Below are 65,861 nucleotides of genomic sequence, written 5' to 3'. Positions count from 1 at the left end.
TATGTTCCCTCAGGCCAACTACTGAAGAAGTGAGTCAGTGGGCACAGTCTCTGGACAATCTACTAAGCAGCAAATGTAATTTTTTATTTATATTTTTATATATTAAATTAGTAGTTTAGTCATTATATTTAGCAGATTACATTATATTTTAAGCATACCTTTTAAAAAGTATTTTCATGAATTGTATGCATTCATGTAACATCTATCTATCTATCTATCTATCTATCTATCTATCTATCTATCTATCTATCTATCTATCTATCTATCTATCTATCTATCTATCTATCTATCTATCTATCTATCTATAAGTTAAAATTAAATTTTAAAATTAAAATTCATGAATTTAAATACTTGGGTCTGGAATTAGATTGCTAATCTAGTTGATTAATATTTTCTAAACATAATTTGTCCTTTTTTTCATTTCATACAAATGAAAAGAAAAGATCTAATCAAATTTCCTTCAGTAATATTTTATCAAATTTTATATTAAATGCAAACTAATCATTATTTTTAAGCAGTTAGTTCCATTACATTTACACTAAATTTTATTTAATAATTATAATTAGTACAAACCGATATATGTATTAATAATAAATATATGTATACATTATTATTATTATTATTATTATTATTGTAGCAATTAACTCTGTATTTTGTTCTTATTTCAGGTGGACTGAACTTTTTCCGTCTCTTCATAAAGTCTGAGCTCTGCGAGGAGAATCTTGACTTCTGGTTGGCCTGTGAGGAGTTCAGAAAGATCCGCTCGCGATCAAAACTCAAATCCAAGGCAAAATCAATATACAACGAATTCATCAAACCAGACTCTCCAAAAGAGGTGAGATTTTAAGTCCTGCTTAAAGATTTAAAGTTTTTTCTTCTTATTATTAATTAATTATTATTATTATTAATGTTAGTCTAATTTTAGTCTAATTTTAATGTTAGTCTAAAGCAAAGATCACACTAAATGCGAATTTAAGTAGATGTAGATTACATACAAAAAGTCAATGCAAATGTGCACATCGAGGCAAATTCTTTGGTCCTCATCAAATGTTTGCTTCTTTCAGATCAACCTGGACTATAACACGAAAGAGATGCTGCAGCAGAGCTTCCTCATCCCAACACCGTGTACTTTCAAAGTGGCACAACACCGAGTTTTATACCTGATGGAGCACAACTCCTACCCTCGCTTTCTGGAGTCAGAGCTTTACCAGAAGCTGTGCAGATTGGCAGAGGGAAAACAATAACGCTCGCTGTGTTTGAAAGAATGGCTGGTCCGTTTCAGAACATCTACTGTCTGCTTTATGATTGTATTTAAGTTCTGCATATTTATTTGCACAGACCTGTAAATAGTGATGCCGTAGAGATGAACATTGGGTATTTTTATTGAGCAGTCACATGAAAAAGCTGTAATTATTTTGGGATGTATATATTTTTTCTACAACTTTGCTTTTTAGAGTACTTTTGTATGAAATTTATCTTGTTGTTTTACACTATTTCTTTTTCTGGATGTCATGAGGTGGGCGTTTTTTTTTAAACACTTAAGTCACATGTATATATTATTTAAAATAAATGTGTGTGTATTTATATTTGAAATGTCATTTTTGTATATATTGTATGATGTTGTTTACATTTTGTCACAAAACACTAAATATGAAGATAATAAATTTGTATTAAAAGAAGTTTCATTTCTCCTATTTTTTTTTATGTTTTTGGATTTCTTTGGTTGTAATTATGATAAAAATGAAACCAAGATGAATTATATGAGAAAAATAAAACCGTAAAAATATAAACGTAAAAATTAAAGAGATAATATTTCCCATCTCACCCCTCTCCCCATTTTTGTCACTTGTTTCTATTATTTTTAGTTCAACAACTTATTTCAAACTACAGACAATAACTTGGATTTTATTGATTATTTAAAATACAATACTTTTTTTTATTCAAATCACAATGTAATCATACTTTAGCCCTGACAGTGAATGTTATTTAAATCATTTAGTAGTTATGTTTTCAAATTCACTAACCAAACATAAAATGTGCTGTCTTAAACAAATAAATAAAAAAAAATGATGTGCCCATCTTTGCACAAAAAAACAAGATGTTGCTGCTTATTCAAACTACTTATGTAAAATTATTTTAAACAAAACAATTCTTACGAGACCTACTATCAGATCTAATGGAAACTTCAATCCAATGCGACCCATTGCTTCTTCTCCTGCTGGACGATTCATCACTCTGCTTATCCATCAACCAAAAAAGAATTCTGTCAGCTGTTCTGAATGCTGCAAAAATGAAAATATGCCTGGATCCATCTGCTTAAGCTGATCTATTCTGTAGGCTCTATCTAGTGGACATTATTAATTTGAAATACACCACAACCAAAAAAAAAAATGAATGGTGCCAGTAAGAAAACTGTACAATTTTGGTTGAATACAAGAGAGACTGATTAGTTTAATCCTGATTTTGTACCTATTATTGCAGTGTTACACTGTAAAACCCAAAAAATTTATGTAACTCAAACTGTTTTGATTGTAACAAACCATTTAAGCCCAAAAACTAATCCTAATGAGTACTGTGAACTTAATCCATTTGAGTAAATGAAGCAATTTGAGCATAGTAAAACCTAAGAACTCAAACCAACTGAGTACTGTAAAACCCAATAATTTAAGGCAACTCAACCCGATTAAGGAAACCAACTTCTACAAACCAAATACTGTTTTTAGTTTATTTTGCTTTTAGGTTGGGTGGATCTCGGGCTTTGTTTAAAATAAAAAATATTCAACAACAAAAAACAAAAATAATAATAAAAAAAAATAAAAAAAATCTTAAGATTTTTTGAAGACAGCTAAATTGTTTTATGTTCCATTCACTTAATTGATTTGTGTTGGGAAAACCTGAAGAAATTGTGTAGAACCCTGCATTTTAGTGTACTTTAAGGGTGTCCAAACTCAGCTCCATCCCGTAATGATTTCATTAACTGAATGTTTTTTTTTTGGCATAATTCTCATGACAAACAAGTTCCAGCAGATGAAAACTAGACGAAAAAAAGGGATGATGACGAAAACTAAAATATAAATATACTGACATTTTTGTTGACTAATAAAAATGAGACGTGATTAAGCAATGTTTTTTGGAAAATATCCAACCAGAATTCATTTTGGTGTGTGATGCATGAAGCAGACACACACACACATACTTATGTTATAATTAAACAATAAAAATATGACTAAATATGACTAAAACTAAAATGGAATTTTAGTCAAAAGACTAAAACTAAATAAAAATTTGCTGTCAAAATGAACACTGGCTTCAACCCTAATCAAACACATCTGAACCAGCTAATGACGATCTTGCTAGATATACTAGCTTCCTAAAGCAAGTTGCAGATGAACTATGCAGGACACTGGCTCTCCATGACCAATTTTGGTCACACCTGGTGTACTTCAAACGAAAGCATATTAATGGGGTAGTTCACCCAAAAATGAAAATGTCCTATCCACAATCAAGTTACTCATAATCAAGTGGCTTTAAAAAACACAAAACAAGATATTCTGAAGGATGTTGGATAAAGTAGCCATTGACCTGGAGCTAAATATACTGTGGAAGTCAATGGCTGTTTTCAACAATCTTCCTCTGTGTTCAAGAGCCGAAAGAAACTGAAACAGGTTTGGAACCAGTTGAGAATGAGTAAATGATGACAGAAGTTTCATTTTTGGGTGAACCATTTCTTTAAGGTTAAAATGTAATTCCACAAGCGTAAATAATTACGAACGTCACCGCTGATTAGCTATTGTTCGACCCAAACATCCAAAAATGAATTGCTGAGTCACTTTTAACATTTATTTTAGTCACAAGATAACATTTAAATGTCTTTTATGTGAATGATCTGATCTGATCAGTGTCTCATGACCAGTTTTACCAGTTCAGTCTTACAAACTGGAAAAAAAACGGCTACATTTTTGACTCTGTCATCAATTATGGCACATTACTCAACCCTTCGAAACATTCATGCCTTGACGTCATTTTGTTATCATATCAACTGTAATGTCATCTTCCTGAAAAACCTGAGCTATGCATAATACAAGCCTCCATAGTCAATTTTAGGATTCTGACCTATTTGTTTTTATTTCCAGTTTGTTTTTGTTGAGTCAAATTTAAAGAAAACATGCAAAATGTAGTTTTGAGAGCTTGATTTAGTCACACTGTGTTTGTAGATTTTAATTACAATATATTCAAATGTCCCCTTTAGCATCGCACACACCTAACTGTTCAGTTTTTTTCATATCCAAGATTCATATTCAAGTTTTTACCGCTAGATTTTACCTGATTAAATACAACAATTACTTTATTTTTATTCAACATGGAGTTTATAAAGATTCTAAAAAGAAATCCAGAGACTCGTTTCTTTTCTTTTCGGTTTAGTCCCTTTATTAATAAGGGGTTGCCACAGTGGAATGAACCGCACAACTTGTCCAGTATATGTTCAACGCAGCGGATGCCCTTCCAGCCTCAACCCAACACTGGGAAATACCCATACACTCTTGCATTCACACTCATACACTACGGACAATTTAGCTTGTTCAATTCACCTGTGACGCACGTCTTTGGACTGTGGGGGAAACCAGAGCAGGCGGAGGAAACCCACGTGAACACGGGAAGAACATGCAAACTCCACACAGAAATACCAACTGATCCAGCTGGGGCTTGACCCAGCAACCTTCTTGCTGTCAGGCGATCGTGCTACCCACTGCGCCACCATGATGCCTGATTACATTCAATAATTTTTTTTGTGCTAGAAATGCAAGCTAATGCACATTTAGTAAACTAAAAAACACTAAAAACTAAAAAGTTTTTTCACCAACACACACACAAAAATAAAAACACTGGGTCAAATATAACCCAACAGTTGAGTTAAAGATATTTGACATTTATTTATAAACTAAAAATGTAAATATGTCACGGTGGCACAGTGGGTAGCATGATCGCTTCGCAGCAAGAAGGTCGCTGGGTCGAGCCTAGGTTGGGTCAGTTGGCTTTTTTTATGTGGAGTTTGCATGTTCCCCCCATGTTCCTGTGGTTTCCTTTGGTTGCTCTGGTTTACCCCACAGACCAAAGACATGCGCTACAGGAGAACTGGGTGAGCTAAAATGTTGTAAAACATGTGCTAGATAAGTTGGCGGTTCATTCTGCTGTGGCGACCTTAGATTAATAAAGGGACCATGCTGAAATGAAAATGAATGATTGAATAAACCAATGTTTACAAAGAATTCCCAAAAGTCCTCTCTGTAAAACCTTTGACTAAAAAGAAACGGAATTAGAATTAGTTTTAACATATTATGCTCCAATGATCTTTTTTTGAGTGTTAAAATGTATGCAAATTAGTGGATATCTAAATAAATAATGCATCTTTTGCATATTTCAACTTAACGCTTTAGAAAACTTTGAAAATGTTTGCTATTCTACACGTAACCGATCTGCAATTTTGCATTATTTTAAGAGTTTACACTTAGATAATGCTTGACTATTTTAGCAGGTTTAGCATGCTGTCCCGGGAGAGAACCCTGAGCTTGGAGATAGATGGGCCCAAGGCTTCAGCATGCTCAATAAGCATTAGGAGGGATACGAGATCAGGTAGTTCTCAATAACTTCCCAAGAATAGACCGCCAACTGCGGTCAACAGTTTTTTTTTTTTTCTTACGTAGTAAATGCTTGTGACTTTAACTTTTGTTACATTTTTTGAGAGAACAAGATGGAACTGACACAGAGAGAACATGCAAACTCCGCACAAAGAGTGTCGACTGGCTCAGCGTTTGAACCAACGACCCCCTTGCTATAGGGCAACAGTGCTAGCCACTGAGCCTTTGTGTCACCCGAACTTATAATTGAGGATGAGGGAGAAGGGATGGATTGGGTTGGGGGGTGGGGGTGGTGGGGTTGTTTGGGGTTCAAAACGAAGATGAGGAATGAAGTTTATGCTGGATATTTATAATAAATTTAGAATGATCTGATTGGCTAGTTAGCGATTAGTGATAGGGCTCAGCTGTAGTCAATCCTATTATGTGCTCCTCTCGAAAATAGTTTGTAAAAACTTCATTACAGTTTTAACTGATTATTGCATCTGACTACTGTGATTTTATTATGCAAGTTTGTTATTCTGTTTTTGCTTGTATCCTTATTTTGTATATACTTGTAGCACTTTGAGTTTAAGAAAAGTGCATTTTAAATAAAATGTATTATTATTATTAATTAACTGAGAACGTAAGATGATAACTACTAGTTTATTATTTTCCCCCTGTCGACCAGCAGTGTCTTTCCTTAAAGACAAACATTTAAAGCAAATATCAGGACGTTCTGCACTGAGCCTGTTTGTTTTGCTGAAGCTGTTTTTGTGGACATGGTGATGGATTTACCTTCATTTATTCCTGTAGATGATGATGATCTCACTTCGTTTCGACACTGAACAGACGCAAACACACGTCTGCTGTGAACCAGACACTGCTGGCTTTACTCATCTTCATTTCGGCTGCAGACACACAAGATGTATGGGACACTTATGGCACACTTGGAACTGTATGGATAGAAGAGCACGTGGCACTTATTTTAGAGCAGTATGTTTTTCTTACAAGTAAAACGATGATGATGATGAACTTTATCTGTGGTGACTTCATAAAACTGATTCAAATCTTACTGGGAACAAATGAGAAATGAAAGGTGCAGTAGGTGATGGTCTTCAGAAGCATTTTTTTTGTGCTGGTTTAAAGTCTCTTCACAGTCTAATAGTAATGATAAAGTAAATGTAAATGTATTTATATGTATTTTTATATTTTGGGTAAGACATAAAACTAAAAAATGTTCATCCAATTAAATAGAGTCGGACAGACATCTCTCATAATTCTGATAAGTAGCCCAATCTGTCTGTCAGCAAATGCAGATTTGAACAACTGCGCAGCCGTTTGTGCGCAGCTCCGCTGACCACCGCGCTTTCACGAGAAACCTGCTGAATAGGGAGGTAACGGTATTGTAAATACCGTCATACCGCAATATTAAATTTTTTCGATATTACCGAAGTCGCATGACTCGGTAAAACTATAGGTCTTCTGAGAAAATTTGCTCAGGCGAATGAAGCGAACGGGAGGTAGCTGAAACTTCATTTCCCATCAGCCCCGGCGTGGCCATAATCCTTTGCGGTCTGTTGTCGCTACAGATTCAGTAATGCGGAAATGGAGTGTGCTGCTAGTAGCGGAGATGAAAAAAAGATGGAAATGATCGAACCTAAAGCGGGTGTTGTCGCCGCGCGCGTGCTAAATAGCGGTGCTGTCGCGCGCGTTCTGATCAGCTGTGTTGTGGCGCGTGTATTGTAAAGCGCCGAGGGGGGGGTTGAGCGCGCATACTCAAGAGAGGTGTTATCGCGCGCCTACTGAAGGGCTGGACTGGACGGAGGTTGTGTCGCGTCGCGGGGGCACTTTTGATCGTTTTGGAAGGGCATTTTCTATCCAAGACTAAAAAGGGCATGTGCACTGCACAGGTTAAGCCCTATGTGTGCACGTGCCTGCAAGTTGGGGAATACGACTAATAACAGTCATGGGGACTGCAGAAACACAGCACACTGTTCAGATTGATGCAGATATTGACTTTTACAGTAAAGAGACCTCTATCTCACTCATGGCTTGTCCTCTCAAGTGGGGGAAAGACAATGCACAACGTCACCCACTGCTGTCAACATGGGCCAAGTCATATCTCTCTTGTCCCAGAATCCTCAGTCCCAAATGAGAGGGGTTTTTTCTGTTGCAGGGGACATTGTAAATACCCAGAGATACCAGCTTTTACCAGATTATAGTTATATGATCATTTTCCTTTAAACCCATCTCTATCTAAGTGAGTGAGTGATTAAATGTTAAATGTGATGAGTTTTTAACAATACTAAATTGAAACTTAATTTTTTTTACATGGTTTAATAATTTTTTGTTATTAAAATTGAAGTTCCTGTTTCAAAGCTTACAGATAGATGGCTAATTTGTATGTCATTGACACTTTTGGCACTTTTTTGGAGTATTTTCAAAAGTTTTTTTTTTCCTGTAAATGATTCAATAAATACCGTACCGTGACATTCATACCGAGGTATTACCGTACCGTGAAATTCTGATACCGTTACATCCCTACTGCTGAATCAAAACTTTTTAAAAACCTGAATCAATATTGGAGTTACTTTTGCACGCTGGAGAAAGGATGACACAATGTCTGAAGGATTTTTCTTAGACAGGTAATTTTCTGTTTTAAAACTATTTTAGCTTCACGCAAAGCTAATGTAACGTTAGATGCTGTTGTTACAAACGGGTTATATCTTCAGAGAAGTGTTGTTCAGCCACTAAAATCTTCCGATGAAAGATTGATAAGACTATTTCATAAGGGATCTTTTACAGCATTGATAATGTAGATTTTAATTACTTTAATAACAAAACACAAGTAAATACCGCTAATCCGCCTAGTCTCTCCCTATATTGTTTACTATGCAGCTCTAATATTCACTCTGAAATAGAATGTCAGTTTGGCTTGCGCGCCGCCGGACAACCACTAGTGACTTTTAAAACATGAGAGAGGGTTCTTTTGCCATGCTCGTGTTTAAGGAAGCTTGGCTCTAGACGGCAGGGGAGGGACTGTGATTCAGAGATTTATGCTAAGCTGTTAGCATTGTGGAAGATCACCAACTGCACCTTTAAAAGATAAAAGAAAACTAATGAATCACAGAAGAAAAATTTTTCTAATTTTTTCGACCGCAATTGCTTGCAGATTGGTTTGACCCTTGGTTTGATATTTTATTAGCTAATTTCCCCAAAATAAATTTGTAATTATTTTTATTGTCAAAATATTTACTCCTATATACAAATTCAGCATGATAGCATAAAGCTGTGGTATCACACTAGACCTTTCTCCCCATAGACTTCCATTCATATGCACGCGAATGCGTTAGATCGAAAACGCAAGATCATGTGGCAGGTTTCGCAACTCACTGCATTGGAAATTTCAAGCTTGGTAAACTTTGACCTGCGAAATCACATCACTTGACTGTGTGACACCAATCAAGGATCAAAACATGACAGAAATTTTAAATATGGACCAATCGCTTGCCTTTTTAAACGTCTAATCATCTTGTTTAATCCCGCCCCTTTTCGCAGTTCCATACTACAGAATTTCACATGCTCAAACTCTAGTGTGACCGCAGCTTAAGGATATACTTACTGGCCACTTTATTAGGTACACCTATCCAACTGCTCATTAACACTAATTTCTAATCAGCCAATCACATGGCAGCAACTCAGTTTAATTAGGAATGTACAAGACGATCTGCTGCAGTTCAAACAGAGCATCAGAATGGGCAAGAAAGGTCATTTAAGTGACTTTGAACGTGGCATGGTTAGTGCCAGACATGCTGGCAGCAGTATTTCAGAAACTGCTAATCTACTGGGATTTTCACGCACAACCATCTCTAGGGTTTATAGAGAATGGCTAGAAAAAGAGAAAATATCCAGTGAGTGGCAGTTCTGTGAGCGCAAATGCCTTGTTGATGCCAGAGGTCAGAGGGGAATGGCCAGACTGGTTCAAGCTGGGCCAATTAGTACCAATTGCGCACTGTGTCAGCGCCACAGCCTACTTAAGTATTGTTGCTGGCGATGTCCATCGCTTTAAACCCACAGTGTACCCATCTTCTAATGGCTACTTCCAGCAGGATAACGCGCCATGTTATAAAGTGTGAATCATCTCAGACTGGTTTCTTGAACATGACAATGCAGTCACTGTCCTCAAATGGCCTCCACAGTCACCAGACATCAATCCAATAGAGCAGCTTTGGGATGTGGCGGAACGGGAGATTCACATCATGGATGTGCAGCCAACAAATCTGCAGCAACGGCATAATGGTATCAGGTCAATATGGACTAAAATCTATGAGGAATTTTCCAGTAACTTGTTGAATCTATGCAATGAAAAATTAAGGCAGTTCTGAAAGCAAATGAGGGTCTAACCTGGTATAAAAGTGCGGTGTACCTAATAAAGTGACCGGTGAGTGTTTACATTTAAAAGTTTAAAATGTAAACAAATACATAACTTTGACTATGCCTTTTGTTAAACATTTGTTGAAAAATACTTTGTGAGGTTTAATAATAATAATAATAATAATATACTAATAAGTGCATTATGTAAGTAGAGTAAATACTGCTAACCGCCTAATGCACTTCATTGAACTTTATGTAAATATACATTTTTTTCAGAGTGACATAACTATCCAAAAGCATATTTAAAGCATTCGTTTTCTTTAACTCTTTTTAATAACTTTTTAATAACGTTTTAATAACTTTGCAGTTATTCCCTCATCTTATGTAATAGTAACAAATACCTGGAATATTTCATGAACTGAACCGAAAACATGCACACACATTTGTAGGCAAATGCACACCCTGCTGAAAAATCCAGCTTAAACCAGCCTAGGCTGGTTGGCTGGTTTTAGCTGGTCAACCAGGCTGGTTTTAGAGGGGTTTTGGCCACTTCCAGGCTGGTTTCCAGCCATTTCCAGCCTGGTCTTAGCTGGTTAGGCTGGGAGATGACCAGCTAAAACCAGCTTGACCAGCCTAGCAGGCTGGGAGCCCAGTCAAAACCAGCTATGACCAGCTTAAACCAGGCTGGTCAAGCTGGTTTTAGCTGGATTTAGCTGGTCATTTTCCAGCCTGACCAGCTAAGACCAGGCTGGAAATGGCTGGAAACCAGCCTGGAAGTGGCCAAAACCCCTCTAAAACCAGCCTGGTCGACCAGCTAAAACCAGCCAACCAGCCTAAGCTGGTTTAAGCTGGATTTTTTAGCAGGGCACATTAACACAGTTTTTGGCAAGTTACATTTTTCACATGATCGAGACTAACCGGATCGCGCTGTACACTTTTATAAGCATGCGTGCGTCACAAAGCTAATGCAACTCTGCATATTTTACATTATAGCAATAGTGTGACGGTAACAACACGATGATAGTATGTTCTCTTTCCTGAAAAGGATAAACTATAAACTGCGCCGTGACACGGTTATCATGTACTACAGGCCCTCTTTTAAGGTCACTTCTGGTCTGTAGAGTTTGAAAGAATGTAAATAAACAGTTCGGCTAAAATAGAAACACCGCCGAGTAAACGACTGATGAAAAACACAAAGCCATTGCCAAAGACCAGTGATTTAAACGTCTGCTTTAACACTGAAACTGTTTAAACTACATTCAGTTCATCTGAACAACACTTACTTGAGTTTCCATCACTTCATCTTTAGGACAGCTAGCACGAGTCAGGCAAAAATCCAAGGCTGAGAAAGTTGACGTTTCATTTATAGGGGATATGTTATGACCTTTATGATGTAAATTAAATTTCTGGTGTTCCCAAAAAATATATATAAACATTAAGCTATATTTTGTGGTTTATGATATTTGCATCAAATTACAAAATAATAATAACAATATGCTAGGTTTCTAATTCAGCTCATTTAGGTGGGACACTAAATTTGCATTTATGTTTTACACATTTGCAGTCATGGAAAGAGTACTGAAATTTTTTTTATAAATGATTTTATATTTCACTCAACAATTTTGTTTTAAAGACTGCTTTAAAGACTAAAAGTTTTAAGACTGAGCCTTAAGGGAGGCCACAAGTGAGATCAGTATAAGAAGTTACATAATCTAACTGAAAAATTTAGGTTAGATTTAGGTTGTGATATCAGGTGACCAAAATTCAATGTCTAGCCAGCATCTAAGGATAATGTTATTATGATGTAAAATAATGACGTCAAACAAGGTTGATATTAGGTTGATTTTAAGTTGTGTTGGAAAGTGACCAAAATCCAACGTCAGGCCAACATCTTAAACCAACATCATATTGACATGAAATACTAACATTTATTCGTCAGGTATGGCAACCAAAATCCAACGTCTGATAGTCATCATAGTGGTAATGTCCACACAACGTCACTTTTACATATTTAGACGTTGATATTTTAGGTTTGACGTTTTCTAATCCCCATAAAAAAGAAAAAATAAAGTAGGGACTGCAGGTTGAAGAAAAGTAGTGGAGTAAATGTATAGATACAGCACTAAAATCAAGAGAAAGTAAAAGAAGTAATTTTTAAAATGACAGTAAATGACAACTTCTGAGAAAACTACTCAATTACAGTAATCTGATTATTTGTAATTCGGTGATTTACACCAATGCTCAGATGCAAAACCGCTGATGTTAATATTAAAATGATAACCATTTTACATAACTTGAATAGATTTTTTCTTGCCGTCTTGGCCTGAATTAAGTCCATGTTGTTAAAGCGGGTAATTAAACAAAACCTAAATGATGAACAGTATGTTTGGCTGATTATGCCATAATTAGAATTACAAGAAAACTATAACAAATGCTAAAGTGATTGGGGTTTTGCTAAATATCCTATATAATGTTTGACTACACAGTGGCACTGCCACAGAGTAGATGATTTTGTACTAAAGACACTCCATTCCTTTCTTAATGGCTCATCCCAATGCCCTAATTTCCTCTAAGGGTTTACTCTGCAGAGTGACAGCTTTGAGAGGATTAGGGCATAGGGAGGAGTCCTTTCAAGTTTCCAGCGCAAAAGATCATAGGGGGCTGAAGAGTCTATGTGTGCACACTAGTGATGCACGGATGGCGGTTATATCGACAGGCGCTGCGGATAATTCGTGGGGGTGGGTCGGGTAATAAAAAAATACATTATGATTAATTGTGAGTCGGTTACGGGTGGATGTAGCGGGACAAGGCAGTCGACCAGCGAAAAAGCAGAGAGTGGACTTTGCAGAACGGGAAGATATGAGACGCCCAATAATAATGGATGAAGTGCAAGAGTAGCCTACTGTTCAAAGTTTCAGGTAGAGGAGTCATCAGAGGAAAATCTGCTATCGTTCTGGAACAAACAAGATTGCTTATTTTCTCGACTGCAGTGCAATGCGAGCAGAATGTTGTTCATTCCTACAACACGGGGTGCGAGCGAAGGCTCATTCAGTGCAGCTAGCCGCGTTTGGGAGGCAAGGCGGAATCGCCCGAATCCAGGCACAGTAGATGTTATTCTGTTTTTGCACAGTGCGAAGAAAAAGGCCAAGTAAACATAACATAGCTGCCATTTAGGCTGAAGTGGCACCCTTTTTGTTGTCTAGTTCCGTTGTTTCCGTTTACGATTAAAGTATTATTTTACTTTAACAGCAGATTCAGTGAGCTAATCTGCACATCTCTTAATGTCCATGGTGGCCAATCATCATGCCTAAAACAAAGAATTAAATTATTAAAGTGACGATCAGGTGCGGAGATATATATCAGATAAAACTATATGTGTGGGCGGGTGGATGATTAGTATGAAGCCGCGGATTCGGGTGTCATTTCAGCTGATCTGCGCATCACTAGCGCACAATTTTTGGAACACACCGATTTTGACCAATAGGTGGCGCTACAGTGTCTGAGTAAGAAGCTCCAAGTTGTTTCTGATTAATGTCAATTTTCCCCCTCAGTGTGACTTGTGTCTACTTTTATAATGAAACAATTTTGTCAGTCAACTTGGATACACATGTGTAAAGCTGGACATTTGCACCCATTACTGTTAATAGAAAAACAAAACGCATGTATATGTTTCTATCTTTAAATGTCCAAATATTTACACCTCAAAAACCAGTTTTTGCATCACAGACAATTCTCTGAGAAAACAATGTTTAGGCAGTAAAATATTCGAGGAACAGAACAGCACATGGAAATAAAGGCAGTTTCATGATTACTAGGTTTGTGTCAAGCTTGACCGCAGCCTGTCTGCCCATGCAAGTCTGCGTCACACTCCTGAATTAAACATTCCAGAAACACCAAGACGAAAAAAATCAGCTCTATTTACAAACAAGAGAAACATGAAACTGCCATTTAAAGCAACTCAGTTCCTTAAAAACAGCTGCTTAACAGACACAGAGGTTTTCCATGTGTTATTAATGCTGCTTAATGACACATCATATAATCCAAAAGGCTTTTGACAGGTATATCATTTAATTATAACCATTCTAATTCTGCTCATTATCAAACAATAATAATAGATCAGTGCTTTAATGTACAGTATTTTACAGTAAGACTCGTGCGAATAGGAAATTAAAGAAAACATGAAACACTATTACTGAACAAATGAGGTTTATATGAAAATACGACATTATTTTAACATCTCTTCGCATGCATACACAGACATGAAGGAAATGACAAGGCTCAACTTCACTTCCTGCTGCTCCTTTTATGGGATGTAAAACACCAAGCGAATCCGTGGCATAAAATTAAACCGGCTCTAACGATGTGGCTTTACTTTGCTTCCTGTATTTTCTTGGCACTTTGTTTTTCCTTTGCCTGTAAAATAAAAGGACAAAGACTTTTTTTATTCATCTTTCTAGACTAAATATACAATTCCTAGAACTGGGAATTTGAATACTACATTGTCATGAAAAAGGCGTTGCGCTGTGTGAATGGATGCAAACATGCTGTTACATTTTGAGGTTACACAAGCTTTCAATGCAATGGAATTAACAAATGAGTAAACACTGCAAGCTCAAAGGCTGGAGTAGTAAAAAAAATATATATATATAGAATAAAAAAGCAACAGCACCGCCCTCTAGTGGTGTGAGAAAATCCTGCACACTTATCTGATTATTTACCTTTTCCACCAGTGGGATCAGCTGCTGATATTCAGCCAAAGTCTTCAGGAGCTCCATAATAAAGGGTAGGTAGTTGTGCTTCCTTCTGATGTTCTCAACCTTTAAAAAAAATAAATAAATACATAAATATTTGTATTTAGTATTTTCTGTACTACGACAACAACTAATACTATTAATAACAGTGATAATATTGGATAATTTATATGATGACTAGAGAAAATCTAATATTTTATATGATACTGTGTTTAACTTTTCAAATTAGTAAAAGTATTGTTGTTAGTATTATAAACTGTTTATGGTAACAATAAAATTGATTTGAAAATTAAATATTAGTATAAATGAACTATTGAAAAAAATATTGATTGAATATATTGCACACCAAGCATTTCTTAGTACTCATTATAACTAATGTACTACTACAACTGCTATTAGTACTAATAACAATATATTCTTTATTTCATATTTTATAATGCAAATAATTAATATTTTGAATTATTTTATATTATTTATTATTTTAAAAATTTATTGATTTGCTTTTCAAATGGCAAGCTAAAAACAATAATAAACCAATTAACAATGAATAAATAAAATAAATAAAAATGAGAAATATCATGTTAATACTTAAATAAGCTAAAAACAATAAATCAAGCACAAAAAATTAACAAATACAACAAATGCACATAAAAATAACTTAAGTTAAAATCAAAAGCTCAACTCAAAATATTAGTACTGCAACAGAATTTAGACATTAAAATAGATCTTAAAGGAGCAATGACAATAATAGTAATAACAATAATACTAATACCAACAAACAAAAATGTAGTTACATATACTTAAATTACAATAGAGGAAAATAATAATATATGTTAACATATTGCTATTGCTGCTGCTGCTACTACTACTACTAATAATACTAGTAATAATAATAATGCTACTTCTACTACCACTACTACTACTACTAATAATAATAATAACATGTATAATAATATAAATCTTCAAAAGCTATTAGCTCCTTATAAAGCAAGGGTCTCAAACTTAAATTGGTGGGGGGCCATTTCAGTGACTGACAATTTATAGGAGGACTATTTTAACATTCAAGCACAAAATAAGTGGAAACCTGACAGAATTGATGCATCTTAGGACAACAGACATGAGGTTTATATTTCAAGCATCACCTTCCACTAGTATTAATGCAAAACTGCACGTTTATCACGTCACATAGCTGTAAAATGCATCTGTGGTTGTGTGTATGTCCGATAGTTAAACACACTCAGTCATTCTTTCACAGAATATATGCAGTCAAAAACTTTAGCTTCTTGTGTCTTGTTGTACATATTGAAGAGGTAGCTTAAATTGCTATGAAAATACTACAACTAATTGACATAACTATTATTATTCTGTCCCAACCAATTGTATTGTCCCAATAGTGTAAGAACAGCAGAAAGCAGTTTGGGTAACATAAGTGACTTTCTGGGCAACTGTTCTTCTCAATATCTTTCTTTATTAGAAAACTACAACAATGAGGAGAAAAGTATGAATATATTCACATTTACTTTAATAAGTTCAATTCAACTAGCAGAACAATTTAACTAATGTACATAGTTTATATGCAAATCTTAATAAGCAAATGAGGAAAATCTACTGTATGAGATCATCTGAATCAAATATTGGCAAAACTATATTCGTTACACCACCAGCATAATGTATAAGCCACAAAGAAGTGGTATGAAACTGATAACAATCAAACCACCCTTGAATATTTACAAAACTAGAGCTGTGCGGACGCATAGCCCTCGCTGTGGCTGACGCGCACCTCTCAAAAAATGTAACTGCACATTACAAAAATGCGTAGCGCAAGCTCTGTGATCGGTCGGCTTGGTAGCACTGATATAAGTGGGCAGTACTGAGAACCATGCGAACCCGTTGGAGAGAGTGTTTTCAAGCGTCGAGTCCCGTGAAGGAGCTCCAGATGGAAAGTTTTGCTTTGTGTTTATATTATGATTAAAGTTGTTGCACATCCTCTGATTCCCTCCTGCAAATGAGCGAGTTTGGGCTACTTCTACAATCAGGTAGAATTCAGAAAAAACAAACACCAGTGAAGAAACTCAAAAATATAAAAACCTCACTGCCAGCTAGCGTTTGGGAAGTGTGCAGAGCAACACAAACAGCATGCAGAAGTATAAATGCACAACAACGCGCAGGGCATGCATCCGATCACTCGACGCAGAAGTATAAATCAGGCTTTACTCTTGGCTGTACACTAAGAGAAAATGAAAGTAAAACTAAACTGAACGCAGTACTTAAAATGTCGACTAGGTGGCGGGTCAAAACCACAAGTAGCTAGACACGACTGCACAACAAAGGTGGTGGTTCAAAAATATCTGTTTTGGTGGGCCAAATCTCGGTTATATTTTTGACATCAGTTGCAGGCCGGAGGAAGGAAGACGGCGGGCTGTAAATGTTCATCCGTATTAAGTTAAAAATTAATTCGACCTTATATTGTATGAATCGTGTTGACACACTGTTTTAAAAACTTTTGTCTGTCATAAAAAAAAAAAAATCAACTGGGTTTTTTTTTTTTTTTTCATTTTTGGCACTTGAAAAAGCGCTTTGAGGTGTTTTGACAGTTCAGAGCCACTGTACAAACGAAAGGCAAAATACAAAATACCGTCACTTGAGCCATAAATAAGTTTATGACAAACACTATGCAAAATATAAGACAGAATGTGTCATTTGCCATAATAAACTTTTTTGCATTTAAGGATGGTCAAGCGCAGCTCTTTGATACTGAGCTGAACTCCCCTGCCTCTCTATGAAGCATTGAATGAACACAATATGCAGCATATTCCTCTTTCTTTTTCTTCCTTGAAGAAGACAGGAGAATAAAGTATCATTGCTTGAAATGACTCAAAATGTTTGGCAGTTATCAGAATGAATTAATAATATGCATTGGACTGGTGCACAAGGTTCGTGTGCATGGCACATTTTCAGATATGAATATGAAAAAAAAATAAATGAAAATTTCAAACTTCAGTGAACAAAGACCTTCAGTGAGAAAAGATCCATGTTCATACCTTGTATCTTTTAAGTTTTTGGTTCTCCTCTTCAATGAGGAGCTGATACTTGGCGATCTCAGACTGGATGGAGCTCAGATGATTTCCACTCTGATCTGTGTCCATCGGCTCTTCCTGTAAACACCAGTAATGTCTTTAAGCATCCTTCCTAATTCTGTCACACACAATATATCTGACACATTCAGAAGGTCTTACTTCTGTGAGCTGAGCCTGCAGTTCAACAATCTTCTTTTCATAAATCATCTTACGGTCAGAAACGATGGCCATCAAGTTGAATCGAATCTCTCCCTCACTGTATCTGAAGTTAGTATAGTTAGAATGAGTATTAATTAAATAAAACTGATCTTTCCAAGATTGACTCGAAATAAATCATGCTTACTTCTGTATTCGTTTCTCAATGACAGGCCGTACAGCACTGATCCAGTCATCCTGGTTACATACACCTGGCAATGTGACCAGCATTTTTTAAAAACAATAATAATAGTGATAATAATAATAATAATAATAATACAAACTACAAAATTATTCAATCTCTTTTTCAAATCTACCCAAATCTATTGGTCCTTCACGAAGTCCGTCCAACTCATACAGTCGTCCATTAACTGGAACATAGCTCACAAAATGAAAAGCATCCTCTTCCTTAGCCGTTGATTTAGCATCAAACTCGAACATCTGCTGTCTTCACATAAAAAAAAATGCAAAAGCATTATAAATGGCATCTAAAATCTGGTTAAAAAAAAAGGAAAAAGGTTTTATAAAAGTGAAAAAACTACCTGGCGAAGCCGTTGTGAACTTGTCGAATTACTTCAGAGTTACTGAGAGCAAGACCCTTCATCTAGGAAAAAAAGTTAGACAACTTTAGAAACATGTTATGAAATTGCTATAATATTGACCAATAGGTGGCGTTGCTCACTAACAGATGTGGGATGTGTTACGTCCCGACCAGTCAAGGGTAGGCGGATACAATAACAAAAAGAGAAATTAAAATTTGAAATAATACATTTAGGGGTTTTCTCTTCTGTCTCAGCCTACTATGACCACAACAGATATTCAGCAAGGAATAACAATGGTTATTTTCAAAACTAAAGATCTTGGAAACATTTCTTCAGAAGGTAATCCAGGCCAAAATAATAAACAAAAAGAGAACTAACTTACAGGGAAATAATCCTAACTTTCCTGCTAAAACAAAAACCCAAAGAAAATGACAACAAACTTCCCTTTCTCCCTCGCTGATTTGAGGTGTCCATATGCAAAAGCATTGCAGAAATGCAGCTTAACATCTATTATTGCATCATTCAGTTTGAAATATTAATAACTTTCATAATTTGATACCAGCATGCTTGAACTCAATTTACCGGAAGATCAGAAAAATGGTTTATGAGAGTGTTTCTCAATCACGTTCCTGGAGGTTCACCAGCTCTGCACATTTTCCATGTCTCCTTAACCAAACACACCTGATTTAGATTATCAGCTCATTAGTAGAGACTGAAAGACCTGGGCTGCGTCCGAAACTGCATACTTCCATATTATACAGTACACTAAAATCAGTGTGCGAGCTGAGTAGTATGTTCGAATTTATAGAATTTGAAAATCAGTATGCGAAAAGTACACGGATGACTTACTACTTCCAGCGAAATTCTGAACTGCGCATCCCATGCATGCTGCACTATCCCATGATGCCCCACGAGAGAATTCATGAATGGAAGTGAAGCGACGCAACTGACGCAGGTAGGTCACGTGACCATGACAAAAAGGCGGATGTAGTACGTTTGAATTCCATTCATACTTTTCACATTCATGCTGTATAGAACGTACTTTTCTAACGGACGAGTAGAACGTTTACATTCAAATGTAGTACCTACTGAATAGTAGGTGGTTTCGGGCACAGCCCTGTAATGGGATTGACAGCCAAAGGAGACATCCAAAACAGGAAGTGTTGGTGGTCCTCCAGGAATGTGGTTGAAAAACACTGATCTAGGATGAGTTTTGACTTAAAGGCTGTATGAAATCAAAATTTACAATGTTTATTTTGACTGCGCACATTGTCTTTCTTAAGGTGACCAATAAATTTGTGGAAGTTAATCCACAGAAAATCTTTCAATCAAAATCTAACCCTCTTCTGCTTCCTGACTAAAATGGCCCTCCTTCTCTGTAGATTGAGATGAACTTAATATGCTTTAGCCACGCTCTTCCAACCATTAGTATGCTGCAAGTTAAAAATGTGAGGCGGAGCGCAAAAATAAAACCCCGCCCCCAACTAAATATTACATTTCATTTGGAAATATATCATCCTGAATATGGACTTTTAAATGTTCGGTATTTAAATGAATATGGACTTTTAAATGTTAACGTTGGATCCTATAAAGCCACACATAATAGGACCATATTAGTTTTTAAAACTTTCAGAAATACTATTTACTTTAGGTTAAAATATTAGTTACTTTAGGACTTGAAGAACCATAAAGTTATGTAACACTAAGCTTAAAAATACAGCACTTAAAGTGAAAGTCACTCTCACTATTACATTTTTAACACAAACTTAGAATAACTGATGTCTAAAATGTAGGGATGCACGATATATCAGTGCGCAGATTAATATCGGCCGATAACTTCTATTTTTAATATAGGTTGCTAAGATAACAAAATCACGCCGATATCATTTAGCAGATAAATTTTGCATTATTTCCGCTGGTTGAACCACTGCACATGCTTGATGTCTGCTGCTTATTTGGTTTATGTTCATTGATTTGGGTGCTTTATATATTATGTAGACTTTATTTATATTAAAAAAGCTGGCCGTAGAAAACAATGGCTTAGAGATTAAGGTTTAAAAATAAAATCAGTTGCTCACTTTATGGGTTTGCCTTTTGTTTTTGGAATCATGCAGAAAAAAAAACAGAGAAGTAATCAATATATATATATATATATATATCGGCTAATGTATCAGCTACTGGTCTCCAAATTTAAAGAGTTATTATTAAGAAGGTAATTTTCACATTGGTGCATCCCTACTGAAATGCATACAGTTTTTAATCCATATGCCACACCAAATTTGATTCTAGATTTACCTTTGGCCAAATTGTTCTGTTATAAGTAGGGCCAGACGGAATCTGCAATTTTAGCTGTTTCTGCACAGAATTTTGTTAAAAATCTGCAGATTATGCGGAATGATTTTGGGAGTATCGTAACTAAAACCATAATATTCATTAATTTTCTTGTCGGATTAGTCCCTTTATTAATCCGGGGTCGCCACAGCAGAATGAACCGCCAACTTATTCAGCACATTTTTATGCAGCGGATGCTTCCAGCCGCAACCCATCTCTGGGAAACATCCAGACACACTCATTCACACACACACACACACACACTCATACACTCATACACTATGGACAATTTAGCCTACCCAATTCACCTGTAGACCGGAGCACTCGGGGGAAACCCAGGTGAACACAGGGAGAACATGCAAACTCCACACAGAAACGCCAACTGAGGCGAGGCTTGAACCAGCGACCTTCTTGCTGTGAGGCAACAGCACTACCTATTGTGCCACTGTGTCGCCTAAAATGTTAATATATGAAATAAAAAGTAATACCTTTTTAACTTGTATTACATCCATATCCATAAATCCAAATCCAATTAGATTCACTTTATTTGGTAAACAAAAGAAGTCTCTCATATAAAATCTCTACTAAAAGACAGAAAATATTACTGTAAAACTATATTGTAAGTAAATCAAATAAATATTTTCATATTAGTCAATAATATTACTGAAATTAATTTAAAAACTGAATAAATATAAATTTAAACACATTTACAAAAGTAAATAACAGAATCAATGATGGGCTAAATATCTGCGGAATTCTGTGCCTGTGTGGGCCTAGTTACAAGCAACAAAAAGCATTCCTTTACACATCTTGACCAGTAGGTGGCAGTGTGCTGTAGTTTTTCAAGTCTGCTCAAATCATGCTTCGTAAAACAATTGGTGAAATTGATTATGTCGATTTTGCTGTAAATTCTAAATATTTTTTTGCCAGGATCATTTTGTATAGAAATTTGATGGATGTAAACGATAACAAAAGTCCTAACATATTTCCTGATTTACATTTTTAACTTCCATATTTCCTGAGAATCCCAAAATGTCTGCATATTGATAAATAATGTTATGACAGCTGTTTTAATGTCAAGAAATGATTAAATTGCCTCTTGTTATAGTTATGAAATAGTTTGAGAACAAGCAGGAAATGTTCATGGGCCAATGACATCACCCCATTGAAATGGTCTACATGATCGAAGCCAGTTTTGTTGACAATTAGATGCCTAGTACTGACAATTATATGACAGTCTAGCACAAGTTTGAAATTAATGTACAACTGTTGGAAATTAATTTTTACAGCTATGCTAAAGCAATTATTTTAGAGGCTCCACATTTGCTGTAATTAATATTAAGCCTGTCTTTTTTCAGTGTGACAATTTTCATAACTCTTCCACAAGCTTTTCTATACGTTACAGGCAAACAAATAAAACAAAGGCATACAAAAGCTACATAGGCACCACCTTTTCCCTCTGAATATCAAGTAAATACAATATACACCAACTTACCGCCGCATCAAAACTGTTTGAAAACTCTTTGAATTCTGTCAGCGTTTCCCCGAGGAGCATATCAGGATGTGTGCAATTTAACAACACACTGATGATCGCTTGAGTCGCACAGGCATTATTGATGACCTGAAATAGTACATTTGCAAATATTACCACTCAAATATTGCTTTTAACTTTTTAACAGAAGAATTAGGAAGAAAATAGTTATGCACCTGCTTGGCAAAGAAGATCTGATCCAGCCTTGAGTCTTGAACAATAGACCCCGCTGGCTCCTCACCGGGTTGCCACTTGAAGAGGAAAATCAGACCATGAACAGGCCTGAAATGATTTACATTCATAAGTAATTGAAGTTAAAACATTTGTAGAATGATGCACATAGTGCAGTGCTTCCCACAGGTTTGAAATATACTCGCGGTGGTAGCCGGACTGATACACACCATTTTCCCACATCACATAAATAGTTAACTATATGTGACAAACAAAACACAATTTAGTTTTTAACAATAATTGTATTTATTATGACAGTTATACACGATTTCTTTTCAATGGGTTAAAGTAAAACCATCTACAATTTCTCTTTTATGCTATTCAGGAGCCTTATGTACTTACTGACAGGTCAAATCTGCTCCTCTCTCTTTCAAGTTCAAAGCAAACTCTAATACCAAAGCATTTTAGATATGTATAGCTAATAACCTATGTAATAAATGTACTTGGGTGGCCGTTAGTATATCTGGGCGGTCACCCAAGTAAAGCCTATGTGTGGAAAGCACTGCAGTAATCCACTGATACATATTGCTTACTTCAGATTTTCAAAGTTTTCTGGCTCCATGCTCCATATCTCTTCAACCTGTGCACCTTTGCATCCTGATGACAACAACAGAGAAATCATCACCGCAAGACAATTGAATGCATCAATAATGATAAATTGACTTCAAATAATTCTCATGTATTGTTAAAGCAATGTGTAAGCATTACAGTATATTCTGAATCTAATGTAAAAACCTGTCTCTTCTGGAATCACCCACACTCCTGTAAACCAAACCTGGATTACAATGCGAACAATGTTGTACATTTTTATAACTTTATTAGTTATGGAGAACACCTCACATAATCTCAATTATAAATGCACACCTTTATTTGTTTTAATTAATTTTTTTTATAAAAAAAAAATCATTTATATTTTTGTTCATTTATTATTTACATGTATGACAGCAAGCTGTAAATCATAGAAATATATATATATATATATATATATATATATATACATACATACATACATACATACATACATACATACATACATACATACATACATACATACATACATACATACATACATACATACATACATACATACATACATACATACATACATACATACATACATACATACATACATACATACATACATACATACATACATACATACATACATACATACATACATACATACATACATACATACATACATACATACATACATACATACATACATACATACATACATACATACATACATACATACATACATACATACATACATACATACATACATACATACATACATACATACATACATACATACATACATACATACATACATACATACATACATACATACATACATACATACATACATATATATATATATATATATATATATATATATATATATATATAAATACACATTTGTTTTTTTTTTAATTACCAAATGGACTCAATGGCAAATTTTGTTTAAGGCTCAATAGCTTTATGTGAGACTGACTTACAATAAAATTTTTTTTTTTAAAAAGACGGTAAAGTGTTGATGTAGTTTTTAAATACATCTATTACATATTTAGATATTTTACAATAAGCTGTAGGTGAGGTATTTATAAAAGTGCTATTTTTACATAACCGAAAGTTCAATGTTTCGCAATTTTGTTCCATGAAATAAATAACCTTTTTTTTTAATTAGTACAAATGCCCAAAAAAAAAAAAAAAAAAAAAAAAAAAAAAATATATATATATATATATATATATATATATATATATATATATATATATATATATATATATATATATATATATATATATATACACAAAATTACGACATAAAATTGTAACAACTGCAAATAAAAATAATAACAAAAAAAACAGCTTAGGACTGCACAATATATAGTTTCAGCATCAAGATTTGTGAATTCATTGCAAAGTATACCAACAACAGTGAAACTTTATTATTTGCATGTGTTTTAAAGGCAATTTAAAAGAGTGTAAAGCATTCAGACACAATTTGTAACTTTAATGAAGAGTAAACATACTCAATTATTAATACAATGAAGACAATAAAGTGTATTTTACATTTCATCATTCAATTTCTGTACCTTTATACTGTTTGACTCTGCAGAAAACCATAAAGCACTGTTAATTTAACTTGTTTTGTTGCTCTATTTATTTTAATGCAGGATTCACACCCATACAAAATCACCCCAATCACTCTACATGAATTATTTATTTCCAAATAGAGCTATTCAAGTCATCTGGTAAAACTTTATTTATATCTCAATGTATATCGCAGAAAAACTAAATATTGCAATGTCTGATTTTTCCAATATCGTGCAGCCATAATATTTCCTTGCTGGATCCTTTATTACACCTGTACAACTGCTTGTTAACGCTAATTTCTAATCAACCAATCACATGGCAGCAACTCAGTGCATTTAGACACGTTAAAGATGATCTGCTGCAGTTCAAACCGAGCATCCGAATCGGAAAGAAAGGCGATTTAAGTGACTTTGAACGTGGCATAGTTGTAGGTGTCAGAAGGGCTGGTCTGAGTATTTTAGAAACTGCTGATCTACTAGGATTTTCACGCAAAACCTTCTCTAGGGTTCACAGTGAATGGTCAGGGAAAAAAAATCCAGTAATTGGCATTTCTGTGGGAGCAAATGCCTTGTTGATGCCAGAGGAGAATGGCCAGACTGGTTCCAGCTGATAGAAAAGCAACAGTAACTCAAATAACCACTCATTACAATCAAAGTATGCAGAAGAGCATCTCTGAACACACAACAGGTCAAACCTTGAGGCGGATGGGCTACAGCAGCAGAAGACCACACTGGGAGCCACTCCGATCAGCAAAGAACAGGAAACTGAGCCTCCAATTTGTAAAAGTTCACCAAAATTGGATAACAGAAGATTGGAAAAAGGTTGCCTAGTCTGATGAGTCTCAATTTCTGCTGCGACATTCAGATGGTAGAGTCAGAATTTGGCGTCAGCATAGATCCATTCTGCTTTGTATCAGCGATTCAGGCAGGTGGTGGGAGATATTTTCTCAGCACACTTTGGGCCCATTAGTACCAATTGGGCATTGTGTCAAAACCTGAGTATAGTTGCTGACCATGTCCATCTCTCTATGCCCACAGTGTACCCGTGTACCCATCTTCTGATGGCTACTTCCAGCAGGATAACGCGCCATGTAATAAAGTGCGAATCATCTCAGGCTGATTTCTTGAACATTACAGTGAGTTCACTGTGCTCAAATGGCCTCCATATTCACCAGATCTCAATCCAATAGAGCACCTTTGGGGTGTGATGGAACGGGAGATTCCACCATAGATGTGCAGCAGACAAATCTGCAGCAACTGTGTGATGCTATCATGTCAATAAGGACCAAAATCTCTGAGGAATTATCCAATACCTTGTGGAATCTACGTCATGAAGGATTAAGGCAGTTCTGAAGGGAAAAGGGGGTACAACCCGGTAATAGTTTACCTAATAAAGTGGCCGGTGAGTGTATATTGAGGTAAAGTTGGTGTTATATTCACACATTTGTTCATTTAACAGCTCATATATTGTTTACCACTCTACTTAGAAGGCTTCATTAGCATGCAAGTATGACTAGAAAACAACATTAGCACTATTTATTTGAGTGTGAAGAGTGTTGTAAAAGTTTGACAGTCATTAGGTGCTAAAATAATTTCATCATTTAGAATTTGCAGATTACTTTTCTAAAATTATATTGTTACTGAGAATGTTTAAATGTCCAAATATAAACAATACCTGCTATATTTATTAATAATGCATATAAAATCATGATATCAAAATGCTGCAGCTCTTTCTGATGCACAAATATGACTCGACCATTCAGAACACACACATACGATACAGTTTATATAATAATAAGGCTGCTCAGTGTTTTGAGACAAGACCACTGACATTTACACACAAATGTGTGTGAGGCAGCTGTCATTGTGCATTAATTAACAGCGCTGACTCATTCACTGACCCATTCAATGAATCGGCTTATGTGGATTATTTCACCCAGTCAAACACTACCTAAACCACACATTATCAATCCTATTTTTGCAGTCTAAATCACTGAAGCAGCACCAGCGCACCCCCGCGCACCGCTAATTAAAGAAAAACAATGAGTCCTTACCAAAGCCCTTTATCAGCTCTGTGAAAACTCCTGGGTCACTTTCCATAAGACACCATTCCCCAGCGCTTCCCGCCATTTCTGGAATTATATTTATCTTACAGTAAACAGAAAATGTGCTCGTGTAGCGGTTCAACAAGGCTAATGAGACTCATTCACAGTCACACACACAGTGGTTTTCCCGGCATCCCTTTCGACGTGCGTCATTCTTCTGCTTCATGTGGATCCAGGAAGAGTGAGGCGCGCGCTTCTGCCTCCGCGTGTTCTGGAGTGTTTGTGAGTGATTTTTGTATATTTTATTATATTAACAAAAGTGTTTTTTAAGTTAATGTTGGTTATTAAACTAAAATAGCATTTACACGTTAAAAAACAGAACATAGTGTAACAATAGCTCGCTAAAATTGTTTATTTTCATTAATTCAGCCATTTTAGTGTTCAGTCACGACAATATTCCTCAAATTGCTGCCATTTCTACATAAATCCCGTTTTAAATAAGTACTTTTTTTTTTACATTGGTGTTAAAAATAAGGCTTTATTTTAATCCAATTTGTGTTTGTGTGCTAACACCAGAGACAAAGAAGATTTCATTTTAAATTAAATAAATTTTAGGTGCAATTCCACCATTACGGATGTGACATTTGTGAAAAGTTATAACATAAATACACAAAGAAAGTGTATGTTAACATTATATCGAAACATATTTTCCAAAACAACTAAACACAGAGTTACAGGATGAGAAAATTATCAATCTGTAAACATTTTTCATAATTTAAATGAAGAAAATAAACATGTCATGGATGTGACCAAAAAAGTATGCGAGTTTACAGTATACTTTGTAGAAATTCTGTGTATTAAACTGCACAACCCGAAAAGAAACAATGCTAATCAAAAGCTAACCAAACGCCAATGTCTCACTATATAAATAATTTATTTTCTTGAATATTTTTGCATTTATGAAGAAAAAAACTTTGTGGATGTGACAGATGTGAATTTGTCACTTGTGTGAATTTGGTAAATCAAATATAATTGTTTGAAAAGATTGACAGAGACATTTTTAAAGTACTGTAGTACTAGGGGTGCCCAAACTCAGTTCTGGAGGGCCGGTGTCCTGCAAAGATTAGTTTGGAGTTTGGACACCCCTGGTCTAAGCAAAGTCAGACCTTACTGTCCTAATAAAAAAAAATCAAGGCATAAAAAGCGTAATCTAGAGGCCTTTAGCTTTCATATAACCCCCTTTTGAATTTAAATGATCATCTAGAAGTCTTTATTATTTGTTATTCCTAAAACTTGGATGTACGACAAGACTCAGGTAGTGTATGGGTTGTTACAATATGATTTAATTTTTCTGTTAAACACTGCAAAATTAATGTAAAAATGTACAAACCAAGAACTATTAAGTTTGGCACAGTTTGATGTAAAATTAAGATAAAATTATTTTACAATAGAAAATGAACATTAAATAGCAATTTTATTCAGTTTTTTTGTAAAATACAGTACTCTATACTGTAATAATACAGTTTAATACTGTAAAATATAAGCCCAAAAAAAAAAAAACTAGAAATTTTCCTTATTTTGTGTGAAAACTTTATTTTTTTTTCTCATGGCAAGGTTGATCTTTGCATAGAATGGCTCAAACAGTATAACTACTGTAGTTTTGTGACTCTATAATGCAAGTAAAATTTGTCATAAATTGGTAGGCCTTTTACACTTTACAGGAAAGCATACAGTGCATTGAAATAACAATAGTAATAGCATTGTTGTTAAATTGTTATTGTCTTTTTTTCCAGGCAGCAGCTTACTGTACATTTCAAGACACAAATACATGATCTCTATATTATACTGACAAGTATTGCAAAAGTATTTCTGAGGAAGTTGATTTTGACCATGGCCAGAAGGCAATAAGAGGCAGAAGTACAAAACAATTGTTTTAAATGATGTAAAAAAATAAGGTTTTATGTAAATCCAGTTGGAGTTTGTGCACTTACATCAGAAAAACAAAACAATGGAACATTTTTGACATTATTTTAAAAAAGTATTTATATACTTTACATAAATACAGGGGTTTTGTAACTTAAAAAGTAAAAGTAAAAACACTTTTATTATCTGGTGTTACATCTTACAGGAATATATACAGTGCATTTCTGTACTTGGGCTAACAAATGTTCAGGAATATTATAAACAAAATAACAATACTCATTAATTGTCATTAAATCAGGCAGGTATTTTTTTTTTTATACAGAAGCATATACATTTAAAACATTTAGTATTTAGGCTGTTTAAAGGTGACCATCATGTTTATATATAATACACACTACAGAAAGCATCACTGATGAGGCTGATTTTGACTATTTCCTGAGCCCTCAGGTGTCATATTTAAACAGCACGGCCTACACTGTTCAATAAGAGGCAGAAGTTTTCCTTGCTGGTGGAGCTGTTTAGTATCTGAGCCTCCTCCAATGCACTGTCCATTAATAAAAACTCTTGGCACCTGAAAGAATCAAGGTTGACAACAATACTTGACAAAAGTTACATACTGCATTGCATGTAAAAGTCCAATTTGCACACAGAAGTCTTGACATGGTTTTATAAATATAAATAAATGACCAGACTTACTGTTCTGGCACCTGTCAGTTCCGCTAAAGTCTCCTGGAGACGTCGACCATCGTTGTGCTCGTCCAGTTCAACAACTTTATACGTAGCTCCAATCTCATTAAAGACACCCTTTGCCATCTTACAGTAAGGACATGTTGTTTTGGAGAATATTACAACACAGTTACTGGACACAATATCCTGATAAAAAAAAAAAAAAAACAAGGTTACAAAAAATAAAAACATCCTGAAGACAGAATATATTACACAACATATAAGGGTTGTACACTTAATTATTAATAATAATATTTTGTTAAAAACTGCTAAAACAATTTAAAATGTGCAACACAAGAAATATTAATATTGACCTAGTGTGATGTAAATAATTTTAATATATATAAAAGTAAAAGTGTATATATTCTGTTAACGTTCCATTATTTATATATATATATATATATATATATATATATATATATATATATATATATATATATATATATATATATATATATATATAAATGATGGAACGTTAACAGAATATATACACTTTTACTTTGATATCATCACAGCAATTTTAATTTGATAAAGTTCATACTATGCTGTAACTATGAGAATCCAGTTTAAAAAAAAATACTGGCATCCTCAATTTATTAGCCGGTAATTAAAGCCACGCCTTATACTACCTGACCACCAAAAAATAATTTAGATGCTAATTATTTTGCCATAGGAATACATAATTCTATGATGCAGCCGTTTCAAAATTATAATAATCACAACATGGCTTAAATGCAGCATAATCATGATAAAGCTAGCTATGGTTGAACAAAGCAAAGCATCAACGATTTTCTTTCCACTGTATCTATGCCTCTAAATTCTCCAATAGTATCTGGATGCAGACTTTGTTTGCAAACTGAGACTGCATATCTCAGAGATGCAGTGTAGTGACATCACTGTAAGGGGTAGGGTCAGTGGTGCACTTTAAAAAGCATTGCATGCAGCTCACCCAAGTCTGCATCCAGACCAAAGACTGTAAAATATCCAGACCTCTCTCCTGCTGTTTCCATGTAGTGGTCATAACCATCAATTGCACAAATATCAGCTGATTTCTATTACACAAAATTGCATTAGGTACATTTTTTTATTAGCAATATCAATTTGTGCAATTTGAAGGGTAATGGAAGCGTTACATACTTTTGGTTCAGTGGATGATTCTCTTTTTAATTTACAGTTTAACTTAAAGTAAAAATACAAAAAATTAACAAATCAAAATGAACCAATCTTTAATTTACCCATATATATCTTTATAAGCAAAATGATGGTTTTTAGACAAACAATTTTTGGGGGCACAGTTTTGTTTTGTTTTTGGCAGATTACCAAAATCACAGTTTATTAACAAATACTGTGGTTAAACTAAGGTTGCTATAGCACAACCATGGTTAATCTGAGTTTATCAGAGTTTATGCCTTTATATAAATTAACAATATTGTCTTATATTAAAAGTGTAGTAACCTATATTTATATTGTTTGGCAGATGATTTTCATTTTTGTAACCACAGTTGTACAACAGTTAGTACAGGGGAAAACATGGTTAATTTAATGTTACAATATAAAGTTACAACAGATAAGGCTGTAATAAGATTACAACACATACTAACTGACCAATGTCAGTTACCAAACAGTTTAGATTCCCTTTAACAGGAACTGAATTTATTTGGTCACCAAAACACCTTTTTCAATTTAATGATGACTGATTCAATTTTATACTAGACCATAAACAAGCTTTAGAATGGCAAAACTGAGCAATTATGACAGTTTGCCTTATCAGGTTAAGTGTGGAGTCAATTTAGGGCCATATATACTTACAACATAAAGGAAAGTTTTGCAAACAAAATAATAATGTATTGTTTAGTGTTTATTGCAAAACAATTTAGAAATTAAGCAAATCTTCAAAAAATAAAAAAAAGGAAAATAACAAAAGGAAACTTCAGTTTTTGAGAAATAAAAAGGAATTTTGCAAACAATAATAAAAAAAATATTTTCTGGAAAAATATTTTGCATATTATATAAGAAATTGTGGTTTAGCAACAATATAAAAAAACTTTTTTTTAAATAAATAAAACCATGGTTCATTTTTTACAAGAGTTATACTGGTTTATTTTGTTTCATTCAAATAATCAGTAACCTATGGAGTCAATCTAGGATTATAAACTACAATCTAAAATATATACTTGCAACATAAAAAATTTTTGCAAATAAAAAATAATGTAGTGAGCAAAAAAAATAAAAATAAAAAATAAAAAAAAATTGCAAAGGGAAAATTCAGTTTTTGAGAAATAAAAAAGAATTTTGCAAACAAAAAAGAACTACAAAAAATATTTTGCATATTACATAAGAAATTGTGGTTTAATAAAAAAAAAAATATATATATATATATATATATATATATATATATATATATATATATATATATATATATATATATAAACAAACTTTTTTTGAATAAATTAAACCATGGTTAATTTTTACAGGTTATATCAGTTCATTTTGGTTTTATTCAAATAATCATTAACCTATGGAGTCAATCTAGGCCCATATATACTTGCAATATATACAGTTTGAGAAATAAAAAGTAATTTTACAAAAAAAAAAAAAAAAAAGATAAAGAACTGCGAACGAAAATCTTTCTGGAAAAAAACTTATACATATTTTAGTTCTTTGGACTGCTTGATTTTTTTTATTTGCAGTTCTTTGTTTTTGTTTGCAAAATTTATTTTTATTTCTCGAAACTTGCTTGCAAAACTTTCCTCTTTGTTGCAAGTATATATAGCCTTAGATTGACTTCAGATGATAATGAGTATTTGAATGAAACCAAAATAAACCAGTATAAAATAATCATGATTTTATTTATTCAAAAAATGTTATTTTTATTGTTATTGAGCAGCAGTAACCCCAAACTAACCATGATACATGTAGAAAACTGCTTTTTACCAATCAATATGACAAAAATTACACAATAAACAGTTGCTACATATTACCTCATTAAAACCATGGTTAATTTTCGGCTGGTAAAGCTTACCTGCACAAACTGACCACAAGCTGAGCTTGACAACCCAGGCGCAGATGACGAGAAGTTCCCCATTCTAGATAAAGCACAAGAATAGAGGTAAAACTGAGGAGAAAAGAACACCACCATTTACACAACAACAGACAGATTAACACACGCGATGACCTTGTAATAATCACCGGTCTGTAAAAGAAACATGTTGAAGATACTAGGAAAGCAAACGCAGTTAATGCAGACACAAGAGAATTCGACTGGCAATTTAAGTCAATCATCTTCAAACTGATGTGGTCTCCTCTTGAATCAACTAACTAACAATGACCTCACAGCTAGACCGTAATCTGATCAGATCACAGGGGGGATTTAAACATCTAATGACCCCAAATACAACATCGCCTTTGTCTGCTAAAGTGGGCTAACTTGTGCGGTCCTGAACAGTGTAAAAACACGTCGCACTTGAGACAAACATTGTTTATTTCAATGTAAATATGAAATATGTTCAATTATATACCTAATACTAATTATATTTATAATGACCTTAGACTCTGATAAGCCTGTCTGGATTTGTAGAAACAGCCCCTCGTAAACATTGTGGAGTGTAAATAACGTCGAGCGTAGCTTAATAAATAAGGCCGTCCAAAATCATTACCGGCTTTACACGTAAAGAAAGACGTTTCTTTTATTTCATAACAAAGTCCAAAACACACGCGTACCTCTCAACCGGAACAACATTGATTTGACGTATCAAGCTCCGCCCTTCACGAGTCTGCCAAATATTCATCCAGCCTGTCCACTCTCCCTCCTCTGTTCATTAGACATATGAAGCAACAATCGTATTTTCCTCTAGGGGGCCGTAGTGGCTCAAAAAATAATTTACTATAAAAATATTAACTATGACTAACTATAAATATTTAACATTCAATTTCTATAAAGATTTGGGCGTGACATATACGTAAAGTATAATTTTTTAATTAGATAATATAGGCTACTGAAAAACTAAATGTGCAGCAGTGAATAGCTTGTTTAAATCCACAAACGACAGTGATTGGTCCGTCCTCACAAACACTGAGAAATGTAACACTTGTCACGCGTATTTGATGAGTGAATAGTGATTTAAACTAACAATATAAACTCTTTTTGATTGTTTTTTTTTTTTTTATTATTGGAACGTTCAACAAGCGTAGACAAATACACAGAAAAGGTATAAATCCTATAACAACAAAAATAGACAACAGAACAAAGCAAAACAAAAGAGAAACAAAAAAAATATTGCTAGGGGTAATATAAATTACAATACATCACTTTAAATCTTAAAGCAAGGTCAAAGTGATGTAAAAAAAGGTGACAGAATACAATCAACCGGGTATTATAGAAAAGTATGCAATACTGTAAGATTCATATAGTGTTATTAATTTTAAAGCTTTAACATTGCTGGAGGTGGAGATCCAAAACATATCCAAATCATACTTTAAATCTATAAAAAAAAATAAGAATCAGGGGCTTTATAAGACACAAATTTGCATTTGTGTATAAAAAAATCTTGTTAGTAAAATAAATAGATTTATTTTAATCTTTTACTTTAACAACATGATAAAAAACAAATAAAACATTCTTGTATAACAAAGAAAAATTATCTAAAAGAGAAGCACATAAATAAGCTGAATTCTTTATTTAATTGAAATTACAACAGAGTGTATACTTATTTACATCAACCATTTATATATTTTTTCTATTTATATATATTTTGTGAATAATAAGTTTTGGCGTTTGTTTTGTCAGTTGTGGATTTGAATGTGTGTTTCTTAAAATGCTTATTTATACGAAATTATTTGTTTTTTTTTTTAAATATTGTAATGCGTACATATACATAATGTAACATTATTCCTTTTTTGAACTGTTTATGAACAGTGTAGCACTAAATAGGCTACATGGTTCAAAAGGTAGCCTACACTGTCAAAAAATCCTGGTAGCCTTAAACTTTTAAGCTGAATCAAATAACCTTATGAGTCTATTAAACTCCTATTATGTTAAACTGACTTAAACAGCTTGTGTGACTTATACAATTAAGGTAGAACATGATTAACTTAGTTTAATGAGTTACAAAGACCTAAAAACATATACTATCAGGACTAAATGATCATATAATGTTTTACAGTTCATACAAGATATGTGGCTCATTGTTTATTTATTTATTTTTTTAAACAGAAAGGCACATATAAAGTTGCAATAACCCAAGAAAATAGTCTATAACAGTGGTTCCAACAGTGGGGGTTGCTTATCGATTTCCAAAAATCTAATTCATTTTATTAAACTATTATAGTTACCATATTTTAATATTTTATCCATATCCTACAGAAGAAGAAAAAAATGTAGTTAGGCTACTAGTTAAATTCAAGAAACATTATGCAATTAAAACGCCATCATAGATATATCTATGAAAAGCCATTAGTCTTTCCTATTTTTTGAGACCCCTGGGGTAATTGTTATATTAAAGAGACAGCACATTGATTTTATGGCACCAGGTTAAACATTCTGACACCTTTATGGCACTTACGTACATTAAAAATAAATACAGGCCACAACTGAACATGGAGGATGGTCTCCAGGTGGTGTTCTTTTAAAATTAAATGAAGAATAAACTCGGGCCTATTGGTATGTGTGTGTCGGTGTATGCAAGGTTTATATATTTATAACCACTGGATATTGGGGGTCACAAGTCATTGTAATTTGGGGGGTCGTGGGCTGAAAAGTTTGGGAACCCCTGATCCTTAAAAAAATCTAAAAAAGTGTCAATTCTAATCCATCGGGTGGCACTGTGCCATTCTGTAAATGCATTACACAGAATCCACACACACGCGCGCTTCCCCCTCTCTTGAGAATCCCAGTTATCCCTGCTTTTTCTTTCTCCACATTTTCTGTCAATTGATTTAATGCTGTTCCCTAATCTCTGGTTTTCACAAAAGGTGCCTCATTGCCTTATGCAAGAAAGAGGCAATTGATTTTTTTAACCCACTAATCTTTATGAATTAACCAAAAAGAATTATGACTGTTCTTGTCATTTTTAAAACAACAACATCGGTTATCCAGCTTATGGTTATGTTGTCAACAATACATGAAAACATCCAAAGAAAAAGTAATTCAGTATTAAATATTACAACACTAAACCGGCCATAAAACAGTTCTATAGCTCCAGACTGCGACTTTCTCTCTTTCAGTAGAGTTGAAACAAAAAGAAACTTTGAATTATTTATTGCTAAAATATTTTAAAGTTTAATGGCCTGAACACCATACTCATTAATAATGTTAAAGCAATGTGAGCCGCGTGGCTTTCGCTTGTGCTGTTTCGTAGCAGTGCCCTGTACTTAAGACGCACAGGAAAACAGTTCTCTATGTTTTGTTCATTTTTTAACGCGTGTTCTCGGTTCCTCAGTGCCATATATGTGCTTTTGTTGACATTCACTGTGTTTTGTTTTTGCTGTAGACCGTTTACAGGGAATTCAGTTCCTTTGAAAGCAACACACACACACACTCAGAGAGAGAGAGAGAGTGTGTTCTGAGTGGTTGTTAGGTCGTTGCAAAGGTGTTGCTGGGTGGTTGTTAGGGTTTTCTGAGTGGTAGCTAAGCGGTTGCTAAAGGATTGCTTGGTGGTTGCTAAGATATTGCTATGCGGTTGGTGTTTTGAGTGGTTCTTAAGCAGTTGCTATGGTGTTCTGAGCGGTTGCTAAGGCATTGTGAGGTGGTTGCTAGGGTGTTTTGAGCGGTTGCTAAGGTGTTGCTAGGTGATTGCTATGGTGTTCTGAGTGGTTGCTAAGGCATTGCTAGAGTGTTTTAGGTGGTTGCTAAGGTGTTGCTAGGCAATTGCCAGGGTGTTCTGAGTGGTAAGTAAGGCGTTGCTAGGCAGTGCTAAGATGTTCCGATTGGTTGCTAGGTGTTCTAGGTTGTTGCTAAGGTGTTGCTAGGTGGTTGCCAGGGTGTTTTGAGTGGTTGCTAGGCAGTTGCTAAGGCGTTGCTAGGGTGTTCTGAGTGGCTACTAAGGCGTTGCTAGAGTGTTCTAGGTCATTGCTAAGGGGTTGCTAGACTGTTGCTAAGGTATTGCTAGGTGGTTGCTTAGGTGTTCTGATTGGTTGCTAGGCAGTTGGTAACATAAATGACCATGTTTCTAACATAAATTAGCATGTTGTTAGCATGCTTTTAGTGTGAATGAACATGTCACTGGCATGTTTGTAGTATAAACTAGCATGTATTAGCATTTAGTATGAATTAGCATGTTGCTAGTATGATTAGCATGTTTGTTAGTATGTTTCAATGGCAGTTTTTTTTTTTAAATGAAAGTCTATGGGACAGTTGCTAACTTGCTAGGGTGCCGTAAGTGATTACTAGGGTGTGACTAGCAAGTTGAAATGTTATCAGTGATTGGCCGATTGGTAGTCTGAGTTAAATGAGTGTAACCATAAGTCTGTATGACAGTCTGGCGCAAAATTATGGTGTCACAAAGTTTGGTTTAATGTTAAGTCAATGAGACTTTTCCAAATTTTCCGGGTCAGTTTTTGGAAAATCGTCAGAATAGTCGGAAAAGGTATAGCAACCCAAATCAGACCAGTTTGGAGGTTTGGTGTTAGTTTGGTGGTTGTAGTATGATTGCTCTGTGCTTATTTATCATAAATGTATGCACATATCTATACATGCATGCATTAGCATATGCTTATTAAGTAGTTAAAACTTACTGAAAATAAGAACTGAGCAACTGACTGAGATACAGCAGGGAAATAAGTATTAAACAAGTCACTATTTTTCGCAGAAAACATATTTCTAAAGATGCTTGAAATGTTTTAATCAGATGTTGGTAACAACAAATAAATACACAAATGAAAAGAAAACAAATCTAATTAGTTTACAAATTAAGTTATGTGTAATGAAAAGACACAGGGAAAAATTATTGAACACATGAAGAAAAGAAGGTGTAAAAAGGCAGAAAAGGCCCAGACAGCAGCTGAAATCTCTCAGTAGTTCTTCAGCAATCCTCTGCCCTTCATCATTGTAAATGAATATCAGCTGCTTCAGTCCAACATCTACATTAGCAGGAGATGAAACCAAAGTGGATATTTTACCAAGACAATGATTCAAAAACAGAGCTAGGAAACTCTCAAAGGGTTTCAGTGAAAGAAAATCAAGCTGTAGAATGGCCCAGCTAATCACCTGACTTGAATCTAATAGAAAATACAAATTAAAGATCAGATTTAATGGACGAGACCAACACAAACATCAAGATTTTTACACTCATTTTACATTTTTACACTAGTGTTGACAAAATTAGATAACTCCACAATATGAATGTGACCTTAAATTGCTTTAAAAAAAAAACGGTAAAGGAAAATCTTAATGTAGTGTTCACATTCAGAACTTTTCTGTTTGCTTTTATATACATCTTCAACAAAGTAGCCTGTATGAATTTCATGCAAAGTTCACACTTTGTAAATGTGCTCATTGTATGTGCAAATGTGTGATTGTTTTTTTTTTTTTTATCAGCTTCTAAAGTGTCACACAGGAAAATGAACATCTGGTGATTGTAAACACATTTTTGATGCCTAGTGACTATAATAAAAAAAAAAAAAAAAAACAATTGCTTGCACTCAAAAAATAATCATGCTTAAGTTTATCATAACCTGTTTTTAACCTTATGGTAAACTTTGAATTTGGTATAAATAAATGCCACATTCAATTGGTTTACTTCATATTTGTGGGACACAGCTCCAAAAGAATTCATTAGAATTAATAAGAAGCATTTAAAAACACATTGCATTTATTGCTATAAATCTTGTTCTCATTTGTTTAATTAATGTTTAACTAACAAATATCAATCACATGAAGTTTAATAGTTCAATTATGCTAAAAGTATGTAATCCAAATGGATTGAAATCAGAATATATAAATCTTATTTTTTAGGCCACATTTTTATTTATTTATTTATTTTTTTTTTTGAGTGTGAGAACCCTTTCTCTTTTATGGTCACATTTTGTGGCATCAGGTCCTGTTTTCAATTGACTGTGTTCTATTTGATGGATTTTTCAGTCGAGCTACACCAGATATTGCATGTAAGTTGGTTGAGACCCAAAGTTTCAGTGGTCTCTGTCCACTTGTTTGATGTGCATCAAGGTTTGCACAACAGCATTCACACTGATTTACAAAAACCCAACACAATGAAGTTCTTTTTTAACTTCCATTTTAAATAGACTCATTTTTTAAAACTTCCCTAAAGATAAACAGTTTTAGAGAGAAACTGTTGTAGAAGCACTTTTAGCCACAGGTGTCAAATCCAGTTCCTGGAGTGCCACAGCTTATCACAGTTTAGTACCAACCCTGCTTCAACACACTTACCTGTAGGTTTCAAACAAGCCTAAAAGACTCCATTATTAATTAGTTAATTATTGTCATATGAGATTCCCGCTTTTTTAAAGAAAAAATAAAATATATAAATGCACATCAATAATTGGAAATTCGCCAACTGTGTAATGTGTGTGTGTAATGTGTGTAATGTGTATTTATCTATATAGCGCATTTCTTGTGTATGGCCATACACCCAAAGCGCTTTACAATCTTGAGGGGGGTCTCTCCACACCACCACCAGTGTGCAGCATCCACTTGGATGATGCGACGGCAGCCACAGGACAACGGCGCCAGTGCGCTCACCACACCAGCTATTGGCTCACCAGCTATTTACACCCCTGCTCTTTCACTAGAACTGCCATGGGATTTTTAATGACCACAGAGAGTCAGGACCTCGGTTTAACCTCTTATCCGAAAGACGGCACCCACTGACAGTGTAGTGTCCCCTTTACATTTACTGAGGCATTAGGACTCACACAGACCATAGGTTGAGCGCCCCCTGCTGGCCTCACTAATACCACTTCCAACAGCAACCTAGTGTTCCCTAGTGGTCTCCCATCCAGGTACTGACCAGGCTCAGCCCTGCTTAGCTTCAGTGAATAACCGGTCTTGGAATGCAGGGTGACATGGCTGTGGCTAGCCTTAACTGCAATATTTAAACTCACCAAAGTTCACAGTGACTGTGTTCTCTGGATTCCTCTCAAGTGGTGGACTTCCACATTGCGACTGCTTGCCGCTGAACCACATCATAGCTCATTAATAATAATAATTAATAATAATTCCTTACATTTATATAGCGCTTTTCTGGGCACTCAAAGCGCTTTACACACAATGGGGGGGATCTCCTCATCCACCACCAGTGTGCAGCATCCACCTGGATGACGCGACGGCAGCCATTTTGCGCCAGACCGCACACCACACACCAGCTGATTAGTGGAGAGGAGACAGTGATGAAGCCAATTGGAATATGGGGATGGTTAGGAGGCCATGATGGACCAAGGCCAGTGGGCAGATTTGGCCAGGATGCCGGGGTTAAACCCCTACTCTCTGGGATTTTTAACGACCACAGAGAGTCAGGACCTCGGTTTAACGTCTCATCCGAAAGACGGCGCTCACTGAGCAGTATAGCATCCCCGTGGGGCATTAGGACCCACACAGACTGCAGGTTGGGCACCCCCTGCCTCACTAACACGACTTCCTTCAGCAACCTAGCTTTCCCATGTGGTCTCCCATCCAGGTACTGACCGGGCGCAGCCCTGCTTAGCTTCAGTGGGCGACCATGTGAGAGTTGCAGAGAGCTAGCTGCCGGCAATACTATAAAGTTGACTTCATTTCAACTCTCCTTGACGCCCCCACCTGTAAAGATGCACCGCGCCGCTCCTCACCGCTTATCACTGCCGGCTCTCATTGAAAATGAATGACTTCTGTGTACTCTGACGCTCTCGTCGCTGTCAGTGTGAATGCACAGAAGACACAGGGGACTATTTTCAAGAGCTGTGTAATATATTTGAACCTGCTCCAGCCATGATACAGCAGCAAAATTCCTTTATTATAACACCAGAATGAAAGTGGAATCAAGAATTGTTTAACTGAGTTGTAAAATGAAGCTATTTTCAAAAAATGGTGTGTTTCTTCAAAACAAAGCTTAGTTTGTTTATATGTACATCAAAAAAAATGTAGATAACAACCATGATCATTAATTATTAGCCAGCTCAGCTTCACAATACACACAAAAATCTATAGGCCTTCATGATGGAAAAACACTTAGAGTTCACCTAATGGCCACACAGCACCCTTTCATTTCTTCCATTTGCCCTTTTCCCATCGAGCGATTACCAAGGGTCCGCATGTAACCCACATGTCATAATAATAGCGAAACCATTTTTAGTATTTACAATCTCATGACAAGTAATGACCGCCGAACACCAAAATGCGGGAGAACTCATCAAAACCTCTGGAAACGTAATTCCCCGTTTCCATGCAGGCTTTCACGAAGAGCCACAGACGCCCATCGCCCACGCTCCCCTCAGTGCGGTGTCATCCGAATATGCCCCGCTGATTTAATATCTGTTTGCTGCATGCATTTGCAGGCAGCCATGTAATCAAGCAAGAAGCCACTGCTGCGGCTGCCCTCATAAATCACCGTCCCTGGCGGACAATCATGCCTGGCTATATGGAGGCAGGCACTAGTGAAGCCACTGATTACACTCACTGCCTTATTAAAACCGTTCCCGCTGAAGGAAAAGTGCGCGTCTTTTTATTTATCGGCCTCTTGTCATTTGCGGACGCTCCGTCTCGCGCTCTTAAATGATTTGTCGCCATGATGGAACGACACCTCAATTGAGTTCAGTGGAGGAGAGGGTGCCATTCCAATAATCTCTCGAGTATCGCTTCGCTGAACTGTCCACGATTCCTCCCTCCTGTCAAACCCAACTAAGGTCTCCTCATGAAGAAGCTACAACAGACTCGTCTCAGCAATAAGCTGTGGCATTTTGTTAGAGAAGGTTACTACTTTGTCACATAAGGGCTTGCTTGAAGGCCACAAACTGCACTTTCAGGTATTCTTTAGACTTTTACACTAGACAGACACCATAGAGTAGACCAGGGGTGCCCAAACTTTTTCTTATGAAGGAACAAAAAACAAATTTGTTTGAGGCTAGTGGGCCGAAGGTAAATATTCTGTAGTTGCCATTGGGTAGTTTCCTAATTTATTAAATGGTATTTAAAAATAACTAGAAAACATTGCTTTATATTAAATAATGCAGTATTTTAATTTTAGAAATGAACTTATTACAGTAAAAACAATCTCATTTATAAAATTTAAAGTAGTTTTTGCTTTGATTTGCATAGTCTTCTGCTTAGTCCACTATCCATTGAGTGATAGTATTTACAATTATTATTTTTTTTAATCTGATTGATTTACAACATTTTTAATTGAAACTTTTATTTCAGTTTGCTTTTTTGTAGCTTAGCAATAAAACAAAAGAGGTTACATACAAAAAAGGGTTCATTAAAATAAGAAATGATGATCTCTGTGTTGAAGGCATTCAACCTCTCCATCTCTCTATCCCCCAACCCTCTCCATCATTCATCACTTTCCTCTCAGGTGGGCCAAATCAAAGGTTACAATGGGCCAACTTTGGCCTGGTGGCCCTACATTGGTCATCTCTGGTGTTGACGATGAGATGAAAGATCTATATTTTACTATATATTTCACTAGATAAATTAAAAAACAACTAAAGTAGGATTAAATATTGATTACGGATTTTGTGAAACAATGAAAAATATTCACTTCAAAAATTGCTCTTGAGTTTTGTTTTGACCTTTTAAACACTGAACTCTACATGGACATGCTGTATCAAAAATGTGTATTGTGGCCATTAATCATTTTAATTAAACTGTGAATACAAATTAAATTTCATTCATTCATTTATTTTTCTTCAGCTTGGTCCCTGATTTATTAGGGGTCACCACAGCGGAATGAACCACCAATCACGCTGGCATATGTTTTATGCAGTGGATGCCCTTCCAGCTGTTACCCAGAACTGGGAAAACAAACTCAATTTGTTTCCACAAATGATTTATTTTGCTCAGTAATCGTGTCCATGTTAAGCTAATTCATTCACTCACTTTAGTAAAGCTTGGACTAACTTGTTAGACTAACATGCTCCCTCATTTATTGAACGAGCTTTCGGATGAAAATGATTTTGCGGTGGACATTTGAGTTTGTAATCCTGCAAACCTGGAAATTCATATCTCACATGATCATTTACGTGCTCAATCAGATGCTACATCCACTTTCCTGAAGAATTTAGCTCTGACATGGATCAAACTCATGTCCACAAGGGGCATCACCCAGCAGACACACAACATTATTAGACATTAATATTAGGTAAGATAGGTCACCACTGTCTAAAGACAATGTTATTTTGATGTCCAATAACAACGTGAAATGACATTGATATTTTGTTGATTTTAGGTTTTGTTGGAAAGTGACCAAAATCCAATATTGAGGCAACGTCTTAAACCAATGTCATATTGATATCAAATATGATATTTATTTGTCAGGTATGACAACCAAAATCCAATGCCTGAGAGATATCATATTGACACAATGTCAAGCTGTAACATTGTTAGACATTGATATTTGATTGATTTTAGGTTACTTTGGAATTTAACCAAAATGCAATGTCTGTCCAACGTTGGGCATTGACGTCAGCCAGATGTTGGGTGCTGAAGTCAACCTGTCCCAAGACGTTGAGGTACAACGTCAATCTGACGTCATGTTGATGTCCTGTGCCTTCTGGGCATTGTCAACACTGGGGCTATCACCATTGGAACAGCACTTGACCACAACACAACTCAAAAAAGTAACTAGAAACTAAAATACTTGCACTTTGGTTATGTGTAAACTTTCAATACACAAGATATCGCATTTCTGATGCAAATTACCATGAATTGTTGCTGTATTTGTGTATTTCAACTTTTTATTGATCTCCATTAGAAACTCAAAGATATATCTGAACAGCAATTAAATCACAGCACATTAGTATCTGGCTGCAGACTTGCACATGCATGCTGAGATATGTAGTCTCAGACACAAGCCCTTAATAGAGATAGTGACAACTGTGAGGGCTAGGGTTAGGTGTACACAATAAAAGCATGCATGTACTTTTACTCTGCAGCCAGACCCTATTTTGTCCAATAGCTTGCAAGTAATGTCCTTTTAAGAGCCAAGTAAAGTTATAGGGTTCAGAAAAAAATCAGCTAGGTTCACCAATTCTCAAACATACAAATGAAGTTTTTGCTTTAATGCAAAACAGAAAACACATTACTAACTAAATTACAAGAGTATTACAGTTTACTGCATCAACAGCTTATCCACACTATCTGACAAAAGTCTTGTCGCTTATTCAAGTTTTAGAAACAACAAATAATAACTTGACTTCTAGTTGATCATTTGCTATCAGAAGTGGCTGATATGAAAGGCAAAGGCCTCTAGATAATGCATATTTTACCTAAATAAAATATAATCATGCCTTGATTTTTAATTAGGACAGTGAGGTCTGACTTTGCTTAGACAAAAGTCTTGTCACTTAACAGAAATAATGCACAGTGTTGAATATAAAGTCATGGTGCAGTGGTAAAATAATTAATAATATGTATGACTCCCATGAGCTTGAACAACTGCATCTATACATCTCTGCAATGACTCAAATAGCTTACTAATAAAGTCATCTGGAATGGCAAAGAAAGCGTTCTTGCTGGACTCCCAGAGTTCATCAAGATTCTTTGGATTAATTTCCAATGCCTCCTTCTTCATCTAACCCCAGACATGCTCAATAATGTTCATGTCTGGTGACTGGGCTGGCCAATCCCGGAGCACCTTGACCTTCTGTGCTTTTAGAAACTTTGATGTGGAGGCTGAATTATGAGGAGCGCTATCCTGCTGAAGAATTTGCCCTCTTCTGTGGTTTGTAATATAATGGGCAGCACAAATGTCTTGATACCTCAGGATGTTCATGTTGCAGATTTCTTGCTTGTCTCCATACTGAATGTAACCCCAAACCATGATTTTTCCTTTACCAAACTTGACTGATTTCTGTAAGAATCTTGAGTCGATGCGGGTTGCAATCAATCTTCTGCAGTATTTGTGATGATTGGGATGCCGCACAACAGATCATTAGTCAGGAAATCTACCTAACTAGACGTCAAGTTATTATTTGTTGCTTTTACAACTGTGATCGACGACAACTTTTGTCAGATAGTGTATGTTGAATCTCAAAAGTCAACTTTGCACTTTTCTATTGTGTATGAACACATCAGGATGTGGAATTTAGCTAAAGTAAAGTTTGGATCAAATAGAGAACAGAAACAAAAAATAAACAGTAAAGTACACAAATTAAAATAAATAATTTAAGCACCATGGCAACGCAGTGGCGCAGTAAGTAGTGCTGTCGCCTCACAGCAAGAAGGTCACTAGGTCGCTGGTTCGAGGCTCGGCTCACTTGGCGTTCTGTGTGGAGTTTGCATGTACTCCCTGCATTCGCGTGGGTTTCCACCGGGTGCTCCTGTTTCCCCTCTAAGTCCAAAGACATGCGGTACAGATGTATTGGGTAGGCTAATTTGTCTGTAGTTTATGAGTGTGTGTATGAATAAGTGTGTGAATGTTTCCCAGAGATGGGTTGTAGCTGGAAGGGCATCCGCTGCGTAAAAACATGCTGGTTAAGTTGGCGGTTCATTCCGCTGTGGCGACCCCGGATTAATAAAGGGACTAAGCCGACAAGAAAATGAATGAATGCATTTAAGCACCAACATTCAAACAAAGGAACATTGATAAATATTAAATTTTTATTATTTCTGGGCCCAAAAATGACTCCAGCGTGATTTAAATTTGCCGCAACATTATTTGAATGGGCTGACAGTGTGTTTTAGTGCTAGTGTACGTCTAGGGTTTCTCTCTGTATTCAGGAGGACTGGTTTGCCCTTGGTGGCATTTGTTGAAAGGGCACACAGTAGTGATCCTGGTTGTTCAAGGTCTCAGAAGGGATTTCACAGCTTCTTGAGCGCAGTAATCCACTGGTGTCCATTCAAGACGGCAAATGAAATACACCCCAAAGAGGGGCTGGGGGAAATGGATACCTCCATCCGAGTGTAGCGCCGCTATAATTGGACAGTAGCAGGTGTGAAAAAAAGTCTGAATCATATTTTGATTGGGAGGAAAAAGCAATATGTCATGGAGGCTTCGCTGCTTTTCAAAGGTACAAGGCTGGTTTTGCTGTGTATCAAGAGTTTCACATGGACAACAATGAAAAAACATTGCAGTTGATGGAGTACAAAACATTCTCGGCCCTCTTCTTATAGTCGCCATCACAGCTGAGCTTCAACACTTCCTAAATTCACAGTGTTTAACTTCTACAGTCTACAATCCATAAAATAATGTGATCATTTGTGATTCAAGCTATACGCTTACTTTTGTGTTGTGTGTATATTAAGCTAACAGCCTCATTTGATTTCGACTGAAAGATTCTATTGAATAACAGTGTGCTTATTTCTTGAAGACAATATGTATAAGAATGATAATCTTAGTAACGTTATGCTGTGTAAATTTAAAATTGTAATTAAAAAATTAGATACGCATGTTATCCATGCGGACAACACGGTGGCTCAGTGGTTAGCATTGTCGCCTCACAGCAAGAAAGGCACTGGTTCGAGTTCCGGCTAGGCCAGTTGGCATTTCTGTGTCAAGTTTCCATGTTCTCTTAGAGTTTGCGTGGGTTTCCCACACAGTCCAAACACATGCACTTTAGGAGAATTGAATAAACTAAATTATCTGCAGTATATGTGTGTGAATGAGTGTGTATGGGTGTTTCCCACTTCTGGGTTGCAGCTGGAAGTGCATCCGTTGCATAAAACATATGCTGGATAACTTGGTGGTTCATTCCACTGTGTTGACCCCTGATAAATAAGGTACTAAGCCAAGGAAAATGAATGAATGAGTGTAACCCATGGTTAGTTGTTTTTTTTTTTCCATACATTTGTATCAAAATCTTGAACAGAAATGTGGAATAATGATTAAATCCTCTTATTTCTTTCTTTCTTTTTCTTTATTGTTTGTTTACAAAAATAGGATACTAGCTCTTTAAAATGTACTTTAAATCATATTCATAAAATAAAAGCTGCCATTTTGACAAAAACTTTTTGGTCAGCTTCATGACCACTCCCTGGCTATTTCTGAAATGTTCCCCCTGACAGTGTTTAAACTTTTGGGTTTCAGTGATTTGGTACTGCAATTCCATGTAGACCAGGGGTGCACAAACTCAGTCCTTGAGGGCTGGTCTCCTGCAGAGTTTAGCTAATCAATCTCTTTCTAGGTATACTAAAAACTTTCTGGCAGGTGTGTCGAAACTAGTTGAACCTAAACTCTGCAGGACACCGGCCCCCAAGGACCAATTTTGGACACCCCTAGTGTAGACAAAAAGCCACTAAGAATTAAAAGCTGGAAAGCACTATACCGAAGTATGTTCTAAAACACCAGGGGCCTCATGTACGAAGACTAGCGTGGAAATCATACTAAAACATTGCGTACGCACAAAGCTGTAAATGTGCGTACGCAGAAAAAATTCAGATGTATGAAACACTGTGTACGCCGAATCTCACGCATATTCTTTTGTACATCCGAATGAACGTGAAACTGTGCGCAACATGCATGAGCACAAAACCCCTCCCTGCCTCCTCCCCCATATGAATATGCTAATGACTCTACTTTGGCAAAACCCAACGAAAAAGCAAAGGCAAAATCAAGCAAAAAGAGAAACTTTGAATGTGAATTGGAGGTGCTGCTTTCAAAGGTAGACCGGGGAAAAGCGGTGTTATTTGCAAGTTTGTTCTCCGGAATTAACAACAAAAGAAAAAAATAGAGTGGGAGAGTTTAGCTGATGCGGTTAACACAGTTGGGTCTGAACATCCCACTGAGTGAATTAAAAAAGAAATGGTGTGATTTATAGCTGTAAAACAATGCAGCACTCAAAACAGTCTCAGTGGCGGAGCTCGTAAGACGCCTGCCCACATGTTTTGACACGTTCGAGCATGAACTCGGTTCGAATCCAGCGTCTGATGAACTATTTTTCCCCCCCCGCTACATATCAGATTTTGCCAACTATTTATCACGAGAAAGACAAGTAGGAATCATTAATAAGTTTGTGCATCATATTTTATTTGCACATTTATTGAATGGAAATGTTTCTGATTCACGCATGCAAATTCATCTTCAGATAGTGTCTTTATAGCAATGCGTGCGGTAGATAGCTCAGATTACATTGGGAAAACAGGCGACTGCTGCAAATTGTGCTTTAATGTTTAGCTGGTCAACTGTATGGTATGGAAACCTTATATACCTGCTAGATGAACCTGTCTCATACAGCTGCCATTGCAAGGCTCAGACACTTTGTAGAGAAGAATTTAACACAACTGCCTCTAGGAGTCGCCAATAGAAATAAAACAGACACGCACAAAAAATGTGCGTACGCCAGCCAAGAAGCTGGCGTGGAGCTGCGCATATTCCCACGTTCAGTTCATTGTTAGTAAATCCAAACGTGAGCGATTCTGAGCCTGCAACCTGGTTTTTGTGCGTACGCAGCGTTGATACATGAGGCCCCAGGTCATGTGACTAAAATGATTCGAAGCACCCAGGTCATTTTTGGATAACCAAACCCTTTAAAGATACATGTAAATTTATATAAATGAAGACATTGTATAGGGTATAGCCTTTTCGCTAATATTATAAAAGTTACACCTTTAAAAATAAAATTTTATTAAATTATAATTAATATTATTCATTTTCTTTTGGCTTAGTCCCTTTATTCATTAAGGGTCACCACAGCGGAATGAACCGACAACTTATTTAGCATATGTTGAACATAGCAGATGCCCTTCCAGCTGCAACTCAGTACTGGGAATTATTTAACGTTAAATAATTAAAACACACATTAACTACATAAACTGGACAACTTTTACATGGTTCAACAAAAACAAACAAGAAATATAAATCTGAAATATTCTAGATAACGAATCACCCCATCTCCACACTGTATGCAGGCTCTGAAAGTATTCTCAATCGTATCGGTTTTTGTCACTTGATTTGTCAGCCCTTCATTTCCCCTCCAAATAGGTGGCCTGGATCTAAAGGCTCATCTATGTTATCGTTACCTTTCCACCCCAGACGTTCAGCATCCTCAGCGCTGGGGCTTTTATCACTTGGCTTCAGAGACTCCTGCTGCCCGCCAACAGCTTGACTGCTTTATCTCAGCCAGGAATTGCGTTGACCTTGCAGCAACTCCTTATCGGGCCTTCAATAATCTTTTTTTTCCCTTTCACAGTAAAACACATCAGAGTTAAATGACAAGCAAGCTCCCCTTCTACTTCATATTGTGCGACTGCCACGTCTCTTTTAACGTTTCACAATGCAGCACTGCCTCGAAACTAAATATTGTCTTTGAAATGACGTCCCTTTTTGTTGCAGGAATAATGTGTATTTCAGTCATATCAGAGGTTGGCTGAACTATACCAGCAAATATAGATTGTCTTAAAAAGCAGAGAATAGCTTTGCCACCATGAATAATGGAAAACATTTGCAAATATTTCTTTTATTAGAAGTTTCGTTAACCGTCTGCGATCATGCTGTGTTGATTGCGAGTGTCAAATTGTGAATGAATAAGGTATGACGAAAAAATTCACACAGGACTCACTTTCAAATCAAGCATCTTTCTTACTTCAGAGTGTAAAAATCTTGATGGTGGTGTTGGTCTCATCTATCAAATCTGATCTGTATTTTCAATTGGATTCAAGTCAGGTGATTGGCTGGGCCATTCTAAAGCTTGATATTCTTTCTCTGTAAGCATTTGAGAGTTTCCTTGGCTGTGTTTTGGATCATTGTCTTGCTGAAATGTCAGATTTCAGCTGCTGTCTGGGCCTTCACTGCCTTTCTACACTTCCCTTTCTTCATGTGTTCAAAACTATTCATTGTGTCATTTCATTTTATTACACATAACTTAATTTGTAATGTACTAGATTAGTTTTCTTTGCATATGTCTATTACCAACATCTGGTGACCATTTCAAGTCATCAGCACCATTAGAAATATGTTTTCTGAGAAAAAGGGCGACGAGTTCAATACTTAATTCCCCTACTACCTATTCAATTTACTGGATTTAAAATAACTTAATGCTTAACGGAACATTTTAATGCTAATTTACATGTAACATGAAATAAATGACGTTAAAATATTCTACATTAAGATTATTAACCTCTTTGGTTGTGAAATTTTTACATGGGAAAAAGTGCTCTGGATCTTGTTTAAAAAAGGGAAGTTGTTCTAAAGCAAGCGACGTGTTTGAGCAATTTATCTTTTTTTAAACTAAGCTTCCTCAAATAGTTACTTCATTAGATTTTCAATATAAATGTGCTTTCTACTGAACTAATTTTCTGTGTAAAGTGAATAAACAGCATTCGATGAATGATGTGAGCCAGATGGGGCACACAAATGATAGTCATGTTAGAAGTATTTACTGTATGAGTTGAATCAACATGAACGTCACCACAGAGTCATTATTACGAGTGGGAAACTTGAATTTTTTTATTTTGATCATAAAAAAAAGGGGGGGGGGGATTAACGCTTGATCCGCCCTGAAGGACATCAAAACAAGATGTATGGGGGTCTGCCCTTTATTAGTTAAGAAAAAGTTTGCTCTGATCTGTATCCAAAATAATATTAATAATTAAAATAATAGATAACTTAAATGTACAGTTGACCACCCCTGTATTGGTTCATACCATTGTGAATGCATGTTTGCACAAAAAATATTAATTCATCGGTTTTAATCTGTTTCATCTGCAAATCTAAAGCACCAACAGACAGCGTAATTGTTCACAAAACATGTTTCCCTTAATATGTTTATTTAATATCACAAATGTCATTGAGTCAAAACATTGAAAACATAAAAGGTTTGATCAATAAATTAGATGTAATTAAAGTAAATATATAAATTTGGTTTACAGAGGCATATTTCCAAACATAATCAAAAAACGTGACCTCCCATCCTCAGATTGTCAATTTATAATTAGGACACTGAGAGGAGTTGACTGTGACAACAGTGTTCAAGTCTGATGAAGAATGGTTCCAGAAAGCAGGTATAAAAAAATAAATAAATAAATAAATAATAATAAACTGGATGAGAATGTGGTAAGATCTGAAAATGTGGTAAAAATCAGGCAGCCGCAAGGGCTTTTCTTTTTCTGCATAGCTTTTTAAAACACTATCGGTTGAGTTTAGAGAAAGGAGTGATCAGGTCAATCGATGCTATTAAAACACTATAGGTTATCTTACGACCCTGGTCTAGGGTTAAGGGCGTAACATAAAGGAACAGTGGACAAATAAATACACTTTTATGAACCCTTGGAGTCAGGACTGTTTACTTTTTTTTTTTTTTTTAACTCCCAAAACATGAAGTCTATACCTCAGAAAGGAGCCACAAAAATAATAAACAAAAAGTACACTCTACCTGAACACCCACATTAAAACTACCTACAACTTACAAAGAAAATAACAGAAATAAAAATACAATACTACACCTAACGTCCTACCTATATATAAAAACAAGAGAAAATATTTACAATCATGAATAGTTTAGCATCCAACCCCTACTGCTTTAAACTGTGTATATACAATATTTTTACAGTGACAACAAACAAAGCCAAAACAAAATCTGCAGTGGGTGGACACTGGAGGGATAACAACAAGAAAACCAAATTTTCACACACAACACAGAAATACACAATGCACAATAAGTATCGCTAGTAATCATAGTTTTCAACAACACCTCCAAACAACACGCCATTCAACTCCGTCTCCACAACTGTTCCACTTCTTAAAAGAGGTCCTACATTACTCCAGCCAACCCCCGGTGATGTCATCGACGTAAATACGGCAGGACCTGTGACGAGGGAAAGAGAAAGAAAACACATGGGAGAACAGAGACACACACACAGGCTTTGTCCGAAACCGCCTACTACTCAGTAGGTACTGGATTTGAATTTATACGTACTACTCTGCCTTTAAAAAAGTACATTCTTTACAGTATGAATGTGAAAGGTATGAATGGAATTTGGAAGTACTACATCCGCCATTTTGTCATGGTCACGTGACCTACCTGCGCCAGTTGCGTTGCTTCCTATTCATGAATTCTCTCACGGGGTGTCATGGGATAGTGCAGCATGCATGGAATGCGCAGTCCAGAATCTCGCCGGAAGTAGTAAGTCATCCCGGGTACTTCTCGCTTACTGATTTTTGAATTCTATGAATTTGGACATACTACTCGGCTCGCATACTGATTTTAGTGTACTATATAGTATGGAAGTATGCAAATTATGGAAGCAGTGACAGACTTGCGAGCACAACAGGTAGATTTCGGAAAGGGGTGGACGGGGTATCAGTAGATCAGTCAGTCAATCGAAAGCGACCTAAAGTGGGGTACTTGAGAAGGGCAGGCGTGAATGGCGCTCGAAATTTGAGATCTGAAAAAGCTTACACAGCGGCCTCTGGTGGATTTTCGAAAAGAAAACAGCAAAAAACTTACCTCCTGGGACATATTTCGCGCTCTCCAGAAATGTATACAGGGATACGTATCAATAATGGGTTAAAAAAATTACATAGTTGCTAAAATATTTACTAACGTTTAGAAAATGCATTTTTGAAAGCCACCCAGTTTCCACCCAAAGTCCAATGGCATAATTATTTCTAGCATTTCTTCGACCAATGGTAGGCCAGATAAACCTTTGAGAAAACAATTAATTCTACATTCTTGCACCATAAAGAAACAGCGAAAATTACAAATGTGCCATTTATTTTTTTTTTGCTGTTCCGCTTGATGCCACTAGAGGAGCAGCAATTACACACTTCCTGCAAAGTCAGCATGTGCATGAATCACATTCATTCTTCATTTCTTTCTACTTGCTCCAGCACAGGTGTCTTTCTCCATTTCATATATCATTGTCTCCAGCCGCGTCTCTCCTGCACTCTTCGTCCCCTCTGGTGCGCTGTGATGTGTCTGTCACTTTCTCTCTGTCTCTGCCACTCCTCTCCAGCACAGCTCGGCAGATCAATGCGTGGTTTCCATAGCACTGCAACAGACCGGTTACTCTGAATCTGAACACCAGATTCTACCTAAACCCAAAGCGTCTCCCCTTAGGCTCAGAGATTTAAAGCCGTCACCCACCCTTGAACATCGCTCATGAGATAAAACAGCCAAGAATAGAGCTTCATACTACTGTCTGCTGTTGTCAAAAGTATTGATATTTCCATGCGCAACAACACTGAAACATATCAAATGATGCAATATGCCTTTCCCGCAGAATCGTTACACACCGATTCCTGCCGCGCTCCATGCTCTTCTTGCCAATCACTCAGGCACACTTTCACTCAGGGATGTGTTTCCCAAACAGAAATGTACTGTAGCTCGCTGCTAAACTACCACAGTATAATGCATTGTTGGAGCTCGTTTCCCAAGCTGTGTAAGTAGTTTGGATTATGTTTGTTAAAACTGTCATTAGTGACATCATGGAGGTTATTGTGTGCTAGCTTTTGCTAATTAAGTTAATCCAGCTAATCTGGCGGCTAGCTCTCTGCAGCTCTCATGTGGTTGCCCAATGAAGCTAAGCAATGGTTAATGCTTGTATAGGAGACTACATGGCAACCAGGTTGTTTCTGGAAGCATATATATTCAGAGATAAATCCAGAACAGTTGATCCAGGCCGAGCTAAACCGTAAAGACAGAGCAGTCGTGGTTTTGTATTGTTAAATCTCTGCTGAAAAATCTAGCTTAAACCAGCCTAGGCTGGTTGGCTAGTTTTAGCTGGTTGACCAGCCTGGTTTTAGAGGGGTTTTGGCCATTTCCAGGCTGGTTTTCAGCCATTTCCAGCCTGGTCTTAGCTGGTCAGGCTGGAAAATGACCAGCTAAATCCAGCTAAAACCAGCTTGTACAGGTTGGTCATCTCCCAGCCTGAGCAGCTAGGACCAGGCTGGAAATGGCTGGAAACCCCCTCTAAAACCAGGCTGGTCAACCAGCTAAAACCAGCCAACCAGCCTAGGCTGGTTTAAGCTGTTTTTTTTTTTTTCAGTAGGGATGAGCTATCCCAAGAACACTGTCATGATTTATATGTACAATATTTAAAGGGTTTGGTTGCAAAACGCGATAAACGCCATTTTTTGACATTTGGATTTTATTATTGGAAATCACTATTCAGATGTACCTTAATCTATGTGTGAATTGCTGCCATTAATAAAATTTAAGAATGTACATTTTAGGCCAAGTATAAAATGTATTTTTTTCACAAAACGCGATACCTGCCAGACCAGTTTCTTTTTAACGGATATAGAATGTTAAGGATGCAGCACTAGCTTAGCATCCCCTGGGAGGAGAGTCATCTGTGAGGTGCTCCGAGTTTGCTCATTGATTTAGCGATAGAAGATGAAGCCTTCAACTTTACAGAAATGTATAAAAACACTCCAAAAGTGGACAGAACAAAATACTTCTACGTCTGTCAAAAAAACACAAATGCAGCAGGAAAAGAGTCTCCGCTGATGTCAAGATAAAGGCCAGGGAGCGCCTTTTTTCTGCGCTCCTCCCCATCACAAGATACCTGTCTGCAAGGTGACATTTTTAAGTGTCCTTTGTAAGTTTATTTTTTAAAAATAATTTCTTATATATAGCTGAGTAGCCTATCTGACGATTTATTTAAGGGGTTTTACACCTATTATTTGTAGCCTAAAACCTTACGTTAAGTCTTGTTGTTGTTGATTTATTATTAGGTAACATAAAGGGCACAGGTTGTTATGGAGAAAAATAAACAGTTTTGCTTTTTCACAACAAGCAATAAAAAAGCTATTATTATTATTATTATTACAGTGAAATAATTCATTTAATATGACGAGGCAAGGCAAGTTTGTGTTTCGGACACGGTGCAACAGAGACAAGAAAGTTGAACATTGTGGCTCCGCCCGCGCTGGTCATACAGTTTTGGCTTTCAGCAGCGGTGTGGAAGGAGCCGCCTTCCACTCTTTCTGTAACAAACTGCAAGTCATTTATCTAACCAACTTAATTTTACTTATCAAACAAAACATTGATTCACTAGCTTTTCATAATGGTATTACAGTAGTAGAATATAGCCTAAGGTGGATGTAGCGTTTTGCGAAAAAAATGTTATGTTATGTTATATGTTGTGTACATTCTGGCCAAATCTAACTCAGAATCTTATTATTATTAATCAATCTTTGTATATATTATTCCATATATTTATGATGTATAGTTTTTTTTACTCATTTAAGATGTTTCACAGGGCGAGACAGTGGCGCAGTAGGTAGTGCTGTCGCCTCACAGCAAGAAGGTCGCTGGGTCGCTGGTTCGAACCTCGGCTCAGTTGGCGTTTCTGTGTGGAGTTTGCATGTTCTCCCTGCCTTCGCGTGGGTTTCCTCCGGGTGCTCTGGTTTCCCTCACAGTCCAAAGGCATGTAGTACAAGTGAATTGGATAGACTAAATTGTCCGTAGTGTGTGTGTGAATGTGTGTGTGGATGTTTCTCAGAGATGGGTTGCGGCTGGAAGGGACTCCGCTGCGTAAAAAAAATTGCTGGATAAGTTGGTGGTTCATTCCGCTGTGGCGACCCCGGATTAATAAAGGGACTAAGCTGACAAGAAAATGAATGATGAAGATGTTTGACAATGTTAAGATTAATATGTTGCGTTTTGGCATGGTTTTTGACTTATTCATGAACTATTTATGGACATAAAATTAGATAAAAAATATCCTGGGTTTGAAAATATTGTGAGCTCAAGTTATAGTTTAATGTACATAAATTGTGAATGAACTTGACTGTTGATGTCTTGAATAATAATCTCAAATAACCAACATTTTTCAAAATGGATATATCTCGTTTTGCAACGAAACTCTTAAACGAAACTCTTAAGTTATTACCACCACATGAAATACTACAAATACATCATTCGATTTTTTTGTTGTTTATTTTGATCACAATAAGAAACCAAAACATTTTAGTTCATGTTTGTTAAACCTGTTTTAAAACCGTCTACACCTACTCTACCACATACCAACCCTTGACATTAACCTGTTGTGTTTTATTAACGTCTACACCCACCACAACTCTGAATCAACCCTTCGCAGGAACCTGTTGTGTTATATTAAAGCATACACCTACCCTACCACATACCTATCCTTTACAGTAACCTGTTGTGTTTTGTTAGCTTCTGTGCCTACTGTATCACAACCCTAAACCTAACCATTACAGTAATCTGCTGTATTTTATTAGGGTCTACACTAGGGTTGGGTATCGTTTTGGGTTATTTCGATACCAGTGTTAAATCGATACTTTAAAAAAAGTACCGGTGCCAAAACGATGCCTGAACTGATACTTTTTAGTCACTAAATTATTTGACAAGTGTATATATATATATATATATATATATATATATATATATATATATATATATATATATATATATATATATATATATACATACTGTACATATATACAGTTAAAATCAAAATTATTAGCCCCCCTGAATTATTAGCGCCCCTGTTTATTTTTTCACCAATTTCTGTTTAATAGAGGGAAGATTGTTTCAGCACATTTCTAAGCATAATAGTTTTGAAAACTTTTTTCTGATAAAGAATTTATTTTATCTTTGACATGATGACAGTAAAGAATATTTTACTTGATATTTTTCAAGACACTTCTATACAGCTTAAAGTGACATTTAAAGGCTTAACTAGGTTAATAAGGTGAACAAGGCAGGTTAGGGTAATTAGGCAAGTTATTGTATAACGATGGTTTGTTCTGTAGACTATAGATTCTAGATTATTATTAGCTTAAAGGGGCTAATAATTTTGTCCTAAAAATGTTTTTTAAAAATTAATAACTGCTTTTAATCTAGCCAAAAAAACAAATAAGACTTTCTCCAGAAGAAAAAATATTATCAGACATACTGTGAAAATTTCCTTGCTCTGTTAAACATCATTTGGGAAATATTAAAAAATAAAACCAAAAGGGGGCCAATATTTCTGACTTCAACTGTATATATATATATATATATATATATATATATATATATATATATATATATATATATATATATATATATATATTTTTTTTTTTTTTTTAACATAAATATCATTAATATAATTGAACCATATAAATATATATTTATAACAAGTTTAAAGTAAACATCAATTCCTATTTTATATATTTGAATTGCATTAATATATTTCTTTTGATCATTGGTTTGTTAGCATAAATGCAAGATTTGCATTATGCTATAAACATTACATTAGCTTACTACTAACCTGTGGAAAGGCTGTCATCAAAATCGGCAAACAGCTTTTTTCTGGGTTTGTGGCTTGTGACTACTTTGACATGGACATCAGTGATCTAATGATTTGCCTTAATCTGAATAAGACAATAATATGATTCAGATGTTAACATGAGTTGCTTTTTGAATGTTACATTCATGATTCATGTTATAGCACATAGAGCCAATAACATCATTGCGTCATCAGCCTATAAATGTTTCCTCCGCAGTTTGTGTCTGTGGCCCTTTAAGATATTAAAAAAAAATGACTGTTTATGTGATAGACTCTTGATCAGAGTATTGTCTTAATCATATTAAAATCAGAGTATTGGTGTCCATGTAAATGTACTCACTGAAAGTGCCAGATGATGTCACAAGCTGCCAAAGACAGTCAATTCCTCACCTTTAAGTTGATTCCATGAGCCCTCACATTTCATAAGTTTGACGTGTTTCCGCCCTCACATGCAACTTTTTTAAAGCATCTGCTGCATGTTGGTGTGTCAGAATGCTTGTAAAATATAGCCATACTTTAGAATGCTTAGTTTAAGCAAATCAGATGAATGCGATCATGTGTGTTGATGAAGAGAGTCGCTCACCCCATGCGCCATACTGCACACTCTGCCTTCTATAAGCAACAAGAACAAACGAAAAGGGCTTGACATTAACTTTTTTGATCACCAGACACTGTGGCTAGTAGTTTTTTTATGTTACTAGCCACTCGCCATTTTCACTAGCCACAATTTTGTTGTTGAGAAATAAATTTTATTTGTATAAATTTAAATTTGGCATCCTAAAATGACTTGATATACATGTTGTGTAATGTCCACATGCCTCCTCGTTAATTTTTTTTTTTGTGTGTGTTGTGACCTTGCTCAATCAGCATGAGTAAATGGGCTTTCACAGTGTCACATTGCAATTAGATTTACCACACATTTCATAGTTTATATTAGCTTTTTAGGGCACAACACTAAGAATTTACCTTTTTTTTCTCTTTAAATAATGCGTAAAAACAAGCAAAATATAAATTATTATTCAACAAAAATGTTCTTGAAAAACATTTAAAAATTTATTCTCACATATCTAAAACTATACACAGCAGCCTGTCCAGGCTAATAGTCCTAGATCACTAGTTAACTATAAATAAATAGAAAGTTAATCTCCTATTAAAGCAATGTTTTTGTAAAGGACGATATTAAACCACATTAACAAAAATAACAGCAAGCAAAAGAACCGGTGCAAAAACATTCGGTTATTGTTTGCCCATCTGTTCAAAAAATGTGTTACATTGTCAAGGTGTTAATGTCAAGCCCTGATTATACATTAACAAATCGTTGTAGATATTATAATATATAAACATTTTTACTATAGTATTCTTCAAAAACACTACAGTATCTCTTGTTACTTACTAAAGTTTAATAAATTTCATTTATTAATTTTTCTTCGGCTTAATCCCTGATTTATCAGGACTTGCCAGAGTTGAATGAAACATCAACTACTCTGGCTTTACATAGTGGATGCTAGCTGCAAACTAGCACCGTGCTGAGAAACACTCACACACTTTCTCATTCTCACACACACTCATACACAACAATTTTGTTTACCCAATTCACCTATAGCACATGTCAAACCAGAGCACCCGGAGGAAACCCACGCGAACACGAGGAGAACATGCAAACTAGTCACAAAACTGACAATTGGCCCAGCCAGGACTCGACCAGCGGCATTCTTGCTGTGAGGCGACAGCATTTTATCAAAATGTTTCAAAGATTTTAGTATCATGCTAGTATCAACACTACCACAAACACTACTACTAGAATGCTCATTCAGGTATTGTGATCTCCTAATGCAGGGTAACGTGTTCAAAAACAGCCGCGTCTCACTGACGCATTTGCCATGTTCATGCCTGAAAAGCCCGCGCCTGCCGAGCGGAGGAAGTCATTTGTTTTTCCTGTCATTCCTGGATGCGCCCTGCCCAGCTTCCCACCAGCGCTCGCTCCTAACACATTGAGCTGATCCGCTTTATTTATGGAATGACAGATGGGCCAATTATCATAAAACCAAGAATGGTGCCATTTCCTTTTCAAACAGTTGACTTCATTATCCGCAAGAGTGGAGGGGAGGCTGGAGAGGAAAGATGGCGAGCTTCGTACCCCTGTCTGCACCTCTGGAGCCCGACCTCTCGAAACAAAAGGTTGCTGTGAATAATAATGCATTTGGAGAAATGGAGAAAAGGCTGGGATAAGGCTCTTTGACTGTGTGTGGAACTGTATCTGGAGTAGATGAGGAAATTAATCAAGTGCTCCTGCAACAGCCAACCTGAGGAAAAGGTGATTCTGAGGTAAAGTGAAGAGAAGGAAAGTGTCTGTGACAGAAGAGGGAAGAGATATAAGTGCTACTCAAGAAGATGGATGGATAGCATTTGTACATAGATATAAATGTGCTCTTCGAGTAGGAGAAGTTGATTATACTTTATGAAAATAGATAAATCTGATATTAGTTCTCAAATACTGCACTTTTCTCAAACTTATCAAAGTACATTTAACTAAAATGATCAATAACAGTATACATGGTAAAAAAAATCGTAGCTTTAGTAACTTTTCTAGTCATCTCAACTTACATCAGTCCAACTGTACGGTGGCCAAGAGAGCTTAACGCGCTGCAATTTAAAGGGCTATGAAATTCAGTCTCAGCTGGGTGTTTTCACACCTTGTTTGAAAAAAGTCAGAAAAGTTGGTGAGTCCAGCTTTGGTAGGTGGGAGCCTCAAGTGGCGAAAGAGGGACGCGTTTGCATGAAAGGGGTGTTTCAATATGTGCACTACAGTAAAGGGAGATACAGTGACTACGTTTACATCACTAAAATCAAATTGAATTATTTGCTTTAATCTGAATAAGACAATAATATGATGAAGGTGTTTACATGAGTTGCTTTTTGTCCTCGATTTGACGTGTTATAGCACATAATTCAGTTAACATCATTTCCTCTGGAGTTTCATTTAATTTTGGATATTTTATTCTTAATTTGTCGGCTTTAACTGCAGTTTAGCACTTTCACTTTCATTCAGGAATGTTTCATTCATGTCCCCCGTGACAAACAAGATATTGGATGCGAGGAACTGCTGGATAAGTGTAGTTTTAATGGAATTTTATATCGCACACCGTATGGGAGAAAAAAACCTTCACATTACTGGTATTTGCAGAGAATAGTGCCAAACAGCCCTGTGTATAAACTATCCTGTCACAAAATGTGAAAATCCTACACGACGATATTAGTTTGATTAAGGTGTTTACATGTTTACATTTTGAGAGCATCAACAGCGAATCTTTCAGTCTATTATATTGTAGTGATATTAACATACTGTAAATTTAGTAAATAAATAGCTTTGACTAAGGTATGTCTTTAAAAACTGAAAGAGTACTGCTGATGATACTAACTTTGCCATCTGAATAAACGTAATCAAAGAGCATTGATTACACACTTACCAAAGTGACAAGACAGGACAATCAACACAAACTGGAACTGCGTCAAAAAGTAGCATAATAACATTTGGCTAACACTTTACTATAAGGTTCAGTAGTTAATGCACTTACTAACATGAACTAATCATGAACAACACATATGCAGCATTTATTAATCATAATTGAACATTTACTAATGCATTATTAACATTCAAGTCCATGCTTGTTAACATTAGTTAATGCACCATGAGTTAACATGAACTAACAATGAACTACTGTAATTTCATTAACTAACGATGACTAATATGAAAAAATACCGTAGTAAATGTACTGTCCATTGTTTGTTCATGTTAGTAGATGCATTAATTAACATTAACTAATGAACCTTATTGTAAAGTGTGACCAACATTTGTTTTCATTACTTTTTTCGTATAATTTTCATAAACTTTTTCAAAAATTATTGAATCACAAAGCAATTTTAAATGATTTTTAAAACAAAGATCAAGAAAGTATATTTTACATAAAGAAAATTCATACATATCTTTGCATCTTAAAATATAATTTTAAACTATGTACTAAAACTAAACATTTTTTTTTTTTTTCAAAGACAGAGTTAGCAAGCAAGTAGACTTTGGTTATATGTGAATATGTATCTTTTTATAGTTATTAATCAATATGTGGAGAAAAGAAGATTTTTAAAAAGTCTTTCCACTTCACATTTTCATGTTTTATTTGATGTTAGGCTACTTGACTCTTTTTAGCCATATAGTCTGATGTAACCTGTGACTTTTCAGCCTGATCTCACGAGAAAACATAAGTATTTTGTCAGTTTAGTGTCTAATTCGTACAAATTGAATTCAGTCGTACAAAATTGTACGATTTTAAAAAGGATTGTGGCACCTAACCCCACCCCTAAATCCAACCATCATTGGGGGATGAGCAAATTGTACTAAATAGATCGTATTAATCTGGGCTTTTCACATCAATTGAGTTTTTGAGACCAATGGAGGATCAAAACATGACCTCTGGACAGAAATTTAAAATTTGGAGCAATGGCTCGCTTTTTAAATGTCTAATCATCTTGTTTAATCCCGTCCCTTTTCACAGCGCCGTAAGACAGAATTTCGCACACACAAACTCTAGTGTGACCGCAGCTTTAGCCACTAAATCAAAAAGTTACGAATTGCAATGAGATTGTGTTGGACCTTTTTGCCACAAGCCCCCAGTCACATCCCCAGCTCGTTCCTGCTCACCCAATCAACGTTCTCCCTCACATACTACTTCCATCCAATCCCGTGAACCTTCACCAGACTTCTAATCATTTGCACCTGTTCCCCATTACCCAAGGACACTGTAAAGCTGTGGTCACACTGAGCTTTTGCTCCCATAGACTTTCATTTATACGCACGTGAATGCGTCAGACCGGAAATGCAGGATCATGCGTCAAGTTTCGCAGGTTGCTGCAGTTCAAAGTTCAAGCTTGGTAAACTCTGACCTGCGAAATAGCATCACTTGACTGCGTGAGACCAGTCAAGGATCAAAACATGACCTCTCTGGACAGAAATTTAAAACATGGAGCAATTGCTTGCGTTTTTAAAGTCTAATAATATTGTTTAATCCCGCCCCTTTTCGCAGCACTGTACGACAATTTCGCACACACAAATTCTAATGTGACCGTCGGTATTAAAGTCAGATGGTTGTCTTTACCTTTGCTCCTTCGTCTTCTCACCTTCTTCCATAGATGTTCCTTATGAGTTGTCTAACCCTTCATACTGATCAAGGGAAGTGATTATTCTTATCTGATGTTCACTAGAAGATCTGCTATCACTGATGAACTGTGTGCTTGCATACTTACCTAGGGATGATCTTAATCTGCTTACTGATCCTTCTCACCGATCTAGTAGAAAGCTTACACTTGTGTAGTGTTTACCAGAAGATTCTCCACCAACTGGATGAATTGTGTGTCTGAGTATTCACTTGTAGTGGGTACTGAGAGCGAACACCTTGTGAGATCGAATGCTTACACTTGAGTTGTGTTTACCTGAGGATCCACTTCCAACTAAATGAACTGTGTATCTGTGTACTCTACCACTGTATGTACAGAGAGCGAACTTCTAGTGAGATCGAATGCTACACTACTGATACTAACATTGCTGTGTATAAAGATCACAGCAGCATATGCAGCAACACTTTGAATTCCCTTTGTGATTAGTGACATTGTTTTGAATAAAACTTGTGAAAAGATAACCACCTCCGTCTTCCTTGTCTACCAGCGTGACACCCCCATTAATAATTAAATGGCCGGTCATGCTTCTAGTAGCATTATGGAAATGTACCATGGTTTATTTAGTAGATAGGTACAGGCCTATCATTTGTGTAACCACAGTCTAACTACAAATAGCCAACAATGATTAAACTATAATTAGTGTAGCATAGCCATCATTAATTAGTGGTTAACAGTTTAACAAATAATTAAAAAAAAATTGTAGTAAACTTGATTATTTTTTGGAAAAGTGGACTAACTAGACGGAACATGAAAAATGTGAAAGTTTACTTAAAGAAAGTTGAAGCAGCACTCCCTTGTTTACTCGAGTTCCTGTAGAAAATCATTAATTTGCTACATATTTAATGACATTTAGCGCACGACTGAACTCGTTTGAACTGTTCTTGAGATGGTTCCTGCATCTCGCTTCTTATTGAGCTAAAGCGAAATCCCTCTCGATGGCATAATGAAAGCTGTGGACATTAGAGACCACCTACACACCTCAAGGGAAGCCCTGATGCCTGCCGGAAGTTCACACTAGATTGACACGGCGGCCGTCTATCTGCTTATATTACACACGCTCTGGAAGCAGTCAACCCTGGAGTCTCGCTCCAGCTGACAGCTTGAATTTGTTGAGGGGTTTGCTGTTTCCATACGCTCCTACCAACAGAGTGTCATGGGAAGTGAGATGTAAAGCTCTGAGATCCTCCAGCAATCAGCCAACACACTTTTTCTTTTTTTTTTTGAGATTATGCTTTTCCGATGAGATAAATGACAGCTGAGAACAGCAGGGGTTCCTCCTTTTGGGATTTTTCAAAGCAGAGCAGTCGAGTATATCAGAACATGTGTCGTAGGCAAAATATTAGCATATTGTGAGGGTTTTTTCCGTAAATGTGATTGTTCGTGGCGTTCTCAAAGAGCTCCATGATCTCGGGTTCACATTAATACGAAGCGCTATAAATTATGAATCGACTGTAAACAGAAATGGTCAGGGTTTGTCGCTTTGGCACGGACTCTGTGGACCACTAAATCAATCCAAAGCACAATGAAAAATTAATGCCAGCTTGAAGTGTTTGAACCACTGTGCCAACAAAATCTTTGAAATATGAACCGTTTTAGAGCATATTTCTCGGTGTGATGTGCAACGGTGCGATTTTTAATGTCCTGAATGTGAGGGCATTTCATTTGTAGTGCGCGTGTTGTTGTATAACGACAGTTGTCAGTGGAGATGCAGGTTATATAAAAGATTTGAGTCAGATTGAAATTAATATTTATTCAATATTTATGAATATTCAGCATTTATGAATAATTAACTGGTTGTGCAATGTTGTATGTCTTTTAACTTTGCAGTGCGGCTCATTTTCCCTACTCAAGCATACATTTTTTAAAACTTGTACCTATGCAAAAGTTAGCCGCAGTTAAAAACCAAAAAACTTTTACACCTTTTCAGGTGTAGGGTCCAGCCAGTTAGTCCAATGACGGTGTCTACTGGTGGACGAAGGTTCACTGCATGTTGGTTTTTCCAGTGCACAATGTTGATTTACTTTAAATTTAACTCATATCTGACTTCAATTTTAGTATGAGGTGGTTTAGAATATTAATATTTATCCTTGTTTAATCTGACTCCAGTTATAAAACATTGATACGATTGTTTTGTTTCTTTTAATATTACTTTAAATTATGATTAAGTATTCTCTTCGATTCGTATTTTATATTATTCTCGTTTATTTGGATTCTTATAACATCCTGAGTCTTGTACCGGCTGAGTATACATTCTCTTAAACACAAGCATGTCAGTCTTGATCATTAAACAGAGGCGATTAACCACAATTCTAAAAAGGCAGAAAGCTACTTACTCAGTTTAGAATATTAGTTATGTGGTCCCCATAGATCTGCTATCTACTAAATCAAAGCAAAACTATTTAATCATACCATAATCATTACTTACATAACTATTAGTAACTCAGAGTAATCACCATGTGATTTAAATAGTATTATAAGTTTAGAGATAAAGGCTTACCCACATTTAGATTGATCTCAACATTCCTTTGTTGTTCTAAACAGAAAATCCATTATTGGCCTTTTACAGTCTAAGTGTACTTGAATTAATGCCAATGTGTTAGTCGGAGCTCTAAGAACATCGTATAGCGTGCCACGCTGCTTCGTCTAACGTGTTTTAGTGCGTTACTAACCTGTACAGAGGCTTGTGGTGTTATGGATTTAACATAATCTACTAGAGATAACTCAAACTCTGTTTAAATAATTCAAAACATAAAAATTTATTAGTTAGGTAATGTGTATTATGCCAATTCGTTCAGTCAATTCATAAACAATCGGTATAAGACATCAAATTATTAAAAATAAACCCAAGATTAAAAGATGCATACCTGACTTCCAAATATACATAACATGGAACATAAAGTTCCAAGCTATGGGCTGATCTTCTGAACATTGAGAAACTTTCCAGTAAGTAGTCAATCCAGGAATCTCACCCTTCACAGTGGTTCAAACAATACCTAAAGTTATATATCTATTGTTTTGATGATGCGATACAAATGCAGGTAGATTTCAACTTTGGTGGGTTAGATAGACAATCTCACAAGCTACTTTGGCAGGTTAAAAATAATTTTTAAATTGTTGTTTTCTTAAAAACAGGGTTCGACAGTATAAGGAAGGCCCAATATTCGTGCAAACGAGATCTTAGTATCGAGAAGTTAAATAATTATGATCACGCGAGCAGAAGAAAGCAAATGAAGCTGATGTGATGGGCGCGACTGCTTAAAACGTGTGCGCGCTCCCGTTTCCTTTCGTGAACCAACCGTGTCTGGAAAAGCAACTGTGATCGGTTCTCTTTCTTATAGACTAGACAGAAAAGTGATGAACATGCACCCACAGTCCTGCGGCTTTCAAGAGCTCAAAATTTAGTTTTTTTTTTTGAGCAGCACCGGTTGCTTTCGCTTTGAACAGATTATTAATTGTCCTAAAGTTAACCGTGTGCATATGATCATCCTTTCATTATCACACACGGTATGTTTTTCACCTGCTTTTATTTGCTTACGGTTTTATTTGCTTTTATTTTTGTTAAAATAGTTTAATTAATTTTTTTTTTTAAATATTGCTTTAAAGAGAGTTCAATTCTTCATTTGTGTGTAACTGGTGATCTGAGAAACTTTAAGACAGGACAGATTTCTGTGCATATTTTTGATACATGACAATTTTTTTTTATTGCTTTTTCTTTGTTTTTTTAATAAATGTTTTGTTAAATAAAACGTATAATATACAGCTATATTTTGCTTGTTTTGACATTTAAAATTTGTGGCTAAGAAGTAATTGTTGGGTCAGAGATAAATTTGATATATCCTTAATTTCGAGCTCTGAAAAGTCACTTGAAATAAA

The 65,861-nt window shown here is 35.8% G+C and overlaps 3 protein-coding genes and 1 long non-coding RNA gene across 7 annotated transcripts in view; 2 read left to right on the top strand and 2 right to left on the bottom strand.

The window, feature by feature from the left end:
• rgs2 (regulator of G protein signaling 2) overlaps positions 1–1,679 on the top strand; it is a 2,214-nt gene extending 535 nt beyond the window's left edge. Inside the window, 3 exon segments of the mRNA NM_001002662.2 lie at positions 14–75; positions 669–835; positions 1,065–1,679. Of these exon segments, the coding sequence (NP_001002662.2) occupies positions 14–75; positions 669–835; positions 1,065–1,244 (409 nt within the window). The 3' untranslated portion in view covers positions 1,245–1,679.
• A 12,356-nt stretch (positions 1,680–14,035) lies between these two features.
• Positions 14,036–26,954, bottom strand: uchl5 (ubiquitin carboxyl-terminal hydrolase L5). Its single transcript, NM_213084.1, is given in 11 exon segments — positions 14,036–14,402; positions 14,708–14,806; positions 17,782–17,895; positions 17,977–18,079; positions 18,161–18,224; positions 18,330–18,460; positions 18,555–18,616; positions 22,381–22,506; positions 22,593–22,698; positions 23,181–23,244; positions 26,801–26,954. Coding segments are annotated over 11 exon segments (990 nt in total). The 5' UTR covers positions 26,877–26,954; the 3' UTR covers positions 14,036–14,357.
• A 1,404-nt stretch (positions 26,955–28,358) lies between these two features.
• glrx2 (glutaredoxin 2) lies at positions 28,359–34,701 on the bottom strand. Of its 4 annotated transcripts, none has more exons than XM_005161734.6 (4): positions 33,161–34,701; positions 32,463–32,526; positions 29,411–29,587; positions 28,359–29,285 (listed from the first exon to the last, which is right to left on the bottom strand). In XM_005161734.6, the coding sequence occupies exons 1-4, from the start codon at positions 33,226–33,228 to the stop codon at positions 29,121–29,123; spliced, it is 474 nt and encodes a 157-aa protein (XP_005161791.1). In that variant the 5' UTR covers positions 33,229–34,701; the 3' UTR covers positions 28,359–29,120.
• Positions 34,702–52,803: 18,102 nt separating this feature from the next.
• LOC141380331 (uncharacterized) lies at positions 52,804–62,444 on the top strand. The gene is made up of 2 exons (XR_012398202.1): positions 52,804–52,898; positions 58,596–62,444. It is a non-coding gene; the product is annotated as an uncharacterized lncRNA (long non-coding RNA).
• The last annotated feature ends 3,417 nt before the right edge of the window (positions 62,445–65,861 follow it).

This window comes from Danio rerio, chromosome 22, assembly GCF_049306965.1.
Source record: "Danio rerio strain Tuebingen ecotype United States chromosome 22, GRCz12tu, whole genome shotgun sequence".
In the NCBI taxonomy this organism is placed as follows: domain Eukaryota; kingdom Metazoa; phylum Chordata; class Actinopteri; order Cypriniformes; family Danionidae; genus Danio; species Danio rerio.
Note: the sequence above shows the minus strand (reverse complement) of the source record. Positions and strands in the feature narration are given on the sequence as shown.

Bases quoted from the DNA above. Each gene is read 5' to 3' on its own strand.
- glrx2 (XM_005161734.6), bottom strand. From the start codon at position 33,228: ATGAATATTTGGCAGACTCGTGAAGGGCGGAGCTTGATACGTCAAATC. The intron at 29,588-32,462 runs GTAAGCTTTACC...TTTTTTTATCAG, and splicing joins CTTGTGGTCAGTTTGTGCAG to GATATTGTGTCCAGTAACTG. The intron at 29,286-29,410 runs GTAAGTCTGGTC...TGATTCTTTCAG, and splicing joins AACTGACAGGTGCCAGAACA to GTGCCAAGAGTTTTTATTAA.